The sequence below is a fragment of the Pleurodeles waltl genome, unplaced genomic scaffold (assembly GCF_031143425.1).
Source record: "Pleurodeles waltl isolate 20211129_DDA unplaced genomic scaffold, aPleWal1.hap1.20221129 scaffold_39, whole genome shotgun sequence".
NCBI lineage: Eukaryota > Metazoa > Chordata > Amphibia > Caudata > Salamandridae > Pleurodeles > Pleurodeles waltl.
Window position 1 is genome coordinate 10,575,754 of NW_027150097.1, and position 72,089 is coordinate 10,647,842.

General features: G+C 47.3%; 6 non-coding genes across 6 annotated transcripts; 4 read left to right on the forward strand and 2 right to left on the reverse strand.

The window, feature by feature from the left end:
- Positions 1-232: 232 nt before the first annotated feature.
- On the forward strand, positions 233-305 carry TRNAK-UUU (transfer RNA lysine (anticodon UUU)). The gene has a single exon. It is a non-coding gene; the product is annotated as a tRNA-Lys (tRNA).
- A 707-nt stretch (positions 306-1,012) lies between these two features.
- On the reverse strand, positions 1,013-1,085 carry TRNAM-CAU (transfer RNA methionine (anticodon CAU)). Its single transcript has one exon. It is a non-coding gene; the product is annotated as a tRNA-Met (tRNA).
- A 1,465-nt stretch (positions 1,086-2,550) lies between these two features.
- On the forward strand, positions 2,551-2,623 carry TRNAV-UAC (transfer RNA valine (anticodon UAC)). The gene has a single exon. It is a non-coding gene; the product is annotated as a tRNA-Val (tRNA).
- A 38,319-nt stretch (positions 2,624-40,942) lies between these two features.
- On the forward strand, positions 40,943-41,015 carry TRNAK-UUU (transfer RNA lysine (anticodon UUU)). Its single transcript has one exon. It is a non-coding gene; the product is annotated as a tRNA-Lys (tRNA).
- Positions 41,016-41,732: 717 nt separating this feature from the next.
- On the reverse strand, positions 41,733-41,805 carry TRNAM-CAU (transfer RNA methionine (anticodon CAU)). The gene has a single exon. It is a non-coding gene; the product is annotated as a tRNA-Met (tRNA).
- A 1,749-nt stretch (positions 41,806-43,554) lies between these two features.
- TRNAV-UAC (transfer RNA valine (anticodon UAC)) lies at positions 43,555-43,627 on the forward strand. The gene has a single exon. It is a non-coding gene; the product is annotated as a tRNA-Val (tRNA).
- Positions 43,628-72,089: the final 28,462 nt, after the last annotated feature.

Below are 72,089 nucleotides of genomic sequence, written 5' to 3' on the forward strand. Positions count from 1 at the left end.
AACCTGGCCTGGCTGCGTCCTTTCCTCCACCCTGTAGGGGCCATTGCAGCCCAGACTGTTGTGTTTGAGTCACATCTGCAAAGTGGTTGGGGCGCAGTGTTGTTGGTTATCAAAGCAGAAAAGGGACTAAAGAAGAAGAAAAATACTAGAAATATAGAGAAATAATGAACACAGACACTGGAGCTGCACGTCATCAGTACATATAAAAAGCTCCAAGATCCCCTTTTCAGAGGCCCGGATAGCTCAGTCGGTAGAGCATCAGACTTTTAATCTGAGGGTCCAGGGTTCAAGTCCCTGTTCGGGCGGCTCCATTTTTAAATTATTCTGATTCTACATTTAGCTGTTTTTTTAACCTTTTAAAAAACTGAAATGTTGATTTCCAGTTCCACTTCGCTTTCCAGGGATAATGTTGCGATCCTGTAGCCGCCTTGAACAAGGCTGGGAGCAGCAGCCTGCGGGACTGCACGCACTGATCTCACTGAGCTCCAGGCCAGTCCGGAGGAGTGAATCCAGTCCGTGTTTTCTTGCATCCAGGGTTATGCAGCCCTGACCGTGTAACCATAAAAAGAAACCATAGACCCCAGGATGTGAACTAAACCACAGGAGCGGGTGATGTGCTCCCCGCTGAGCTGGGGGTCCTTTAGAGGTCTGTGGCGGGGGGGGGGGGAACATATTACATAAGAAAAACACCCCGATTTAGAGACTTGTAAGAACATGACAAGTTATCCCAGAGTCCTTTGTCCTTCTAATGGAAGCCAGATGCGACGCTTCCTGGATCGGAATACAACGTCATTATAATGTACAGTTATAGGTACATTATCCGTTTATACTCAGGAAAAAAAGCTGGGATATCTAAAATTGCAAGATATATTTGAGACAGTGCCAAAATAAAGAGTACACGGTTATAGCGATGAAAGTAATGTTTTGGGATAAATGCATTGTACAGTTTGTATTGTGGAGTAGGTGAAATAAAATAGATGTATGAATGAAGTAGTGAAATAAATAAAAGCTGTACCCTCTGTGAGGCTCGAACTCACGACCTTCAGATTATGAGACTGACGCGCTGCCTACTGCGCTAAGAAGGCTCCGATGGCGCCTCCCGCGCCTGCGCTCTTGGAGTGTGAGGCGCTGAGTGTCAGAGCACAGATCAGTTCTCATTAGTGACCCTACCCGCCTCCAGGCGCCCAGTAATGGGCTCTGTCCTTGATAAGTTTTCTCTTTGGATTAGATGTGATGCCCGCACTTTCAGCCCAGACAGTTCATGCTGAGTGTTTGACACATATTCCGCACATAAACTGATAAATAATAAATACATGTTGGAAGGAATGAGTGCTCTAATCACTGATCAACAAAGGCAGAGCGGCAAACCTTATCCACGCGGTGCGAGATCTTTCTGCCTCCGGCAGGGGGAGCTGTGAGTCACTGTCCGAGGTGTGAGATCTTCAAGGCGCTGCAGCTGTCTCTGCCACCAGCAGAGGAGCAGTGAGTCACTGTCCGAGGTGTGAGATCTTCAAGGCGCTGCAGCTGTCTCTGCCACCAGCAGAGGAGCAGTGAGTAACTGTCCGAGGTGTGAGATCTTCAAGGCGCTGCAGCTATCTCTGCTTACAGCAGGGGGAGCAGTGAGTCACTGTCCGAGGTATGAGATCTTCAAGGCGCTGCAGTTGTCTCTGCCACCAGCAGAGGGAGCTGTGAGTCATTCCCCATGGTGTGAGTTCGTCAACGCAGTGCAGTTTATTCTGTCTCTAGAAAGGGGGAGGGGAGTGAGATCTACAAGGCAGAGTAGTTTACTCTGTGTCTAGAATGAGGGAGTGAGTCACCCCCCACGAGGAGGGAGAGAGTCACCCCCCACGATGAGGGAGATCTTCAAGGCAGAGTAGTTTACTCTGTTTGTAGAAGGGTGGAGGGAGGGACTGAGTGACACCCGACGAGGAGTGAGCTCCACTAGGCAGTGCAGTTTACTCTGTCTGTAGAAGGGTGAAGAGGAGTGAGTGACACCCGACGAGGAGTGAGCTCTACAAGGCAGTGCAGTTTACTCTGTCACTAGGAGGGTGGAGGGAGGTGAGGGAGTGACACCCCAAGAGGGGTGAGCTCTACAAGGCAGAGCTCTCTGCCACCAGTAGGGGGAGCAGTGAGTGTGACTGAAGGTGAGAGGGGGCTCAGTTTGTCCAGCCATCAGTTGATAAAGACACCTCGGGTCCTCGCAGAAGGAGTTCTCCGCCCATCCCAGACGTGCTGATGGAACAACTCTATGAGTGAGTTTGAGGTGACTCGAGTCATTGCTTCTTGTATAGATTTATCAGTTGAGCTCCAAGGCTTGAGCGCCCCGAAGCGCCCGTGCGCGTCCAGTGTGAGGTTTATTTGGTGTCGGTCGCTCCCTCCGCTACCGGTGTCGGCGGTGAGTGTCTCTGTTTCTCTGCATTGTGAGGTTTATATCCTGTCCCCTATAGCTGAATTCTTGTGTCTCCTATTTCACTTCAGTTATTGTGACTGTGAAACACGGACATGTGCTGTGCACCTCTATAAACTTAGACACAATATATGTTTTCAAGTGGTTTCATAGTGTAGTGGTTATCACGTCTGCTTTACACGCAGAAGGTCTTGGGTTCGATCCCCAGTGAAACCAGCAGTTTCTTTTTAAGTTATGAGACCTCATTTCTTCAAAAAACACCCCCTCGCGTCCACCACCCCTAAGGTCCAGTTTAACAGCGCAGCGCAAAATGTGCTTGTTGTTACCATCTCTTTTACATATACATATTAGGTCTGGCTGTACGGGCCTGCTAAACGGACCTTTTATTAACAATTCTTTCAAATAAACAAGAGTGGGTTCTTGTATTTATATCTCACTCCAAGCTATTGGCTTTTTGGTGTATCATTCGGTCTTCTGTGAACTTCTCCCACTTTAATTACATCTCAAAGTCCACGATATATTCACGCAATAAATTGTTTCGCTTATAGATGTGTTGCATACAAAAAATAATCGAGTGCATAACCACAGCAGACTTTTAAAACTTTTTTTTTAGAAATCAAATTCCAGCCAGTGGTATTGGCTTTGCTAGTGCTTGTTAAATGCGTGACACAACCTCCGATTTACATGTTTGAGATGTTTTTCTTTTTTTGAGGAAAGCAACAGCCGCAATCTGAAGGTCAGAAATGACCTTTGTTTTCTCACATTTATGGTAAAGTGGCCGCTGAGCTTGGCACTTCAGGGCTCCCCTGATTGCGACCTCACAATAGATTCAGCTTGTGGAAGTCCATGACCAAGGAACCAGATTGCACACATAGAATGATGTGAGGGGCTCTCAAAGATGGGGGCTCCCTGACAGAGAGGGTTCTTCAGCTGTAGCTGAAAGTGTGCATGATCAATTTATGGTTGTATGATGGAACCACGGATGCGGCAACCACGCATTCCTGAATAACGCAGATGGAACAACTACTGCGTTGTTTCCACGCATGCCTTTACCATGCACCCCTTTATAACGATTTTTCGTTGTAAAGGCATGCCTAGTAAAGGCATGTATGGAAAACGGCATGTGTGCTTGTCGCATGCCACACCCACCCTAAAAACAGAAGTACCCCGACCCCCCACCTTTAAAAACTACTCTGATTCCCCACCCATCCTGAGCCCTGAAACCACCCCACCCTAAATATAAAACAACCCAACCCCTAAAAACTAAATTACCCCGATCCCCCACCTTTAAAAACTACCCGAAAACCCCCACCCAGCCTGAGCCCTAAAACCGACCACCCACTACCGCCCCTAAAAGCCTGACCCCCACGCCTGCCCTGAATACAAAATTGCCCCAGCCCCCCACCCCGCCCCTAAAAACCCAACCCCCACCTGCCCTAAATACAAAATTACCTTGATCCCCACCCCTAAAAACCCTCCCCTGCTGTAAATGCAAAATTACCTCAATCTCCCCACCCCACCCCTAATAACCCGCCCCCACCCACCCTGAATAAAAATTTTTCCCGAACCCCCAGCCCCTAAAAACTCACCCCCCACCCGCCCTAAATATAAATTTACCCCACCCCTAAAAACCCACCCGCCCTAAAAACATAATGACCCCAAACCCCAAATACAAAAATAATCTGACCCCCACCCCGCCTCTAAAAACCCGACCCTCCCCGCCCGTCCTAAATACAAAATTACCCCAACCCCCCACCCCACCCCTAAAAACAAAATAACACTGACCACCCACCCCGCCCTAAAAACCATAGTACCAACCTCCCACCCCGCCCTTTAAAATAAAAAGAATAACCTAACCACCCCAACCCCTTCACCCACACCCCTAAAAACTATCCCCAATCCTGCCCCAGCCCCACTTACATGACCGTGTCCTCTCCCGATGGATCTTCCTTTTTCTCTGCCTTAACCACGCATGTGCGTTGTTCAGCTCATGCATGGTTAAGGGAGTGAAAAAGGCTGCGTTGTTCAGGCAAATGTTGCTCTGCTTGCTTGAACAATGCAGGCGTGGTTCCGGACGCGTTGTTCCGGATCGTGCCCTCAATTTATAGCCGTAGCACAAGAAACATTGATGCCAAGATTTGAGTTTTCCTATGAGTGATATTTCCATGTTTTTGGTGCACTAATATTTTACATATCTGTGCCTTAAGTGACACTTCATCACAAGTTGAACATACCACTTATGGCCATATATTTAATAAATATAAGAAAAGACCACCTTTTAGGCTCCACAAGATCAAGAAACTGCCATAAATTATCCCATGAGGCAACAAGCTTTCTGTTATAAAGTTAAAACAATCGGAAGGTGTCAATCAAGGCAAATGAGTACTAGACAGATATGTCATGGGCTAGTCACTCTCCCAGACCCCACCCCCACGTATGCACATTGATGAAATTGCAAATTGTTCGATTTAAAATGTTGTTCGACAGCCTAGGTCCCGCCAGTATCAATTTAATGTCACAAAAAATTGAAATACGGTACTGTAGTCCATCTGAAGCTCAGACTAAAATTAACAGAATTCACTGTCATTAAGTTGGTTTAAATGTTTTTATTCCATCTCAAAAAGCATATCAAACACCAATCAATGCTGCCGCCGAGATCTCCTAGTGACTCCCTGTAGGAGGCTGGCCTGGTTTGTAGTGGGTACCTAAGGTACTTACACCTTATACCAGGTCCAGTTATCCCTTATTAGTGAAATTGGTCAGTGTCTAGAAGCCAGGCTCTCTAGAGGTAGCTGTGGATGAGCAGCCAAGGATTATCTAGGAGACATGCAAAGCTCATGCAATACCACTGTAGTCACACAGCGCTTACAGACCTGAAAGAAAATACTCAGTGTTACAAAAATAAAGGTTCTGTATTTTAGTGACACAAATGCCAAAAATACCATAGAGATTATACTCTCTTAGGCGGTAAGTAATACACAAATTATATACACTAGTATGCAGAAATGTGCATAACAAAAGTTAGAAAACAGTGCAGTTAGTGAAAATCACAATAGTTAGAAATGGGACTGGGGCAACACAAACCTTATACTAAGAAAGTGGAATGTGAAAGTCAGTTTCCCACCTAGTCAAGTGTAGTGTATAGAAGGGCGTTGGGTGTATTAGAAAACACCAAAAGTAAGTAATAGATCCCACCCCAGTGCCCAGGAAAGCAGGAGTAAATCACAGTAACGTTACTAGGACACACAAGAACACGAGAAAGAAGATTATGCAAGAACCAGAAAAGACTGCAAGGCACCAATGATGGATTCCTGGTCCTGAAAACCTGTGGAAGAAGGGGCCAGGTCCAAGAAGCACAGAAGAGTCCAGGGAGAACAGGAGCCCTTGCTAACCCGGATGAAGGTGCAAAAGAAGAACCATGGTGAAGAACAACAGTCAGTAGTGCACCCAAGAAGACGGATGTGGGTTCCTGGTTGGTGCAAAAGGAGGCCCATGCAGCATGACAACAAAGGATCCCATGCCGATGGTGAATCACTCAGGAAGCTCTGCATTGCAGGATACAGTGCTGGGGTCTGAAGCTGCACTGTGCACGAAGAATGTCATGGAAGGATGCCAACAAGCCCTGGCAACTGCAAAACACGCTCTGCACAGGGGTACTGTCTTGCATGGGGAGGCAAGCACTTAACTCCACCAAAGTTGGACAGTAGGACATCAGGACCGTCGGGACAACTTTAGTCCACCACCCGTGATGCAGGATCCACGCAACTCATCAGGAGAGGGGATGCACACAGCCAGTCATCGTTGCAGAGAGGTGCCTGCTGAAGCAGGGGAGTGACACCTTTTCACTCCAAGGGAGATTCCTTTGCTCTTCTGGTGCAGGCTGAAGACAGGCTGTCCTCTGAGGGTGCATGACCGGGAAACAGTTACAGTTGCTGGCAGGAGCTGAAGATAAAATGTTGCAGAAGTCATCTTTGCTTCTTTGTTGCAGTTTGTAGAGTTCCTGGAGGGTCCTGATGCAGTTTCTTCAGTGGGAAGGTGAAGTAGAGGATGCAGAGGATTCCTGCTGGACTCTTTAATCTGAATCTGAAGAACCACCCAAGAGAGAGACCCTAAATAGCCCTGAAAGGGGGATTGGTCAGCTAAATAGCCCTGAAAGGGGAATTGGTCAGGTAATCAGGCAAGCACCTATTAGGGGGGGGGGGGCTCTGACATCACCTGCCGGCACTGGCCACTCAGATGCTCCCAGAGTTCGCTGTCAACTTGGAATCCAAGATGGCAAAACCCAAGGACCCTCTGGAGGAGCTCTGAACACCACCCCTGGGGTAGTGATTGTAGGAGGCTGGCCTGGCTTATAGTGGGTACCTGATGGTACTTACACCTTGTGCCAGGTCCAGTTATCCCTTATTAGTAGATTAGTAGAGTTCTAGCAGCTTTGGCTGATAGAGGTAGCTATAGCAGAGCAGCTTAGGCTGAATTAGGAGACATGCAAAGCTCCTACCATACCACTTATATCATATAGGTACTATATCATAAAAAACAAAATACTCAGAGTAACTAAAAATAAAGGTACTTTATTTTAGTGACAATGTGCCAAAAATATCTCAGAGGATATACTCCCTTAGGAGGTAAGTAAAATACACAAAATATACAAATAAACCAAAATCAGGTAAGTAAACAGAAAAGTAGTGCAAACACTGTAGAATACAATAGGATGCAATAGGCATAGGGGCAACACAAACCATATACTAAGAAAGTGGAATGCGAACCACTTAGGGACCCCAGGCCTAGTGTAGTGTGTAGAGGGTCGCTGGGAGTGTAAGAAAACACTAAGGGTGTCCAAGATACCCCACCCAAGACCCTGAAAAGTAGGAGTAAAGTGACCCTACTTCCCCAGAAACACACTAAAGTCATGATAGGAGATTCTGCAAATACCACAACTGACTGCAAAGCACTGAAGATGAATTCCTTGACCTGAGGACCTGTAAAGGAAGGAGACCAAGTAAAAGAGTCACGAAAGTGTCCAGGGGGGCAGGAGACCAATACACCCCGGATGAAGGTGCAAAATGGCTGCCTCTGGGTGGAAGAAGCTGAAGATTCTGCAACAACGGAAGGTGCCAGGAACATCTCTTTTGCACAGAATAGGTCCCACGGAATGCTGGAGAATGCAGAGTTGTTTCTTTGGAGAAAGACTGTAAACAAGCCTTGCTAGCTCCAAAAGTTGCAGTTGAAGAAAAAGGGTGCTGCCTGGGCCCAAGAAGGAGCAGGAGGTCACCACTTGGAAGAGGACACAGAGAGGGCCCTCAGCAACAAAGAGAGCCCATGCACAAGAAGGCAGCACCCACAGAAGTATTTGAACATGGGTTCAAGAAAACTGAGCACGGAGGTTGTCTCAACACTACAAAGGAGGGTCCCACGAAGCTGGTGGTCAACTCAGCGAGTTGAGCAATGCAGGACAGAGTGCTGAGGACCTGGGCTGTGCTGTGCATGAAGGATTCCTTGCAAAAGTGCACAGAAGCCCTAGCAGCTGCAGTTCACATAGTACACAGGATTACTGCCTGGCGAGGGGAGGCAAGGACTTTCCTCTGCCAAATTTGGACAGCTGGACCACTGGACTGTTGAGGTCACTTGGATCCAGCACCTGTGTTCCAGGGGCCATGCTTGTCACGAAGAGAGGAGACCCAGAGGACCAGTGAAGCAAAAGTTTGGTGCCTGCGTTAGCAGGGAGAAGATTCCGTCGACCCACAGGAGATTTCTTCTGGGCTTCCAGTGCAGGGTGAAGGCAGACAGCCCCCAGAGCATGCACCACCAGGAAACAGTCGAGAGACCCAACAGGATTAGGTGCTACAATGTCTCTGGTAGTCTTCTTGCTACTTTGTTGCAGTTTTGCAGGCGTCCTGGAGCAGTCAGCGGTCGATCCTTGGCAAAAGTCGAAGAGGGAGATGCAGAGGAACTCTGGTGAATTCTTGCACATCGTTACCTGATGAGAAGCCCACAGGAGAGACCCTAAATAGCCCTCAGAGGAGGATTGGCCACCTAGTCAGGTAAGCATCTATCAGGAGGGGTCTCTGAAGTCACACGCTGGCACTGGCCACTCAGAGGCCTCCATTGTGCCCTCATGCCTCTGGAATCAAGATGGCAGAGGTCTGGGACTCACTGGAGGAGCTCTGGGCACCACCCCTGGGGTGGTGATGGACAGGGGAGTGGTCACTCCCCTTTCCTTTATCCAGTTTCGCACCAGAGCAGGGACTGGGGGTTCCCTGAACCGGTGTAGACTGGCTTATGCAAGGAGGGCACTATCTGTCCCCTTCAAAGCACTTCCAGAGGATGGGGGAGGCTACTCTTCCCCAGCCCTTAACACCTATTTCCAAAGGGAGAGGGTGTAACACCCTCCCTCAGAGGAAATTCTTTGTTCTGCCTTCCTGGGACTGGACTGCCCAGACCCCAGGAGGGCAGAAGCCTGTCTGAGGATTGGCAGCAGCGGTAGCTGCAGAGAAAACCCCAGAGAGCTGGTTTGGCAGTACCCGAGGTCCATAGTGGAGCCCCGGGGATGGATAGGATTGGCACCCCAATACCAAATTTGGCACGGGGAGACAATTCCATGATCTTAGACATGTTACATGGCCATATTCTGAGTTACCATTGTGAAGCTACATATAGGTATTGACCTATATGTAGTGCATGCGTGTAATGGTGTCCCCGCACTCACAAAGTCCGGGGAAATTGCCCTGAACTATATGGGGGCACCTTGGCTAGTGCCAGGGTGCCCTCACACTTAGTAAGTTTGCACCTAACCTTAACTAAGTGAGGGTTAGACATATAGGTGACTTATATGTTACTTAAGTGCAGTATAAAATGGCTATGAAATGACGTGGATGTGAGATTTGTCTGAGCTCCCTAATGTGGCAAAAGAAATGCTGCAGCCCATAGGGATCTCCTGGAGCCCCAATACCCTGGGTACCTAGGTACCATATACTAGGGAATTATAAGGGTGTTCCAGTGTGCCAATTAGAATTGGTGAAAATGGTTACTAGACTATAGTGACAATTTTAAAGGCAGAGAGAGCATAAGCACTGAGGTTCTGATTAGCAGAGCCTCACTGACAGTTAGTCACTACACAGGGACACAAATTCAGGCCACAAACTATGAGCACTGGGGTCCTGGCTAGCAGGATCCCAGTTAGACAGGCAAAAGCAAACTGACATATAAGTAAAAATGGGGGTAACATGCCAGGCAAGATGGTACTTTCCTACAGTGATGGACAGAGGAGTGGTGACTCCCCTTTCCTTTGTCCAGTTTAGTGCCAGACCAGGGACTGGGGTTCCCTGAACTGGTGTAGACTGGATTATGCAAGGAGAGCACCAAATGTGCCCTTCAAAGCATTTCCAGTGGCTTGTGGAGGCTACCCCTCCCCAGCCTGCATCACCTATTTCCAAAGGAAGAGGGCGTAGCATCCCTCTCCCAAAGGAAATCCTTTGTTCTTCCTTCCTGGGCTTGAGCTGCTCAAGCAACAGGAGGGCAGAAACCTGTCATAAATGTGGCAGCAGCTGGGGCTGCTTGGAAAACCTCAGAAGGCTGTAATGGCAGTACTGAGGGTCCTCTAAGGAGCCCCCAGAGTGCATGGTATCATACAACCAATGCTTGTATTAGTTGTACTACAACTATTATGGTACCTCTATACTAGGGTCAACATGTTTCACGTCTTACGGTCCAACCGGATCCATTGACACTTCATCAGGACCAAAAAATAATCACCTCTTCTCCAAATAATACAAAAAATACAAAAAGATGAAAAAACCTAATTTAGGATTGAAAAATAGTCACTTATTTAAAGCAAACTGGCTACGTCAAAGGAAGGTCGCCCAACCCCAATTTGAGACCAGGCTCCTTGGGAAGCGCATTCCAAGGACTCGAATTGACGAATTACGTCGAAGGTCCTTAGCCATGGACCTACCCTCTGGACGGCGCTTCCCTGATCTAAAAGAGCTGCCTCATAGTAGGTCTGTGGTCTCAAGCTGAAGAACTGAATACTTCACCCTAGCTGTTTCACCATTCCACACGAACTGTCTAAACATAGTGTGAAGATCACTAAAAAATCTCACACTTATTTTAATGGGAATATTGGAATTCCCATTGGGAACATTAAAGAATAAAAACAGTAAAATTGGGAGAATAGACATTTTGATGAAGCCAACCCTGTCTATCAGAGTCAGTGGGAGAAGTGCCCATCTATCTAAAAGACCCTTTATTTTATGAAACATAAGTTAATGTAAATAACCCAGAAAAGTTGTTGATCACATGAATTTCAAGATATCGAATAAGGGCGTAGGATAGAGCTTGTTGCTGTAGGGAGGGAGGAACACTGCTAGCAGGGGTATTAAAGAGAAGCAGTTCAGTTTTCTTTTGATTGAGTTTATACCCCCCAATATATTGAAACTGTGATAATTTCCCCAACAGTCTCTGTAGATTCCCTCTCTCAGGTTTGAAGTAAAGAATAACATTGTCAGCAAACATTTTTAATTTGGGCATTCCGCTTATTGGGGCTTAAATAACTAAATTGGTCCTGATCCTAATGGCAAGGGGCTCTAGAAAAAAAAATATATATATGAGAAAAGGGACATGCCTGCCGAGTCCCCCTATTAATGTCGACTACTCCGGCTAACTGAGAATTAAGCATTACTTTAGCTTAGGCGCCTTGATATAACTTTGTGAGCATGCTAATAAATTGGAGAGGAAAACAAATTTCTCAAGAGAGAAAAGGAGAGCATGCTAATTGAGTAAATCAAAAGCTTTCATAGTGTCAACCATTATTACTGTCGCTCTAGTATTATTACTAATGCTTGTACTAAAAAAACTGTATTGGCAGTCATCAACCGGACAGCCACAACACCCGTCTGGTCTCTATGGATTAGAGTTTGAGCAAGGGGAATAGTACGAGGAGCCCATATCTTCATAAATAACTTGTCATCCATGTTTAGCAGACTAATGGAGCGATATGAATTTATGGCACAAGTATTTTCTCCTTTCTTTAAAAAGCTGACTATCATGGATTCCTTAAAAATATGGGCTATTTTGCCAACTTCTTTAATCAAATTAAACAAGTCAGTCAAGAAAGGTAAAAGATTCTTGGCAAAGGTTTTATAAAAATGTGGCTGGAAAGCCATCACTGCCAGCCGCCTTTCCATTTGGCATAGAAGTGAGAGCTTCCTGTACTTTCCCAAGGAATATTGTGACAATAAGTTTTTCAACCTGAGAAATAGTCATTTGTGGGAGGCTAATTGTAGGAGGCTGGACTGGCTTGTAGTGAGTACCAAGGGGTACTTGCACCTTGCACCAGGCCCAGTTATCCCTTATTAGTGTATAGGGTGTCTAGCAGCTTAGGCTGATAGATAATGGTAGCTTAGCAGAGCAGCTTAGGCTGAACTAGGAGACGTGTGAAGCTACTACAGTACCACTTAGTGTCACATGCACAATATCATAAGAAAACACAATACACAGTTATACTAAAAATAAAGGTACTTTATTTTTATGACAATATGCCAAAGTATCTCAGTGAGTACCCTCAGTATGAGGATAGCAATTATACACAAGTTATATGTACACAATACCAAAAATATGCAGTATAGTCTTAGAAAACAGTGCAAACAATGTATAGTTACAATAGGATGCAATGGGGACACATAGGGATAGGGGCAACACAAACCATATACTCCAAAAGTGGAATGCGAACCACGAATGGACCCCAAACCTATGTGACCTTGTAGAGGGTCGCTGGGACTATTAGAAAATAGTGAGAGTTAGAAAATTAGCCCTCCCTAAGACCCTGAAAAGTGAGTGCAAAGTGCACTAAAGTTCCCCAAAAGACAAAGAAGTCGTGATAGAGGAATAATGCAGGAAAGACACAAACCAACAATGCAACAACTGTGGATTTCCAATCTAGGGTAGCTGTGGAACAAGGGGACCAAGTCCAAAAGTCACAAGCAAGTCGGAGATGGGCAAATGCCCAGGAAATGCCAGCTGTGGGTGCAAAGAAGCTTCTACTGGACAGAAGAAGCTGCGGTTTCTGCAGGAACGAAAAGGGCTAGAGACTTCCCCTTTGGTGGACGGATTTCTCTCGCCGTGGAGAGTTGTGCAAAAGTGTTTTCCCGCCAAAAGAACGCAAACAAGCCTTGCTAGCTGCAAATCGTGCGGTTAGCGTTTTTGGACGCTGCTGTGGCCCAGGAGGGACCAGGAGGTCGCAAATTGGACCAGAAGAGAGAGGGGACGTCGAGCAAGACAAGGAGCCCTCTCAGCAGCAGATAGCACCCGGGAAAGTGCCAGAAACAGGCACTACAAGGATGCGTGAAACGGTGCTCGCCGAAGTTGCACAAAGGAGTCCCACGTTGCCGGAGACCAACTTAGAAAGTCGGGCAATGCAGGTTAGAGTGCTGTGGACCCAGGCTTGGCTGTGCACAAAGGATTTCTGCCGGAAGTGCACGGAAGCCAGAGTAGTTGCAAAAGTCGCGGTTTCCAACAATGCAGTCTGGCGTGGGGAGGCAAGGACTTACCTCCACCAAACTTGGACTGAAGAGTCACTGGACTGTGGGAGTCACTTGGACAGAGTTGCTGGATTCAAGGGACCTCGCTCGTCGTGCTGAGAGGAGACCCAAGGGACTGGTAATGCAGCTTTTTGGTGCCTGCGGTAGCAGGGGGAAGATTCCGTCGACCCACGGGAGATTTCTTCGGAGCTTCTAGTGCAGAGAGGAGGCAGACTACCCCCACAGCATGCACCACCAGGAAAACAGTCGAGAAGGCGGCAGGATCAGCGTTACAGAGTTGCAGTAGTCGTCTTTGCTACTATGTTGCAGTTTTGCAGGCTTCCAGCGTGGTCAGCAGTCGATTCCTTGGCAGAAGGTGAAGAGAGAGATGCAGAGGAACTCTGATGAGCTCTTGCATTCGTTATCTAAAGTTTCCCCAGAGACAGAGACCCTAAATAGCCAGAAAAGAGGGTTTGGCTACCTAGGAGAGTGGATAGGCTACTAACACCTGAAGGAGCCTATCAGAAGGAGTCTCTGACGTCACCTGGTGGCACTGGCCACTCAGAGCAGTCCAGTTTGCCAGCAGCACCTCTGTTTCCAAGATGGCAGAGGTCTGGAGCACACTGGAGGAGCTCTGGACACCTCCCAGGGGAGGTGCAGGTCAGGGGAGTGGTCACTCCCCTTTCCTTTGTCCAGTTTCGCGCCAGAGCAGGGGCTAAGGGGTCCCTGAACCAGTGTAGACTGGCTTATGCAGAATTGGGCACATCTGTGCCCATGAAAGCATTTCCAGAGGCTGGGGGAGGCTACCCCTCCCCTGCCTTCACACCATTTTCCAAAGGGAGAGGGTGTAACACCCTCTCTCAGAGGAAGTCCTTTGTTCTGCCATCCTGGGACAAGCCTGGCTTGACCCCAGGGGGGCAGAAACCTGTCTGCGGGGTTGGCAGCAGCAGCTGCAGTGAAACCCCAGAAAAGGCAGTTTGGCAGTACCAGGGTCTGTGCTACAGACCACTGGGATCATGGAATTGTACCAATAATGCCAAGATGGCATAGAAGGGGCAATTCCATGATCTTAGACATGTTACATGGCCATATTCGGAGTTACCATTGTGAAGCTACATATAGGTAGTGACCTATATGTAGTGCACGCGTGTAATGGTGTCCCCGCACTCACAAAGTTCAGGGAATTGGCTCTGAACAATGTGGGGGCACCTTGGCTAGTGCCAGGGTGCCCTCACACTAAGTAACTTTGCACCTAACCTTTACCAGGTAAAGGTTAGACATATAGGTGACTTATAAGTTACTTAAGTGCAGTGAAAATGGCTGTGAAATAATGTGTGCATTATTTCACTCAGGCTGCAGTGGCAGGCCTGTGTAAGCATTTTCAGAGCTCCCTATGGGTGGCAAAAGAAATGCTGCAGCCCATAGGGATCTCCTGGAACCCCAATACCCTGGGTACCTCAGTACCATATACTAGGGAATTATAAGGGTGTTCCAGTATGTCCTGCCATTTGATAAAGTTTTGTTTTGACCAATGACTTTGTGTTTCACCACTGCGCATATTAGTTGCTCAATGTTCACCAGTAGCACATGGTATGTTTTGTTCAGTTGAGCCGCCTATTGGCTTTGACATGGCATTAGCCATTACTTTCTGTATTCAGTTTAGCCGCCTATGGGCTTTGACATTGCATTAGTCAGTTGAGCCGCCTATGGGCTTTGACATTGCATTAGCCATTACATTCTGTATTCTGCCTATTGGCTTTGACATGCTGTATCCAGTCTAGCCGCCTATTGGCTTTGACATTGCATGCCTATTGACTTTGACATGATGTATTCAATTTAGCTGCCTATTGACTTTGACATGCTATTAGATATTCTGCCTATTGGCTTTGACATGATATCATATATTACATTTTGTATTCAGCTTAACTGCCTATTGGCTTTGACATGATATTATACATTACACTTTGTATTCAGCTCCGCTGCCTTTTGGCTTTGACATGATATTATACATTGCATTTTGTATTCAGCTCAGCTGCCTATGGGCTTTGACATGATATAAGACATTGTATTTTGTATTCAGCTTAGATGCCTATTGGCTTTGACATGACACTAGACATTGCATTTGATATTTAGGTTAGCTGCCTATTGCCTTTAACATGACATTGCATTTGATATTTAGGTTAGCTGCCCATTGCCTTTAACGTGGAGTTCTGTATTTTTCCAAGCTGTGTTTTTGCACCAGATAACCAAGATGTTTTGCTCTCACAGTAGACTAGACCTGATAAGAGAGAGTACATGGGCGTCGTTTCTCTTCCCTTGAGCTTGGGAACAGGAGTAGTCTTGGAGACCTGGCCAGTCTCCAAAAGGCTTGCTCAGTTTCCCAGGTCTGAGAGGAGGGGGCACACCTTTGTAACGAATGTAACAGGCTGCAGAGAGTCAGATTCGAATCTGCCGGACCTCGTGCTGGAGCTTGGCGCCAGCTGCCAGCATCCCGTGTGGGTAGATGACACTCTTTCTCGCGGCTGACAGGGATCATCAGCTTGCAGACCTTAGAAAGATGTAGCTGTAAATAGTTCCTACACGGTGAAGTATTTGTTTTGCTTTGCATTCAATATCTTATAAATATAACCTGCTGTGTATATTGCAAACTGATATATTTTGTTTGATTAACGCGGACTTGAAAGCTACTAATTCGTCATTCATTCATAAACATTGTGGTTGGGGAAGAATAAAATAACAATAAAAGTCTTCTTTGACCTCAGAAGTGCATTTCTGTTGTGTTATGTTAGTGCTTAGAAACTAAATAAGAGGAAAGCACTACAATTGGTACCTGGAGTCGTGGGGTCGGTCATTAAGAGGTGATTAAAGGGGTTTGACGAGTTAGTAGATTTCTAAGTGCACACTTTAAAAGTGTAATTGTTTTTTGTTGTTTGGAGAATTACAGAAATTGTTTTCTGTTTGGAGAATCACAGTAGCACGGCAGACCATGTCTGAGAATACATGTGTTGATGAACTGCCTGATGGTGCTAAGAAAAACTGTGAATTGTTTTCTGTTTGGGGAATTACAGAAGAAAATGCATGTGTAGCTAAAATGCCTGATGTTGTTTTGAGAAATAATTCCCGTTGTATATATGTAGAAAAAGTGTGTTTTGGAAGTAATGATGACAGAAAGGTCTGGATACCTTTATCTGCTTACAGAGAAATGCAGGAGAAATGTAGGAAGTTGGAACATGAAAATAGGAATTTACGTGAGCAAATTAGCCAGGATACAATAATTCAAAATAAGACTGAAAGTTATAAAAGGGCTGTTTTTGAAGAATCTTTCTTGTCCCATTCCAGTAATGAGGGGGTTAAGACAGCTCCGAGCTGCACTGAGTTTCCGTGTGAGCCAGGGTTTTTGGCAGCCAAAATGCATTCCTTAACTGATAACACGGAGGAGAGAGACCAGAATGTGATTTACGAGTTACCGTTGCAAAATGCACAAGTAAAACGAAAGATTTTAGAGCAAGAGCCGACTTTCATTAGCTTGTTTGATTTTTGGAAAAAGAATAGCCCTCATTTGAGTGAAATCCTAACACTTTTGTATATGGTCACTGTGAAAAATAATATGCAGCTGCGCGCTTGTGATTTGGCAAATGAAATAATGCAGACTTTAGGTTTCTGCGCAGTGCAAGAAGGAAATACTTATGTACATTTAAATCAAGAACAAGGAAAGAAAATAGTGCCCCTAGCTAGAATCATACAATGGATCTGGTACTTGCAAGACAGGGCTAGAGTACCACAGATAAAAGAATTATCAATGAAATTGTGTGCACCATTTGAATTCGTGTCTACTGAAGATAAAAAGCATGTTTGTTTTACTAATGATTCATTGACTGAAATGTTGTTTTCTGGCACAGTAGAAGGAACAGCGTTGTATAATGTGTGTCAGATTTTAAAGCAAGAGCTACGTGAGATGTGTCATTTTTATGCTGATTTTTGGTTCCTTGATAATGTTTTAGCCACATGGCTTGTACCTAACTGGTTCAATTACCTTGCAGATGTTAATGAGAAAAATTCAGAGAGAGAAGTGTTCACCCAGAATCCTGACTTAGTGGGGATAGCTATGTGGGTGCCCCAGAAATGTGAAAAGGCCACTTACAGGTGGGCAGAGATGAGAGAGATGCACATTCCCCTAGATTTGATAAAAACTGTGCAGCACGCACAAAAGCAATCTGTCATGCAAGCAGTCACAGAGCAGTTGGGGAGAGGAAAGTTACCAGAACAGAAATGGCAAATTGATCAGGTTTTAGGGAGAGTGATTGCTGCAAATTACCAAGGAAAAATCGAAATTATGCTGATACCTAGAAAAGAATCTGATTCATTCATACAAATTGGAGACATAATGGCCCAAATTGACAAAAGTGCAGTGAATGGAGGTTTGGTAAAGAATGAGTCTGCCCCAGCCCTTCTGACAGTGCAAGAAAAGGGAAGCTGTGGCGCAGCAGATAAAAACCTCAGTGCTGATGTGTGGGCTGAAGCCCCAAGTGATCCTCCAGAACCTGCAGAAAATATAACAAAGGGCCTCAAAAACGTCCTGCTGATTATAAAACAGGGAAAGAAAGAGGAAGGGTGCAGTTTAAATGAAAAATGTTATTTGCAAGAAAAGTCATACTTGTTTCTTTTGCAGATCCGACCACGTTTCGCCACTGTCCCTGAGTGCGCTGTGTGGTCCCCCTTCCGGTGTGTGCGTGTGGGGTCGGGGAAGGGACCGAATCCCCAACCTGAACCTGGCTGAGTAAAGTGCCAGCACCATGGATCCATTTTGCGCAAACTGCGCCTTCAGTTCAAGTTCAACTTGTTTGCTGTGTTTTTTTTTTTTTTCCCTCTCGTATGGAACTCTGACTTTTGCTTACCTTCCAGAAAACCTTTCAGGTGGACCGTGCACCTTTACATGAGCAGAACTCATGCCACATCAAATTGCTAACACTGTTGAATTAGAGACTCATTCAGAGAAAAAAATAAATAAAAAATAATTGCCCAGTCTTTTCTATGTAGATGTATCTGATGTGAAAGGTTATGAAATCAATGTGTTAATTCACTTCTATTGCTTTACGGGGATTGCTTTGATCATAATGTTTTTTTTGTGCTGATGTTTTTTTTTTTTTTTTTTTTTTTTTGAAATATGAGATATGTGAAACAAAAATTCATTGGTCAAAGGGCGGAATGTCCTGCCATTTGATAAAGTTTTGTTTTGACCAATGACTTTGTGTTTCACCACTGCGCATATTAGTTGCTCAATGTTCACCAGTAGCACATGGTATGTTTTGTTCAGTTGAGCCGCCTATTGGCTTTGACATGGCATTAGCCATTACTTTCTGTATTCAGTTTAGCCGCCTATGGGCTTTGACATTGCATTAGTCAGTTGAGCCGCCTATGGGCTTTGACATTGCATTAGCCATTACATTCTGTATTCTGCCTATTGGCTTTGACATGCTGTATCCAGTCTAGCCGCCTATTGGCTTTGACATTGCATGCCTATTGACTTTGACATGATGTATTCAATTTAGCTGCCTATTGACTTTGACATGCTATTAGATATTCTGCCTATTGGCTTTGACATGATATCATATATTACATTTTGTATTCAGCTTAACTGCCTATTGGCTTTGACATGATATTATACATTACACTTTGTATTCAGCTCCGCTGCCTTTTGGCTTTGACATGATATTATACATTGCATTTTGTATTCAGCTCAGCTGCCTATGGGCTTTGACATGATATAAGACATTGTATTTTGTATTCAGCTTAGATGCCTATTGGCTTTGACATGACACTAGACATTGCATTTGATATTTAGGTTAGCTGCCTATTGCCTTTAACATGACATTGCATTTGATATTTAGGTTAGCTGCCCATTGCCTTTAACGTGGAGTTCTGTATTTTTCCAAGCTGTGTTTTTGCACCAGATAACCAAGATGTTTTGCTCTCACAGTAGACTAGACCTGATAAGAGAGAGTACATGGGCGTCGTTTCTCTTCACTTGAGCTTGGGAACAGGAGTAGTCTTGGAGACCTGGCCAGTTTCCAAAAGGTTTGCTCAGTTTCCCAGGTCTGAGAGGAGGGGGCACACCTTTGTAACGAATGTAACGGGCTGCAGAGAGTCAGATTCGAATCTGCCGGACCTCGTGCTGGAGCTTGGCGCCAGCTGCCAGCATCCCGTGTGGGTAGATGACACTCTTTCTCGCGGCTGACAGGGGTCATCAGCTTGCAGACCTTAGAAAGATGTAGCTGTAAATAGTTCCTACACGGTGAAGTATTTGTTTTGCTTTGCATTCAATATCTTATAAATATAACCTGCTGTGTATATTGCAAACTGATATATTTTGTTTGATTAACGCGGACTTGAAAGCTACTAATTCGTCATTCATTCATAAACATTGTGGTTGGGGAAGAATAAAATAACAATAAAAGTCTTCTTTGACCTCAGAAGTGCATTTCTGTTGTGTTATGTTAGTGCTTAGAAACTAAATAAGAGGAAAGCACTACACAGTAAGCCAATGTAAATTGGTAAAATTGGTCACTAGCCTGTTAGTGACAATTTGAAAGAAATGAGAGAGCATAACCACTGAGGTTCTGGTTAGCAGAGCCTCAGTGAGACAGTTAGGCACCACACAGGGAACACATACATATAGGCCACAAACTTATGAGCACTGGGGTCCTGACTAGCAGGGTCCCAGTGACACATAACAAACATACTGAAAACATAGGGTTTTCACTATGAGCACTGGGCCCTGGCTAGCAGGATCCCAGTGAGACAGTGAAAACACCCTGACATACACTCACAAACAGGCCAAAAGTGGGGGTAACAAGGCTAGAAAGAGGTTACTTTCTCACACAACCCCTCCCCAAACGAAGGACAATAAGGCTAACCTTGGCCAGTTGAGACTTTATTGTCTAAGTGGTGATAAGTAGAGAGTAGCTCTGCAATAGACTGGTTACTCCCTTTATCATCCACTATATGGTTACTTCCCTGTGGGGATGTAAACCACCCTGTTTGAAGTTTTTTAGCTAAGCAACAATGGGAAGATGTATTTTCAGAGTTTCTATCAGTAAGTTTTAGTTTAGAGCAGTGGGAATTGTCCACTGAATCTATTTGTAGTGATGGAAATGCCAGACAGGGATGCTGTCTCAGAAAAGCCATAGCTGAGCAAAAACGTTGTCCATATGGCTGGAAGAGAGAACAGGGATGCTGTTTCTTTTGAGTTGGAGCAGGGCAGGGATGCTGTCCTATGAGCTCCACACTAGGGCAGGGATGCTGTCCTAAGTGTTGTGAGGCATTGCAGGGTTTCTGCACCAAAGTTTCTCTGGGAGGGTTGGAGGGATGCTCCATGTTAACTAAAATGGTGCTCTTTTTGTCACCAATGTTAGTTATCCCACAGAGAGGTACTTCTACCTCAGGGAGTACAGTTTTGCCAACTGACGATTCCCTTGGAACAGGTGCCACCCCAGGAGAGGTTTCTCCCACCACAGGAATGGTATCCTGAATGGTAGGGTGGTTAGGGGATACTGTGATACCCCTTTTACCTGTTGTTGGAGAGGGATCCTGAGTTTTCAGGCCTTCTCTCCTTTGCTTTTTCATTTCAGTAGAAATGAGAGGGAACAATTCCTCAGGGATGCCCAGCATGGCTGCATGGGCATAAAACTCTACATCAGCCCAACCTGAGGCCTCGAGGTCATTACCTAAGAGACAGTCTACAGGTAAGCTAGGTGATACCACCACCTGCTTAGGACCAGTAACTCCACCCCAACTAAACTGAATTATAGCTAAGGGAAGACACTTAGTGGAGTTATGGACATCAATAATCTTATACTGTTGTCCAATGATGTGTTGTTCAGGATGCACTAGGTTTTCAGTCACCAAAGTGATACTGGCACCTGTGTCCCTGTAGGCCAAGGCCTCAACACCATTTATTGAAACTGTCTGCCTGTACTTATCCATTGTAAGGGGACAAGCAGCCAGTGTGGCAAGGCCAATGCCACTAGGTGTGACAGAAACTGTCTTGGGAGTGACTACCCCAGTTTCTACTATGGACCCATAAGTGAACCCAACTACACCCTTAACTTGACTGTTGCCAGCAGTCCCACCACTAGTACCACTACTGCTAGGGGCACTAGAGCTTGATGTATTAGTGGTGGCAGGCTCAGGGGGTTTACCTGGACAGGACTTACCCCTGGCCTATGGCCTCTGTTTTTACACACAAAGCACCAAGGCTTTTTAAATTGTGTATGTTGAGAAGAAGAGGAAGAATTTGTTTTATCCCCACCCCCTGAAGAGTGTTTAAGATTTGAAGTGGGTTCTTTGGTTTTACCCTTATCCCCATGCTTATCTTGAGATTGTTCACCATCTTTCTTCTTATTGCCATCTTTGTCACCCCCTGTATGAACTTTTCTGTTCACCCTTGTTCTGACCCATTTGTCTGCCTTCTTTCCCAATTCTTGGGGAGAGGTCAGATCAGAGTCCACCAAGTACTGGTGCAACAAATCAGACACACAATTATTAAGAATATGCTCTCTCAGGATCAAGTTATACAGGCTGTCATAATCAGTAACTTTACTGCCATGTAACCACCCCTCCAAGGCCTTCACTGAATGGTCAATGAAATCAACCCAGTCTTGTGAAGACTCCTTTTTGGTCTCTCTGAACTTTATCCTGTATTGTTCAGTGGTTAAGCCATAACCACCCAGGAGTGCATTCTTAAGAACTGTAAAATTATTGGCATCACTTTCTTTCACAGTAAGGAGCCTATCCCTACCTTTTCCACTAAATGATAGCCATAGGATAGCAGCCCACTGCCTTTGAGGGACATCCTGTACAACACAGGCCCTCTCAAGTGCAGCAAACCACTTGTTAATGTCATCCCCCTCCTTATAAGGGGGAACTATCTTGTGCAGATTCCTTGAATCATGCTCTCTTGCAGGATGACTATGGGGAATACTGCTGCTGCCACCATGGGTTTCTAAACCCAATTTCTGTCTCTCCTTCTCTACTTCTAAGGTCTGTCTATCCAAATCCAGCTGTTGCTTCTTGAGCTTCAGTCTGGTTTGTTCCACTCTCAATCTATTGAGCTCCCTTTCTAACAATCTGTCTTCAGGGTGGGTGGGAGGGACATTCCTAGACACAGAAGTATGGTGAGAATGGACAGAAGGAGACCTGTCCCTTACAGAAGGCACCCTAACAGCTTGGCTAACAGTATAATGTGAGAGCACACCATCTGTATGGTGTGATTGAACATCTGTACCAACTATGCTAGACTGTCTAGTAATGGGCAGGCTAGGAAGTTTCTTTCCTGAATCTTTTCCTGGGGGAGTCCCTGGATCAGATTGGGAAATATTTGCTACTTTTTCAACAGATGTGGCCCCTAAGGCCTTATCTTGTTCTCTAAGCATATTAAGCAACAATTCCAAAGAAGGATTCTTCCCTACACTCAAACCTCTCTCTACACAGAGACTCCTTGCTCCTTTCCAGCTAAGGTGATCATATGCAATCTTGGACAGGTCAACATTTTGGCCTGTGCCAGACATTTTTAGAGAGAGTTAAAGTGATAGAAAAAGAGAAAAAAAGTTTTCAGAACTTTTTAGAAAGACAGAAAAAAACTTTTAAAACTTTTTTAGAACTTTTTAGAAAGTTTAGAAGTACTTTTCAGCACTTTAGAAAAGAGTGAAAAGAGGAAATGCAAAACTTTTTAGTTATGTGTACACACACTGAACTTGTTTTGTATATTTTTCTCTTATGAAAAGTACAATGACAAGAGTGGTAAGTAGTCTCAAAGCACTTATCCCACCGCTGCACAACCAATGTAGGAGGCTGGACTGGCTTGTAGTGAGTACCAAGGGGTACTTGCACCTTGCACCAGGCCCAGTTATCCCTTATTAGTGTATAGGGTGTCTAGCAGCTTAGGCTGATAGATAATGGTAGCTTAGCAGAGCAGCTTAGGCTGAACTAGGAGACGTGTGAAGCTACTACAGTACCACTAGTGTCACTTGCACAATATCATAAGAAAACACAATACACAGATATACTAAAAATAAAGGTACTTTATTTTTATGACAATATGCCAAAGTATCTCAGTGAGTACCCTCAGTATGAGGATAGCAATTATACACAAATTATATGTACACAATACCAAAAATATGCAGTATAGTCTTAGAAAACAGTGCAAACAATGTATAGTTACAATAGGATGCAATGGGGACACATAGGGTTAGGGGCAACACAAACCATATACTCCAAAAGTGGAATGCGAACCACAAATGGACCCCAAACCTATGTGACCTTGTAGAGGGTCGCTGGGACTATTAGAAAATAGTGAGAGGTAGAAAATTAGCCCTCCCCAAGACCCTGAAAAGTGAGTGCAAAGTGCACTAAAGTTCCCCAAAAGACAAAGAAGTCGTGATAGAGGAGTAATGCAGGAAAGACACAAACCAACAATGCAACAACTGTGGATTTCCAATCTAGGGTACCTGTGGAACAAGGGGACCAAGTCCAAAAGTCACAAGCAAGTCGGAGATGGGCAAATGCCCAGGAAATGCCAGCTGTGGGTGCAAAGAAGCTTCTACTGGACAGAAGAAGCTGCGGTTTCTGCAGGAACGAAAAGAGGTAGAGACTTCCCCTTTGGTGGACGGATCCCTCTTGCCGTGTAGAGTCGTGCAGAAGTGTTTTCTTGCCAAAAGAACGCCAACAAGCCTTGCTAGCTGCAAATCGTGCGGTTAAAGTTTTTGGACGCTGCTGCGGCCCAGGAGGGACCAGGAGGTTGCAAATTGGACCAGGAGAGAGAGGGGACATCAAACAAGACAAGGAGCCCTCTCAACAGCAGGTAGCACCCGGGAAAGTGCCCAAAACAGGCACTACAAGGATGCGTGAAATGGTGCTTGCCGAAGTTGCACAAAGGAGTCTCACGTCGCCGGAGACCAACTTAGAAAGTCGTGCAATGCAGGTTAGAGTGCCGTGGACCCAGGCTTGGCTGTGCACAAAGGATTTCTGCCGGAAGTGAACGGAAGCCGGAGTAGTTGCAAAAGTTGCGGTTTCCAACAATGCAGTCTGGCGTGGGGAGGCAAGGACTTACCTCCACCAAACTTGGACTGAAGAGTCACTGGACTGTGGGAGTCACTGCGACAGAGTTGCTCGATTCAAGGGACCTCGCTCATCGTGCTGAGAGGAGACCCAAGGGACTGGTAATGCAGCTTTTTGGTGCCTGCGGTAGCAGGGGGAAGATTCCGTCGACCCACGGGAGATTTCTTCGGAGCTTCTAGTGCAGAGAGGAGGCAGACTACCTGTAAAGAAATGGCTTCCTGTTGCAGTTACCCCCCACTTTTTGCCTGCTACTGATGCTGACTTGACTGAGAAGTGTGCTGGGACCCTGCTAACCAGGCCCCACCACCAGTGTTCTTTCACCTAAAATGTACCATTGTTTCCACAATTGGCACAACCCTGGCACCTATGTAAGTGCCTTGTATCTGGTACCTCTGGTACCAAGGGCCCTGATGCCAGGGAAGGTCTCTAAGGGCTGCAGCATGTCTTATGCCACCCTAGGGACCCCTCACTCAGCACAGACACACTGCTTGCCAGCTTGTGTGTGCTGATGGGAGAAAATGAGTAAGTCGACATGGCACTCCCCTCAGGGTGCCATGCCAACCTCCCACTGCCTGTGGCATAGGTAAGTCACCCCTCTAGTAGGCCTTACAGCCCTAAGGCAGGGTGCACTATACCACAGGTGAGGGCATATGTGCATGAGCACTATGCCCCTACAGTGTCTAAGCAAAACCTTAGACATTGTAAGTACAGGGTAGCCATAAGAGTATATGGGCTGGGAGTCTGTCAAGAACGAACTCCACAGCTCCATAATGGCTACACTGAATACTGGGAAGTTTAGTATCAAACTTCTCAGAATAATAAACCCACACTGATGCCAGTGTTGGATTTATTAAAAAATGCACACAGAGGGCATCTTAGAGATACCCCCTGTATTTTACCCAATTGTTCATTGCAGGACTGACTGGTCTGTGCCAGCCTGCTGCTGAGAGGCGAGTGTCTGACCTCATGCGGTGAGAGCCTTTGTGCTCTCTGAGGACAGAAACAAAGCCTGCTCTGGGTGGAGGTGCTTCACACCTCCCCCCTGCAGGAACTGTAACACCTAGCAGTGAGCTTCAAAGGCTCAAGCTTCGTGTTACAATGCCCCAGGGCACTCCAGCTAGTGGAGATGCCCGCCTCCTGGACCCAGCCCCCACTTTTGGCGGCAAGTCAAGGAGAGATAATGAGAAAAACAAGGAGGAGTCACTGGCCAGTCAGGACAGCCCCTACGGTGTCCTGAGCTGAGGTGACTCTGACTTTTAGAAATCCTCCATCTTGTAGAAGGAGGATTCCCCCAATAGGGATAGGAATGTGACCCCCTCCCCTTGGGAGGAGGCACAAAGAGGGTGTACCCACCCTCAGGGCTAGTAGCCATTGGCTACTAACCCCCCAGACCTAAACACGCCCTTAAATTTAGTATTTAAGGGCTTCCCTGAACCTAAAGATTTAGATTCCTGCAACTACAAGAAGAAGGACTGCCGAGCTGAAAGACCCCTGCAGAGGAAGACCAGAAGACACCAACTGCCTTGGCCCCAGACTTACCGGCCTGTCTCCTGCCTTCCAAAGAAACTGCTCCAGTGACGCTTTCCAAGGGACCAGCGACCTCTGAATCCTCTGAGGACTGCCCTGCTTCGAAAAAGACAAGAAACTCCCGAGGACAGCGGCACTGCTCCAAAAGAACTGCAACTTTGTTACAAGGAGCAGATTTAAAGACCCCTGCAATTCCCCGCAAGAAGCGTGAGACTTGCAACACTGCACCCGGCGACCCCGACTCGACTGGTGGAGAACAACCAACTCAGGGAGGACCCTCCGGCAACTCTACGACTGTGAGTAACCAAAGTTGTCCCCCCTGAGCCCCCACAGCGACGCCTGCAGAGGGAATCCCCAGGCTCCCCCTGACCGCGACTGTCTGAACTCCATTTCCCGACGGCTGGAAAAGGCCCTGCACCCGCAGCCCCCAGCCCCTAAAGAAACGGAACTTCTGTGCAGGAGTGACCCCCAGGAGGCCCTCTCCCTTGCCCAGGTGGTGGCTACCCCGAGGAGCCCCCCCCCCTTGCCTGCCTGCATCGCTGAAGAGACCCCTTGGTCTCCCATTGAAACCTGAAGGAAACCCGACGCGTGTTTGCACACTGCACCCGGCCGCCCCCGCACTGCTGAGGGTGTACTTTCTGTGCTACTTTGTGTCCCCCCCGGTGCCCTACAAAACCCCCCTGGTCTGCCCTCCGAAGACGCGGGTACTTACCTGCTGGCAGACTGGAACCGGGGCACCCCCTTCTCTCCATTATAGCCTATGTGTTTTGGGCACCTCTTTGACCTTTGCACCTGACCGGCCCTGAGCTGCTGGTGTGATAACTTTGGGGTTGCTCTGAACCCCCAACGGTGGGCTACCTTGGACCAAAAACTGAGAACTGTAAGTGACTTACTTACCTGTGAAAACTAACAATAACTTACCTCCCCCAGGAACTGTGAAAATTGCACTGTGTCCACTTTTAAAACAGCTTATTGTGTTTTATGACAAAAGTATTCATGCTAATGTAATGATTCAAAGTTCCTAGAGTACTTACCTGCAATACCTTCCAAACAAGCTATTACATGTGAAATTTGAACCTGTGGTTCTTAAAATAAACTAAGAAAAGATATTTTTCTATAACAAAACCTATTGGCTGGATTTGTCTCTGAGTGTGTGTACCTCATTTATTGTCTATGTGTATGTACAACAAATGCTTAACACTACTCCTTGGATAAGCCTACTGCTCGACCACACTACCACAAAATAGAGCATTAGTATTATCTCTTTTTACCACTATTTTACCTCTAAGGGGAACCCTTGGACTCTGTGCATGCTATTCCTTACTTTGAAATAGCACATACAGAGCCAACTTCCTACACTACCCCCACAGCATGCACCACCAGGAAAACAGTCGAGAAGGCGGCAGGATCAGCGTTACAGAGTTGCAGTAGTCGTCTTTGCTACTATGTTGCAGTTTTGCAGGCTTCCAGCGCGGTCAGCAGTCGATTCCTTGGCAGAAGGTGAAGAGAGAGATGCAGAGGAACTCTGATGAGCTCTTGCATTCGTTATCTAAAGTTTCCCCAGAGACAGAGACCCTAAATAGCCAGAAAAGAGGGTTTGGCTACCTAGGAGAGAGGATAGGCTACTAACACCTGAAGGAGCCTATCAGAAGGAGTCTCTGACGTCCCCTGGTGGCACTGGCCACTCAGAGCAGTCCAGTGTGCCAGCAGCACCTCTGTTTCCAAGATGGCAGAGGTCTGGAGCACACTGGAGGAGCTCTGGACACCTCCCAGGGGAGGTGCAGGTCAGGGGAGTGGTCACTCCCCTTTCCTTTGTCCAGTTTCGCGCCAGAGCAGGGGCTAAGGGGTCCCTGAACCGGTGTAGACTGGCTTATGCAGAATTGGGCACATCTGTGCCCATGAAAGCATTTCCAGAGGCTGGGGGAGGCTACCCCTCCCCTGCCTTCACACCATTTTCCAAAGGGAGAGGGTGTAACACCCTCTCTCAGAGGAAGTCCTTTGTTCTGCCATCCTGGGACAAGCCTGGCTTGACCCCAGGGGGGCAGAAACCTGTCTGAGGGCTTGGCAGCAGCAGCAGCTGCAGTGAAACCCCAGAAAAGGCAGTTTGGCAGTACCAGGGTCTGTGCTACAGACCACTGGGATCATGGAATTGTACCAATAATGCCAGGATGGCATAGAGGGGGCAATTCCATGATCTTAGACATGTTACATGGCCATATTCGGAGTTACCATTGTGAAGCTACATATAGGTAGTGACCTATATGTAGTGCACGCGTGTAATGGTGTCCCCGCACTCACAAAGTTCAGGGAATTGGCTCTGAACAATGTGGGGGCAACTTGGCTAGTGCCAGGGTGCCCTCACACTAAGTAACTTTGCACCTAACCTTTACCAGGTAAAGGTTAGACATATAGGTGACTTATAAGTTACTTAAGTGCAGTGAAAATGGCTGTGAAATAATGTGTGCATTATTTCACTCAGGCTGCAGTGGCAGGCCTGTGTAAGAATTGTCAGAGCTCCCTATGGGTGGCAAAAGAAATGCTGCAGCCCATAGGGATCTCCTGGAACCCCAATACCCTGGGTACCTCAGTACCATATACTAGGGAATTATAAGGGTGTTCCAGTAAGTCAATGTAAATTGGTAAAATTGGTCACTAGCCTGTTAGTGACAATTTGAAAGAAATGAGAGAGCATAACCACTGAGGTTCTGGTTAGCAGAGCCTCAGTGAGACAGTTAGGCACCACACAGGGAACACATACATATAGGCCACAAACTTATGAGCACTGGGGTCCTGACTAGCAGGGTCCCAGTGACACATAACAAACATACTGAAAACATAGGGTTTTCACTATGAGCACTGGGCCCTGGCTAGCAGGATCCCAGTGAGACAGTGAAAACACCCTGACATACACTCACAAACAGGCCAAAAGTGGGGGTAACAAGGCTAGAAAGAGGCTACTTTCTCACACTAATTGGTTGAAAATAATCTAATAGCTGAAGTTGCGTACTCTGATATCCGGACTCATACAGTGCTTTGTAGTGCTGAAGAAACAATTCACCACTGATGCTTCCTCCCTTGCCCGAGTAGACGAGGCCAATAATCTACAAATTTGCTGACTCTCTTCATACAATCTCTGTTGGTATGCCCTTGAGCTCTCTATTTCCTCTAAGGTGAAAAATTCCTGCAGCTTATACTTAGCTTTTGCAAGATTCCCATCTGTAGAGAGAGACCAGCTAATTCCGGAACTGTCCCGTAAAGCCAAGTCTGCAGCCGCTTGGAGCAGGGCAATTTGCTTTTTACACTTCTTATATTGTCAAGCCTTATGAACAATTAAGATCACTGAGTGATCAGAGAAAGAAATGGCCCAGGTGTCAGAATCGAGCCTCTCATTACATCGAGAGACCCAAAAAAAGTTGATGCGGGAAGCAACATGGTATCATCGTGAAAAACAAGTAAATTGGATGATACTGGGATGATCAGACCTACATGGATCCAATAGAGCAAAATCATGCTTAATTACATCTATGACTTTGTTGGTATCTAGTTTAAGTTGCATTTCAATTTGTTTGAGGTGTCCAAAGTTAAATCCTGACTAAAATTGAAGTCTCCTCCCAAAATCAGAAGCCTAACAGCTCCCATAGCAATCTTCTAAATCTGTGACAATGCATCTGTATCATCGGACACATTGGCCCTCATTATGACATTGGCGGTAAATCCCACTTACCGCCATGCTGACTGCGACCAACATACCATGGCGGTGACGGTTATCTGCTTACCATATTATGACACACATATCAATCCGTCACTATACAGCCACAGACACAACTCCGCCTCACCAAGGTCAGTGATAAGCTGGCGGTATCCAAACCCACACCGTTACGCCAACAGAACAACGCCCATCACATTATGATCCATGAATCACCACAGCAGACATTCAACGACGGTAAACCATTGGTGGTACATACCGCCACACTCAAAATACACACACTCAAACAAAACACCACCACATTGGACAATTCAAACTGCAAGCACCACACCCACACCACTATAAAACACACACCCACATCACCCACAACCCTTTACAAATACAAACCATTGCCAACAGAGAGAGACAGCAAGAGCACCCACACATCAAGAGCCACATACCACCATCATCTATACACCACCCATGCACTTCACAACACACACCCCAACATATCACCCTACACACTAACACTGCATTTACATCCCCACAGGTATCCCTGCCAATGTTACCGGAGAAGAGGTGCCAGCAACATCCAGTCCCCCGACAGAAGAGGCCCACAGTGATGACAGCAGCTCTGCTTGCCTGATGACCAACCTGGCCCATCAGGGACCTCTGGACAGACGGTTACCCAAGCCCAGTCACACGCCACACAGAGCCTCCCCCCTCAAGAAACACCACCACAGCACCCACCCAGAGGGTCTAAACCTCTGTTCCCAGGACACATCAATCAGCAGTATGTCTACCTCTACAGGGATCCCTGGGCACCCCACAAACCCAGGACAATCAGGGACCTGGGCAGTGGGCACACGGTTCAGGGGACAGAGGCACAGGGCAACAGGGAAGCTGAGAGGACTGCTGTGCGCCAGGGGGAGGACAGGCCCAGGTAACCAACTCTCCAGGAGTCACTCACCGCGATCCTGGGAGCATACCAACATTCCCAGGCAGGGCCAGATCATGGACAAGTTGCAGAAGAACATGCGGCTGCAGGAGGGAAGTACCTTGGGATCAGGGAGGACTTGAAGTCCATTAACACCACCCTGGTCTCCATTGCAGGGGTGCTGGCAGACATGGCCAACATTATGAAAGAGACAGTGTCACACCAGCGGGCCTCTGCTACTAGCCAGGCTATTGAACAGCTCTCCACCTCCGCTGCCGCTAGTGGACAGGAGGCCCTGCCACAGGACCAACAGGCCACCAGCACCCATCCCCCTGCAGAAGGAGAACCACCCCGCAAACGTTCCCAGCGATCCAGGCAGAAGCCAGAGACTATTGCCAAGACCCCCGCCAGGAAACAAGACTCTCCTGATTGTCACCCTTGTGTCCCACTCTGTCACCCTGTCCACCTTGAACTGCCATTGCTCTCCTTCTTATGCCCCCGTGGACAATGCACCTGTGCACAAATAGAATGGACTCTACCCTGGACTTTCCTCCATCATCAACCCAGCCCATTGCACTTCCCACTTTTCTTCAGAGCACTGCATTAAACACACTTTGAAAAAATACAAGTATGGAGTATGTCAAATGATTTAAGCATGTATTTGTTTAACAAGGTGTAAACATTGTAATTCAACTGTACAGTAATGTATACAAAGGAAAGACCTGTAGTTGGCTGCAGTGAACACACCAGGAGCGATAGTGAGGCACCAATATCTGCAAATAGACATGCCATAGGGTACAGTGAGTGGCCATAGAAGTAGGAAGTCACAGCCTGCCAGTGACAATGTCAAACATTAAACTGTCAATGTGTCACATTGGAAGTATTGACGTATCACTGCAGTTTTGTTCTTCATTCTCTGCCTCCTCATCTTCACTGTCCACAGGGTCCACTGCTGCCACACGGCCATCTCCAGCCTCCTCATCCTGCGAAAAGGCACATGGCGTCTCAAGGCAAGATTGTGCAACATACAGCATGCCACGATGATCTGGCAGACATTCTTGGGTCAATAGCACAGGGATCCACCTGATAGATGGAGGCACCAAAACCTCACCTTCAGGAGGCCAAATGTACATTAAATTATCCTTCTTGTTCGCCCATGTGCCTCATTGCAACGTTCCTCTGCCCTTGTCCTGGCATTCCTCACAGGGGTCAGTAGCCATGAGAGGTTGAGATAACCAGAGTCACCTGCAAATATCGAGGGACAACTGTTAACCACACACTAACCCTTATGGCCCACACAATACTCATACACCAACATCCACTGGGTGGGAACCAGGGCTCACCTATTATCCACACCCTGTGCCTCTGGAACTGGCCCATCACATTTGGCATGCTGCTATTCCTCAGGATAAAAGCATCATGCACTGACCCAGGATACTTAGCATTGACACAGGAGATGTACTGGTCTGTCAAACTTGCCATCGGCACATTCATCTAGTGAAAACCTTTTTGATTTCTGAAGACTGGTTCATTTTGCCGGAGGGGGGCAAATGCTATATGTGTTCCATCAATAGCCCCAATAATGTTGGGGATATGTCCCATTGCATAGAAGTCAGCCTTCACTGTGGCCAAATCCTCCACCTGGGGGAAAACAATGTAGTTGCACATGTATTTAATCAGGGCAGATAACACTCTGGTCAGCACGATTGAAAACATTGGCTGTGACATTCCTGCTGCCAAGCCCACTGTCACTTGGAAAGAACCAGTTGCCAAGAAATGGAGCACAGATAGGACTTGCACAAGGGGGGATCCCAGTGGGGTGACGGATAGCAGATATTGGGTCAGGCTCCAATTGGGCACACAGCTCTGTGATTGTGGCCCTGTCAAGTCTATAGGTGAGGATAATGTGCCTGTCCTCCATTGTTGCGAGTCCACCAGGGGTCTGTACACAGGGGGGTGTCTCCATCTCCTGTTCATCTGCAGCGGTTACTGTGGGGCTAATGAGAAAGGAGCCGGTCATTATCTGTACATTGTAACCACTACAGTTCAATGCATGATGTAATTTTTATAATTTATTACTGGCATATGTCCTGAATGTACAACTGTGAACTGTGATGCATTTCTGATCCTTAGGCTGCCCCCCCCCTGAAATGGCGTCTGCCTGTCCTGTGTGGAGGGACAGGTGGAAGTGAGGTAATTCCGCTGACTTTGTGCGCCTTTGTGGGAGGCGGTCAGGAACAGCCATGCAACTCCTCATTGGTTATCATTGGGCCCTATGGGGTACAGTGGCCAATGGTGATGTACACCCGTGGCGATGGCATGCATCACCGCGGATGTCTCCACCATTTACTATCTGTAAACTCACTTTCTACCTGACCTTCAACAGGAGAGGACCTACACTGCATGTGCTGCTGTGACCTGTGTCTGGAACCTACCAGAGCTCATGTAACTGGGGAAAGGGCCCCTGCTTTCACCTCAGCAGAGTTGGAGAGACTGGTGGATGGGGTCCTACCCCAGTACAGACTGCTGTATGGGCCTCCAGACCAACAGGTGAGAACACTGTGAGCACGATGCATGTAGCATGAATGCATGGAGTGCTGTGTGTGAAGGCCTTATGTTGGGGAGGTTGTTGGATGGGCCCTGGGCAGCGTGCAGCATTTATGCTGGGCCATGTCTGTAAGTAAGGGGAATGGGAAGGGGTATGGTGGGCTACGAGTGTAACAGGCAGGACGGTCTAACTAATACCTTTCCCTGTGTATATTTCCTCTGCAGGTCAGCACCCATCAAAAGAAGGGTTTGTGGTGTGCCATCGCCAAGGACGTGCGGACCCTGGGGGCCTACGGCAGGCGGAGCACCCACTGTCGGAAATGGTGGGAGGACCTGAGACGCTGGGCACAGAAGACAGCGGAGGCCCAGCTGGGGATGGCCTCCCAACGAGGAAGGGGTGCCTGTCGAATCCTGACCCCCCTGATGACCCGCATACTGGTGGTGGCCTATTCGGTGCTGGATGGACGCTTGGGGGCATCACAGCAGCCACAAGGGGGTGAGTACAGTGCCCATCATCACTACTACGCCTGGTGGGGGGGGTATCCGTGTGGGGGATGTGTGCCTGTGAGTGCCCGTAGGCCAGGCCTGACATTGCAGAGTAGGTTTCATGTTGGGCAGGGTTCTGATTTGAATTTCCTTCAACCTGGCTAGCAGGCATCCACTACTGGGCAGGGCTATGTGGGTCCCAGGTATGCTGCAGTTGGTGGTATGTGTCCCTCCCCATGACCTGGGGAATAGCATTGTTACTGGTAGTGCTTTGCCTAGTGCGTAGGGCTGTACCCTGTGTGTGAGTGTGTTGTGTACACCAACGGTGGTGTTAGTGCAGCAAACGACCAAATGTATCCTTTGTCTATCCCCCCTTTTTGTTTTGTCACCCTGTCCTTATGCGCATTAGCACCATCTGGTGGAGGAGCAGTGGCACCTGCGACGGAGGGAGCTGCATCCCACAGGACCCAGGAGGCAGAGTCCACCAACGGTGAGGGCACCAGTCGGACAGAGGGCGAGGGGAGCACCACGGCGGAGACAAGAGGTGACAGTTCGGACACAGATACCTCCTCTGCTGGAAGCTCCCTGGTGGTGGCGGACACCTCTGTGCCCACCCCAGCTACAGGTACAGCTGCCACCCCCGTACCAGCATCGCCCTCTCAGCAGCCCCTCAGTGAGTTGCCTGTGCCCGCTCACCCAGGAGGGTGGGCATCTCCTTTGTCCCAGGAACCTCAGGGCCTGCCCCAGTGAGCCCTGCTGCCCTGAGTGAGGAGGCTATTGACCTCCTGAGATCCATCTCTGTTAGGCAGTCAACCATTGTGAATGGCATCCAGGGGCTGGCAGGCCAAATGCAACAGACCAATGCATTTCTGGAGGGCATTCACACTGGCTTGGTGGCCCAACAGAGATCAATCCAGGCTCTGGCTTCCTCTCTGATGGCAGCCATTGTCCCTGTTTCCACCCTCCCCCCTCCAACTTCCTCTACCCAGTCCCATTCCCCACAATCCCAACAATCCCAACCTATCCCAAGCACACAGGCACGCGTGCATGCACACAGGACAACACACAAGAGTGGCACAGGCAAACACAAGCCCCACACATCATCCCACGGGCACTCACACAAACACCATCCATATACAGACGTACCAACATCCACTGCCTTCACTGTGTCCCATTATTCCTCCTCCTCCACCTCCCTCCCAGTTGCGTCTACACTACACCTGCATGCACTACACCATCATCCACTACCACTATCACCAGCACACCTATCAGAACACAAACCTCACCTGCAGACACCACCACAACATCCATGCACACGTCCCCTGTGTCATCTCCAACTGTGTCTGTGCCAATGCTCCCAAGGTACACAAACGCAAGCTCTCAGACACCCAACAGCCATCCACCTCACAACAGCATCCAGCCCATGCACCTGCACCCAAACACAGCAGACAGACACCTCCTACAACCACTCCCTATTCCTCCACTCCCAAACCTTTTCCCTCTTCCCGCCCCAATGTCCCTAAGCAGCTTTTCCTCTCCACCTTTGACCTCTTCCTTACCCCTCCTCCCGCCTTCCTTCAAGTCTGGCCAGGGTGTGTAGAACCCAGGCAAGCACCTCAGCCACCCAGTCCACGGGCACAGTTGTGTCCACAGCAACTCCTGGTGGGAAAGGATCCCAGGCATTAGGCAGCCACACAGAAAGGGTGCCTGCCCCAAGTGCTGCCAAGAAGGGCAAGGTGCCAACCCCAGCTGCTGAAAGGAAGGGAAAGATGCCACCCCCAGCTGCTGAAAGGAATGGAAAGGTCCCACCCCCAGCTGCTGTAAGGAAGGGATAGGTGCCACTCCCAGCTGCTGTAGGGAAGGGCAAGGAGGAATCCCCAGCTGCTACCAGGAAGGGGAAGGAGGAATCCCCAGCTGCTACCAGGAAGGGGAAGGAGGAATCCCCAGCTGCTGCCAGGAAGGGCAAGGGGCCTGCACCAATAGGCAGAAAGGACAAGGGGCCTGATGCTTCGACTCAGTTGGAGCCGACACCACCAACCATGGTGGAGCAGCTGTCCGAGGCTGCAGGGGATGGACTGGAGCCTCCCCCCACCACCAGCTCCAGCAGCACCACACCAGCAGTAGCAGCACCAGTGGGCAGCCGTCTGAGACTGCAGGGGATGGGCTGCAGCCTTCCCGCACCACCGGCTCCACCACCAGTACAACCACCAGCAGCAGCAGCACCAGTGGGCAGCCATCCGAGGCTGCTGAGGATGGGCAGGAGCCTCCCCCACCACGTCCAGCAGCAGCACCACCACTGCCACCACTGAGTAGCCGTCACCGCCAGAGGACAGTGTGTAGTACTGTATCCATGGGCTGTTGTGCGGCCTGCCCCTGCAAATCCTGTGTGATTGACACCCAGCTGAGAGACTGTGACCTTGCACTCCACAAGACCGACATCACAGGGCACAATGCTCTCTCCAGAACTAGTGGAGAAGCCATCCACTCACCCCATCCTCCCCAGGATGAATATCACAGGGCATGATGCCCTTCCAGAACCAGTGTAGAAGCCATCCACTCACTCCAACCCCCCCAGGATGAAGATCACCGGGCATGGTGCCTCCTCCAGAACCAGTGGAGATGCCATCCACTCGCCCCATCCTCCCCAGGACAAGATCACAGGGCACCATACCCCCTCCAGAACCAGTGGAGATGCCATCCACTCGCCCCATCCTCCCCAGGATGAAGATCACAGGGCACGGTGCCTCCTCCAGAACCAGTGGATAAGCCACCCACCAACCCCAGCATCCCCAGGATCAAGAGCACAGGGCCTGTTGCCCCCTCCAGAGCATGTGGGCAAGTCACCCACTCAAGAGACTGAGGCCTTGCACTCGCTAGGACCAAGCACAGGGCATGTTTCCCCCTCCGGAGCATGTGGGCAAGTCACCCATTTGAGAGACTGTGGCCTTGCACTCCCCAGGACCAAGCACAGGGCATGTTGCCTCCTCCAGAGCATGTGGGCAAGTCACCCACTTGAGAGAATGTGGCCTTGCACTCCCCAGGAGCAAACACAGCGCATGTTGCCCCCTCCGGGACCAGTGGATTTGTTCCATCTTCCGGCTGAGGTGCCCCCCGTTCCGCGTCCCCCTGAGGTGCCTTCCTATTTTTGAATTGACGCCCCTGCAGTGTTCTCTCCGTGTTGTTACAGGAAGCAAGTGGGGCCTTGGACATTATATTGTGGCCCTGTGGACCACGAACATTGTGTACTGGGCAGTGTCCCTTCATTTGTAAATATGTATATAGTTTTGGATTTGGATGCACATATTTTTTGTATATTTATCTTACTCACTTTGATCTATTGCTGTTGTCCGTGCATTATTCCTGAGGGGTACGGGGAAAATATGTTATGTTACTGCATCTGCTTGTGTGTATGGTGTTGGGGGTGGGGATGTTGCGTGTGTGTGTGTCACTCCCTTTTTCCTCTCTCCCTCCCCTGTGTGCTAGGTGGCAGTACTCACCGTGGTCGTCTTCACCGGCGTTGATGTTCGTGGTGGAGCAGGACGTAGAAGAGCATTGAGAAGATATGCAGCTCAGGCTCCATGGTGGCGTGGTTCTTCCCAGAGTCTCCACAGGTGAGTCGTTTCCCTTCTGTGCAGTGATTCCACCAGGCTTTTGATGTCGTTGGTACCGCCCTGGAAAAGGTGGCAGATTGATGTGTCATAATACAGTGGGAGGAACATTGACTTCCGCCCGGCTGTAGGCGGCTACCACCGTGGTGCCGGTTTATTCCGTCCGGCGGTCGGTGAGTTAAAGTGGCTGTCTGAGCTGTTTGCGCCATGGTCATAATTTGGCGGTGTTTACTGCCATCCTGTTGGCGGTATTACTGCTGCTTAATCACCGACCACCAGGGTTGTAATGAGAGCCAAAGTAATTAACCAGAGTGGAGCACCATTAACTTGAACCTTCAACCATACCACCTACCCTGGAGGTCTCTAATAACATCACAGACCTGCCAGTTGAGCCCCTTCACCAAAAAGCTTGCCAGCCCCCCCTTACCGCCAGACCTGCAGAGGAAACAAATAATTTCTCATATTTTTTTAGGAATTGAGATTTTTTTGCAGTTGCTCTTTAGATGATTTTCCTGCCGGAATATAACATCTGGGCGGAAAGCCCCTAACCAGCTTAGCACTCTCACATTTTTCCGTCTGCTTGACATATCCTTTATTTTACAAGATGTACATCTGATTTCACATCCCATTACAAATAGCATCCTGCCTTTCAAAACTGATCTTGCGCTGATCTTTGCTCAGTAACTCGAACCTGTACCCAAATCTGCTCTTTTTTATACCACGTGAACCTCACTTCTCCATGAATCCACCCATCCTCCAAGAAAGGGAGAACCCCCAAAAGTGAAACAACAAAAAGAAAAAAACATTAAAAAATCAAACCCCCGGGCAGGAGAAGATTTGCCCGCATGACCTCTCCTCCCGTGTAGCACCTTGAACTGGTGCCATGACTTTGCACCCAGTGAAGACCGTGATCCCCCTCCCCCACATGTCATAAATAGATTAGAAACTCATTTTTTGGGTAATCAGACCAGTGAACTTCAAACATATGAGCCAAGCTGAACAAATGACACATAAACCAGCTGCCTATACTACTGGAACATGTGGCGAGCTTCCAACCTACTTCTGTGGACTTTTGCACAGCATTTGAAAATTCCAATATGATGACGAGGTTCACAGACTGAATTTGACCTACAGTTCCACTCCCTTCAGTAATAGCAAAATCGCTTAAATTCATCAAAACCATTAGATTGAAAGAGAAATATTTTGTGCTACTTTAGCAGTTATCTGAATGATCCCATGTTCTATGTTGTCTAATACAATTTTTACAGGTGTTTCCTGTTGACCTCATGCCCTCTAGTTGTGTTAAATGATTATGGAAATAAATACATTCACTATATTATTACCAATCCACTGAATTCCTGACAGATACAGGTCGGTTCCTATGTTTTCATGTGCAAGAAAACTCATGTGGTGTCTTTGTAAGAAGCAGAAAACCTTGAAGTTTCCTGTCTAGAGCAAAAAGAACACAGAAAGATATTTAATTTAATATAATCTGATCTAATCCGATCCATCCCACAGTGCCTGTCACAGGTCTGTCTCCCCATACACAGCATGCAGGTAGACATGCCAGTCAATAGCTCATCCTTGAAGAAAACCTCCCTCTGACTTTGGATAAATATTGGAGGGCTCCATACCGAAGGCCTTTCTTCTTATTCTTTTCTCACATACACAGCTCCCTGGCTTCATAGCTCGGTACTCCCTCTAGAAATACCCCACAAATATACAACCTCACTGGGGTCCACTTCTAGCAAAAAAAAGCCCCTGTAGACTCAAGGTGGTCTTCCCAAATTCCATCTGCAATTCTGCTCCTGGTTTCACAACTTCTGACTAACCCAGCATTGTCCTGCTCTGTGGACTTGTGTCAGGGGGTCCTGGCAGGTTCTGTACTTGATAATGGTAAGGATGTTGGCCCAGTGTTATCTTAAGGATTTTGGGGGTCCTGGGCAAGGCATGCTTTAGGGGCCCCTGTCTGGAACAGTTGTGCATTTTATCATCCTTTTTCTTCTACCTGAAGGCACATGATGCCAGGCAATATTGAATACTACATTTAGGCCCGTATTTATACTTTTTGACGCTAAACTGCGCTAACGCAGTTTAGCGTCAAAAAAATTAGCGCCGGCTAACGCCATTCTGAAGCACCATGCGGGCGCCGTATTTATTGAATGGCGTTACCCGGCGCTAGCAGACCGGCGCTGCCTGGTGTGCGCGAAAAAAAAACACGTACACCAGGCAGCGCCGGCATAGGGGAAAATGGCGTTAGGGCGTCTTAAAATGGGGCAAGTCAGGTTGAGGCAAAAAAATCGCCTCAACCCGATTTGCGACATTTTTTACGACGCCCAGGCGCCATTTACATGACTCCTGTCTTAGCAAAGACAGGAGTCATGCCCCCTTGCCCAATGGCCATGCCCAGGGGACTTATGTCCCCTGGGCATGGTCATTGGGCATAGTGGCATGTAGGGGGGCACTAATCAGGCCCCCCCATGCCAAAAAAAACAAACAAAAAAAATACTTACCTGAACTTACCTGAATGTCCCTGGGGTGGGTCCCTCCATCCTTGGGTGTCCTCCTGGGGTGGGCAAGGGTGGCAGGGGGGGTCCCTGGGGGCAGGGGAGGGCACCTCTGGGCTCAATCTGAGCCCACAGGTCCCTTAACGCCTGCCCTGACCCAGGCGTTAAAAAGAGGCGCAAATGCGGGGTTTTTTGACCCGCCCACTCCCGGGCGTGATTTTTGCCCGGGAGTATAAATACGAGGCATATGCGTCGGAGTCATTTTTTAAGACGGGAACGCCTACCTTGCATCTCATTAACGCAAGGAAGGCGTTCACGCCAAAAAATGACGCTAACTCCGTGCACTTTGGCGCTAGACGCGTCTAACGCCAAAGTATAAATATGGCGTTAGTTTTGCGTCGAATTTGCGTCGAAAAAAACGACGCAAATTCGGCGCAAATGGAGTATAAATATGCCCCTTAAGTTTGAGACAGAAAAATAAACAGATGTGAGATAGAGAGAAAGTTCACTTCCCCGTGGAGTCCCTTGGAAGGAGGGCTGCAGGGCAATTGCCCAGTTTGCCCAACCCTTAGAACACTCCTGTGTTGGCCAGTAGATTACACGGCTGAAGACAGGTGTTCACGCAAAAATGGAACTCCTTTTTACTGTGTCCTTCTTAGGTTGAGCATAGCGCGCAAGCCCTGCTTTTCTGATGTGTTGGTATCTATCTGGGCTTTTAACCACACCCACCTCATGCCCATCACTATCACTCGTTCATGGGCTTGCCTTTCAAAAATCATTTGTTATCATTGATAAATGCTTAACGTTTGCCCCTACTTGGGACAGTTTTGTTACCGCCTTGGGGACCGACCCTGTTACATGGATAATTGCACGTTTTCCAATACATTTGACTGTGAGCAAACTTCTTTTTCCTTTTGTGCTTCTCCTTTGCTCTCATGCTCATGGCGGCCGTGGCACTTTGAATCGGCTCTATTTTTCCAACTTTTTTACTTTTCTTTTTCAATTTATATGGCAAGAAAAGTCCCGTTCTGAATTTACAAGGCTATTAGCTTTAAGTCGAAGAAATGTGAGACTCATTGCATTGCAAATGCTTGTTTGATTGTCCTCATGCCCAGACCATGTAATTTCTGGCATCTGATGGCAGCCGGTTGGTAGTGCAGGATAAACTGTACAGACCTTCCTGCTAGGTCTGTGCAGTTTATCAAGACTGGGTCTGTCATTTCCGCTTTGGGTGGGGGGGGGGGGGGGGGGGGGAGAGGGAGAGGGAGAGGGAGAGGTGTGTGTGTGTGTTATGTTTGTGTGTGTCTCTCTCTGCTGGCGGGTCGTATGCATGTGTGTACTCCTAGTGACTGGGCTGCTGCTCGTGAGTGTGATGTAAACCTGGCCTGGCTGCGTCCTTTCCTCCACCCTGTAGGGGCCATTGCAGCCCAGACTGTTGTGTTTGAGTCACATCTGCAAAGTGGTTGGGGCGCAGTGTTGTTGGTCATGAAAGCGGAAAAGGGACTAAAGAAGAAGAAGAATACTGAAAATATAGAAAACTACTGAGAACACACACTGCCGCTCCATGGCATCAGTACATATAAAAAGCTCCAAAACGTTGTTTTCAGAGGCCCGGATAGCTCAGTCGGTAGAGCATCAGACTTTTAATCTGAGGGTCCAGGGTTCAAGTCCCTGTTCGGGCGGCTCCATTTTTAAATTATTCTGATTCTACATTTAGCTGTTTTTTTAACCTTTTAAAAAACTGAAATGTTGATTTCCAGTTCCACTTCGCTTTCCAGGGATAATGTTGCGATCCTGTAGCCGCCTTGAACAAGGCTGGGAGCAGCAGCCTGCGGGACTGCACGCACTGATCTCACTGAGCTCCAGGCCAGTCCGGAGGAGTGAATCCAGTCCGTGTTTTCTTGCATCCAGGGTTATGCAGCCCTGACCGTGTAACCATAAAAAGAAACCATAGACCCCAGGATGTGAACTAAACCACAGGAGCGGGTGATGTGCTCCCCGCTGAGCTGGGGGTCCTTTAGAGGTCTGGGGGGGGGGGGGGGGGGGGGGGGGGGCACATATTACATAAGAAAAACACCCCGATTTAGAGACTTGTAAGAACATGACAAGTTATCCCAGAGTCCTTTGTCCTTCTAATGGAAGCCAGATGCGACGCTTCCTGGATCGGAATACAACGTCATTATAATGTACAGTTATAGGTACATTATCCGTTTATACTCAGGAAAAAAAGCTGGGATATCTAAAATTGCAAGATATATTTGAGACAGTGCCAAAATAAAGAGTACACGGTTATAGCGATGAAAGTAATGTTTTGGGATAAATGCATTGTTCAGTTTGTATTGTGGAGTAGGTGAAATAAAATAGATGTATGAATGAAGTAGTGAAATAAATAAAAGCTGTGCCCTCTGTGAGGCTCGAACTCACGACCTTCAGAGTATGAGACTGACGCGCTGCCTACTGCGCTAAGAAGGCTCCGATGGCGCCTCCCGCGCCTGCACTCTTGGAGTGTGAGGCGCTGAGTGTCAGAGCACAGATCAGTTCTCATTAGTGACCCTACCCGCCTCCAGGCGCCCAGTAATGGGCTCTGTCCTTGATAAGTTTTCTCTTTGGATTAGATGCGATGCCCGCACTTTCAGCCCAGACAGTTCATGCTGAGTGTTTGACACATATTCCGCACATATACTGATAAATAATAAATACGTTTGAAGGAATGAGTGCTCTAATCAATGATCAACAAAGGGGGAACAGCAAATCTTAGCCTCCAGCAGCGGGTGAAGTGAGTGGCTGTCCGAGGTGTGAGATCTTCAAGGCGCTAAAGCTATCTCTGCCATCAGCAGAGGGAGCTGTGAGTCACTCCCCACGAGGAGTGAGATCTATAAGGCGCTGCAGCTGTCTCTGCCTCCAGCAGGGGGAGCAGTGAGTCACTGTCCGAGGTGTGAGATCTGCAAGGCGCTGCAGTTTATTCTGTCTCTAGAAAGGGGGATGGGAGTGAGTAAGATACCCCACGAGGTGTGAGATCTTCAAGGCGCTGCAGCTATCTCTGCCACCAGCAGAGGGAGCTGTGAGTCACTCCCCACGAGGAGTGAGATCTATAAGGCAGTGCAGTTTATTCTGTCTCTAGAAAGGGAGAGGGGAGTGAGATCTTCAAGGAAGAGTAGTTTACTCTGTGTCTAGAAGGAGGGAGTGAGTCACCCTCCCCCCCCACGAGGAGTGAGATCTTCACGGCAGAGCAGTTTACTCTGACTCTAGAAGGGCGGGGGGAGGGACTGAGTGACACCCGACGAGGAGTGAACTCTACAAAGTAGAATAGTTTACTCTGTCTGTAGAAGGGTGGAGGGAGGTAAGGGAGTAACTCCCCATGAGGAGTGAGCTCTACAAGGCAGTGCAGTTTACTCTGTCTCTAGAAGGGTGGAGGGAGGGACTGAGTGACACCCGACAAGGAGTGAGCTCTACAAGGCAGTGCAGTTCACTCTGTCACTAGAAGGGTGGAGGGAGGGGAGGGAGTGACACCCCACGAGGAGTGAGCTCTACAAGGCAGTGCAGTTTACTCTGTCACTAGAAGGATGGCGGTAGGGTAGTGAGTGACACCCCACGAGGAGTGAGCTCTACAAGGCAATGCAGTTTACTCTGTCTCTAGAAGGGCGGAGGGAGGGACTGAGTGACACCCGACGAGGAGTGAGCTCTACAAGGTAGTGCAGTTTACTCTATCACTAGAAGGGTGGCGGTAGGGGAGTGAGTGACACCCCACGAGGAGTGAGCTCTACAAGGCAGAGCTCTCTGCCACCAGTAGGGGGAGCAGTGAGTGTGACTGAAGGTGATACGGGGCTCAGTTTCTCCAGCCATCAGTTGATAAAGACACCTCGGGTCCTCGCAGAAGGAGTTCTGCGCCCGTCCCAGACGTGCTGATGGGACAACTCTATGGGTGAGTTTGAGGTGACTCGAGTCATTGCTTCTTGTATAGATTTATCAGTTGAGCTCCAAGGCTTGAGCGCCCCGAAGCGCCCGTGCGCGTCCAGTGTGAGGTTTACTTGGTGTCGGTCGCTCCTTCCGCTACCGGTGTCGGCGGTGAGTGTCTCTGTTTCTCTGCACTGTGAGGTTTATATCCTGTCCCCTATAGCTGAATTCTTGTGTCTCCTATTTCACTTCAGTGATTATGAATGTGAAACACTGACATGTGCTGTGTACCTATATAAGCTTAGAAACACTGTGCTGTGTTCAAGTGGTTTCATAGTGTAGTGGTTATCACGTCTGCTTTACACGCAGAAGGTCCTGGGTTCGATCCCCAGTGAAACCAGGAGTCTCTTTTTAAGTTATGAGACCTCATTTTTTCAAAAAACACCCCTCGCGTCCACCACCCCTAAGGTCCAGTTTAACAGCGCAGCTTAAAAATTTGCTTGTTGCTACCATCTCTTTTACATATACATATTAGGTCTGGCTGTACGTGCCTGCTAAAATGACCTTATATTAACAATTCTTTTAAATACACAAAGTTTGTTCTTGAATTTATTTCTCACTTCATGCTATTGGCTTTTTGGTGTATCATTCGGTCTTCTGTGAACTTCTTCCACTTTAATTACATCTCAAACTCCACGATATATTCACGCAATAAATTGTTTCGCTTATAGATGTGTTGTATACAAACAGTAATCGAGTTCATAACCACAGCAGGCTTTTTAATTTATTCTTTTAGGAATCAAATTCCAGCCAGTTGCATTTGGCTTTGCTAGTGCTTGTTAAATGCGTAACACAACCCCCGATTTACATGCTTAAGTTGTTTTTCTTCTTTTGATGAAAACAGCCACAATCTGAAGGTCGCAAATGAACCTCGTTTTGTCACATTTATGGTAAAGTGACTGCTGAGCTTGGCACTTCAGAGCTCCTTTGGAGTCTATGACCAAGGAACCAGATTGCACAAACAGAATGATGTGAGGGTCTCTGAAAGATGGGGCCCCCTGACAGAGAGAGTTCTTCAGCTGTACCTGGCAGTGTGCATGGTCAATTTATATCCGTAGCACAAGAAACATGGATGCCAAGTTTTGAATTTGCCTATGTGTGACATTTCCATGTTTTTAGTGTACTAATGTGTGACATATATGTGCCTTAAGTGACACTTCATCTCGAGTAGAACACATCAGTTATGGTCATATATTTAATAAATGTTAGAAAAGACCACATTTTGGGCTCTACAAGATCAAGAAGCTGCCATAAATTATCCCATGAAGCAACAAGCTATCTGTCAAAAAGTTGAAACAAACCGAAGGTGTCAATCAAGGCAAGTGAATACTAGACAGATATGTCATGGGCTAGTCACTCTCCCAGACCCCACCCCCACGTATGCAGATTGATGAAATTGCAAATTCCTCTATTTAAAATGTTTTTAGACAGACTAGGACCCGCTAGTATCAATTTAATGTCATACAAACTTGAAATACGCTGCTGTAGTCCAACTGAAGCTCAGACTAAAATTAACAGAATTCACAATGTTATTAAATTGGTTTAAATCTTTTTATTCCATCTCAAAATGCATATCAAACATCAATGAACGCTGCCATCACGATCTCCCGGTGACTCCCCATACAAACAGGAGTCAACATCATGTCTGCAAGAACAGTTCAGCTGAGCACTGTGGTGGTAATGCAGTCAAATCAATCAATCGGGATTTGTAGAGCACGGCTAATCACCCGTGAGGGTATCCAGGCGCTAGGATCCTACTGTCATCAGTCGAAGAGCGAGGTCTTGAGTCCCTTTCTGAATTTGGTGAGAGAGGACGCTGTTGGGAATAGAAGGAGTGAAGAGCGGGCAACGCCGTGCAGCAATACAGAAAAAGTAAAAAGGCAGAGAAGAAGAAAAATAAATCCAGAGAGTCCCCTAAAGGTGGAAATTATGACCCCGCTATGTCTAGAGGTCCATCGAGTCTCAGTAGTAACTCAAGGAGAGTAGTTGGGCCAAGGGCATATGATACAGAGAATATAGTGAGAGCCAATGTTGGATATAATATGGGGATGTTGTCCCCTGTCAAGCTTGCCGGGTAAGGGCCTAGTGGGGTAATACCCACAACTACAACCTACTAGAGGAAAGACCCCTCCATATGTCAATGAAAAATTGTTCTTGATCGTCCAGCCTATACCTTAAGTGTTCACGGGCAGCCGTCATGGTCATAGTCGTAGGCCACTCCTGCAGAGCAGGTACAGTGGACATGACCCATAATCGCAGGATGCACAGTTTAGCTGCTTTCAAAACTGAGACCATCTATCGGTTTTCATAGTTGGTAAGATCCGGTATTGTTTAGGACGGGTAGTGATGCCTTCAGAGTAAAGGGACTGCCTGGGCTCTCTCTCATTGTCCCATCAATTCCAGACCAAAAGATTTGTAGAGAAGGGCAGGACCAGAGGACGTGAAGAATGGTGCAGTCAGTCTGATGACACTGCCGGCGCTGAGACGTGGGCGCTAGTTTAAACTTATGTAACTTAGCAGGGGACCAATGCCAATCTTGAAGCATCTTAAAGTAACAGAACTTCATTTGCCCCCCCCTGAGGCTTCCACAGTGAGTTTGCATAAATTGGGGCTGTGAAAGCTGAATTAATTACTAATACATTTGCAATGATTAACTGTTAAGAATTTACATGAATTAGGATAACGTAGAGAACATTTTTTGTCATAGAAAATGTGGCCACTGATATGGCCACCATGAGTTATGCTTAAACTAATAAGGAGCTTATGTTTATAGTCTAAATGATGTGCACATGTAGAATAAAATATATTAGTGGGTCACACTAACATATTGGTATTATGTATTTACTTAAATAATATTAGGCATTGATCAATTACAAGGTTTGGGGCCTAGTCGACAGAGCCTCATGTTAAGTTGCATGGCAGAATTAATTAAATGTTCATAAATGTCTTGTGAAAGCAGAGAATCAATATTGTCTATTGTTCACATGGAGCTGAACAAGCGATTTGTAAACTTCTTAAACATTCTCATGAGAACTGCCTGTGGAGTTGTCTTGCACTAGAAATAGATACATTGTAGGCTTGATGCGTGTGAAGAAGCTGTCCCCAGAACTGAACAATGGTGATACTGACTACAGCTAGGATTGCAACAAAACCGTTACCTGACAAAGCTGACGATGGGAACAAGAGAAGAGGAACCAATCATCGACATGTGAAAGACTGCTTAGTTATATCTTAGATTTATAGTTTATAGCCGATTGGTCCTACTGTAAACATACGATTTTCTGACCAATGACATTGTGAGAAGATACTTTATGCAGGTTAACTTAGCCTGCTTACACTTAGGAAAGTTAGTTCTATTTCTGATTCCTTTGAGTCCCATCCTTCCTGTTCCTGCTAGAGTCCTGTTCGCGGAGCACTTCAGTTCCATGCATTCTGTTGAACTGCGTAGATGCTGATTCCTTAGCTTAAATATCCTTTAAATTGGTTCAGTTATTGTAGAGCCCATTTGTGGCTGAGTCGATCCCTTTTACTACCCTTTACTGATGCTGACCAAACGGATGTCCACCTGACGAAGAGACCATCACTTGCTGACTCATTGAGGAGAGGTATAACAAAATGTTATTCTTTTCATGCTGTATATGTGTTTTCATCTAGGTACCAACCACTATTTTGATAGAGCCTTAGTGAGATGTTTTTCCAAATTAACTTTGACTAAAATGTTTTGCATGAAGCCCAACATGCTATTCGGAATTGGAGGGTTAGTTAGTATGTCCAAACTTGTTGATAAATGTTATTAGGAAAGAATTGATTCTGTTCACCTGTTTGAGCCTAGATGTATGCTATATCTGTTTTTCAATTATTACTGTTATTGATTTGTACTGTAACTCTTGAGTGTTTAATTATAAGTGCTTTAGCTAAACTAAGATTCTTTAGACGCTTTAGACGCTTTGGACAGCCCGTGCTGTTTGTATATGTATAACATTTGGTTTTGAGATGAATCAACGTGATATTAGCCTTGTTAATCTAGGGAAATAACCATTCTAACTTTACAAAAGGGTTTGGTTATTCATGGCCAAATGGGTGATGGTGCGTAAAGATTACTGACTCCTAGAGATTTGATGGTGTTTTATTGCATATGTCTTGTATTTGCTGATTGAAGTTATGAGCTATGGTGGAACCACTCTAAGCATAGTCAAAAGGTCCATCGAACCTCTAACATGTCCCCTTATCAACTAATTATAAAGGACCAAATAAGGCCTTACGCGCTCACAGAATTGGTAGCAAGGTCTTTTTCTCCTCAGATCTTGCTAACGGAGTCAGATGGTTACGCCTCCTTAAGAGGTCACCATAAGTTTTACAGATTCAGTAGTACAAAGCAAAATGTTATGTCTCCCTAAGTGCCTACCATGACTTTCCCAGACCCTTGGAGTTTGCCAATGATTGTTTGAAGACATTCTCAGCATTCCTAATGTGATTGTGAGAGAAATAGGTTTGCACTTGCACAGCTTAAGCAAATCGCAGGTGAATTGTGATGTTTGAGAGTAATAGGGAGTTTGCGTACTCCAATGAAGTTGTTAAAGGAGTTTGTGTACTCCAAGGAAGTTGTTTAGGGAGTGTGCATACTCCAAAGTGTGAGAGTAGGGAAGTCGTCGTACTTCACGCGTGTGTGGCGCTATGTGCTGAAAATTGCCCAAGTGGTTTTTGGTATAGGGACCCAGCGTGGTCTAAGACTCCGGGGTATTGTACAAGTGTACGAGCCACTTGGTTTGATGTTGTAATTTGTCTGTTTAATAGGTCAATTAGGTGTGGTTGACAAACTCAGAGTGCGTGTGAAGGTGAGTGTTAGTTTTCAACAGAAATTTGGTGAATCCTATGTGCACCAGGAGGACCCAATGATCAGTTGAGGGTAAAATTTGCTGGTCCAATTTTGCTTGTGAGTCAGGGAAACTGAGATAGAAGGTATCTGTTAGAGCTAAAGGCTGCAGTTGAAAAGTCAGTAAGGTTTCTGAAGCTATTTGTTTCCTACCTGTAGTAGACAGGCAAGTTTGTGTATTGATTTTATTTAGTGCTCGCAATATTCACATTAGTTTTGCATGAATCTGAATTGAGGAAGACAAGCCGGAGGGCTTTGTCAGCCACTGTAGGTGTGAGTGTGACATCACTAGGTCCGTGCTGGAATAGGTCGGTTGGTGAGAAAAGCCCCAAACAGATTGGCGGAAAAGTTTGTAGTGTAATTGGTTGAGAAGGCAGATGAAAAGGATTTTGGGATTGAAATTTACTTCCTGATTCGATTGAAAGCGTAGCCTAAACCTAGAAATAATTTTTTTGAAAACATTAAGAAGTTCCCTAAGGGGAGATGGGTTCATTCCAGTTAGAATAGGAGAATTTGCACCACCAGAAGGTACACCCGCATACATTGTATTTGAAGAACAAGGTGCAGCTCCATGTCTTTGGTTAAAACAATGGTGCAAAGTGACAGAAAAGGGAGCTTAGCGTTTCCTACCTATGGAACATTTAATATGAATATACTAGAGAATTTGAGGAGAGTACTGTATGATTCAAAACCTCCTCCAAGACTCGCACAATTTGAAGCATTAGCTATTTGGGAGTTAGTTGCCAGAAAGCAACAGCAACAAAAATTTGAGAGGAGAATGAGAAAAGCTGAGAAAACTTTAGCTGAGGTGAGATGGGATAGAGAGCAGAATATTTGGAGAGCGGAGACTTTACAGGGAATTGGGATGCTTCCTGCAATTACACAAGAAAACGAGAGCAAGGCCAGAAAGGGTACCAAAAAGAGGGATCAGGGGCCAGATGTAGCAAAAAAAACAAATAGTGAGTTGCAATTTGCGAGTCCTTCCGACTCGCAAATTGCAACTCGCTATTTGGTATGCAGAACGGTGTCTCAGACACCGTCTGCGAGTCGGTATGGGGTCGCAAAGACCCACCTCATTAACATTAATGAGGTGGGTCGCAAATTGCGGCCCCATAGCGACTATGGGCACTCGCAAACATGGAGGCCTGCTGTAGTCAGCAGACCTCCATGTTCGTGACTGCTTATAAATAAAGCAGTTTTTTTTTTTTTTTAAGTGTAGCCCGTTTTCCTTAAAGGAAAACGAGCTGCACTTAAAAAAAATCCAAAACGTTTAGTTTCGGTATTTTTTCAGGGCAGGTACTGGTCCCTTGGACCACTACCTGCCCTGAAAAAATAATTTGTGGTCCATTCACAAAGGGGACCCCTTCCCATTTGCGAGTGGGTTACCACCCACTTCAAGTGGATGGTAACTGCGACACACGCATATGCGGTCGCAAATGGTATTGCATACCACTGCGAATCGCAAATAGGAAGGGAACACCCCTTCCTATTTGCGATTTGGAAATGCATTTTGAGAGTTGGTCCCGACTCGCAAAATGCGTTTCTGCATAGGAAAAACGCATTTGCGAGTCGCAAATGGCACATTTTGCCGTTTGCGAGTCGCAAAGTGTTTCCTGCATCTGGCCCTTGTATTCTTCAGGTGACAGAGAGCAGAGATCAATAGCGTCGAGAAAATCTTTGATTTACGATGAAGAATCAGATGATGACGAGTTTATTTTGCAGTGACTGAGAAGTCGTACCCCACCATATGCAGCACATGAGACAGGTCCAAGTACTAGTGCAGACCCTACAGCTCCTGTACCAAGTGAGATTTGTAGGAGGCTGGACTGGCTTGTAGTGAGTACCAAGGGGTACTTACACCTTGCACCAGGCCCAGGTATCCCTTATTAGTGTATAGGGTGTCTAGCAGCTTAGGCTGATAGATAATGGTAGCTTAGCAGAGCAGCTTAGGCTGAACTAGGAGACGAGTGAAGCTCCTACAGTATCACTAGTGTCACTTGCACAATATCATAATGTAGGAGGCTGGACTGGCTTGTAGTGAGTACCAAGGGGTACTTGCACCTTGCACCAGGCCCAGTTATCCCTTATTAGTGTATAGGGTGTCTAGCAGCTTAGGCTGATAGATAATGGTAGCTTAGCAGAGCAGCTTAGGCTGAACTAGGAGACGGGTGAAGCTACTACAGTACCACTTAGTGTCATATGCACAATATCATAAGAAAACACAATACACAGTTATACTAAAAATAAAGGTACTTTATTTTTATGACAATATGCCAAAGTATCTTAGAGTGTACCCTCAGTGAGAGGATAGGAAATATACACAAGATATATATACACAATAGCAAAAATATGCAGTATAGTCTTAGAAAACAGTGCAAACAATGTATAGTTACAATAGGATGCAATGGGGAAACATAGGGATAGGGGCAACACAAACCATATACTCCAAAAGTGGAATGCGAACCACGAATGGACCCCAAACCTATGTGACCTTGTAGAGGGTCGCTGGGACTATTAGAAAATAGTGAGAGTTAGCAAAATAACCCTCCCCAAGACCCTGAAAAGTGAGTGCAAAGTGCACCAAAGTTCCCCTAAGGACAAAATAGTCGTGTTAGAGGGAAAATGCAAGGAAAACACAAATCAGCAATGCAACAACGATGGATTCCTGACTGAGGGTACCTGTGGAATAAGGGGACCAAGTCCAAAAGTCACAAGCAGCTCGGAGATGGGCAGATGCCCAAGAAATGCCAGCGGTTGGTGCAAAGAAGCTCTTACTAGGCTGAAGAACTGTGAATACTGCAGGAACGACAAGGGCTAGAGACTTCCCCTTTGGAGGATGGATCCCCCACGCCTTGGAGAGTCGTGCAGAAGTGTTTTCCCGCCGGATGGACGCCAACAAGCCTTGCTACACGCAAATCGTGCGTTTGGCGTTTTTGGATGCTGCTGGGGCCCAGGAGGGACCAGGAGGTCGCAAATTGGACCTGCAGAGAGAGGGGACGTCGAGCAAGACAAAGAGCCCTCACTGAAGCAGGTAGCACCCGGAGAAGTGCCAGAAACAGGCACTACGAGGATGCGTGAAACGGTGCTCGCCGAAGTTGCACAAAGGAGTCCCACGTCGCCGGAGACCAACTTAGAAAGTCGTGCAATGCAGATTAGAGTGCCGTGGACCCAGGCTTGGCTGTGCACGAAGGATTTCCGCCGGAAGTGCACAGGGGCCGGAGTAGCTTGCAAAGTCGCGGTTCCCAGCAATGCAGCCCAGCGAGGTGAGGCAAGGACTTACCTCCACCAAACTTGGGCTGAAGAGTCACTGGACTGTGGGGGTCACTTGGACGGTGTCGCTGGATTCGAGGGACCTCGCTCGTCGTGCTGAGAGGAGACCCAAGGGACCGGAGATGCAGCTTTTTGGTGCCTGCGGTTGCAGGGGGAAGATTCCGTCGACCCACGGGAGATTTCTTCGGAGCTTCTGGTGCAGAGAGGAGGCAGACTACCCCCACAGCATGCACAAGCAGGAAAACAGTCGAGAAGGCGGCAGGATCAGCGTTACAGAGTTGCAGTAGTCGTCTTTGCTACTATGTTGCAGGTTTGCAGGCTTCCAGCGCGGTCAGCGGTCGATTCCTTATCAGAAGGTGAAGAGGGAGATGCAGAGGAACTCGGCTGAGCTCATGCATTCGTTATCTAAAGTTTCCCCAGAGACAGAGACCCTAAATAGCCAGAAAAGAGGGTTTGGCTACCTAGGAGAGAGGAAAGGCTACTAACACCTGAAGGAGCCTATCACAAGGAGTCTCTGACGTCACCTGGTGGCACTGGCCACTCAGAGCAGTCCAGTGTGCCAGCAGCACCTCTGTTTCCAAGATGGCAGAGGTCTGGAGCACACTGGAGGAGCTCTGGACACCTCCCAGGGGAGGTGCAGGTCAGGGGAGTGGTCACTCCCCTTTCCTTTGTCCAGTTTCGCGCCAGAGCAGGGGCTAAGGGGTCCCTGAACCGGTGTAGACTGGCTTATGCAGAATTGGGCACCTCTGTGCCCAACAAAGCATTTCCAGAGGCTGGGGGAGGCTACTCCTCCCCTGCCTTCACACCATTTTCCAAAGGGAGAGGGTGTCACACCCTCTCTCAGAGGAAGTTCTTTGTTCTGCCATCCTGGGCCAGGCCTGGCTGGACCCCAGGAGGGCAGATGCCTGTCTGAGGGGTTGGCAGCAGCAGCAGCTGCAGAGAAACCCCAGGAAGGGCAGTCTGGCAGTACCAGGGTCTGTGCTACAGACCACTGGGATCATGGAATTGTACCAACAATGCCAGGATGGCATAGAGGGGGCAATTCCATGATCATAGACATGTTACATGGCCATATTCGGAGTTACCATGGTGAAGCTACATATAGGTAGTGACCTATATGTAGTGCACGCGTGTAATGGTGTCCCCGCACTCACAAAGTTCAGTGAATTGGCTCTGAACAATGTGGGGGCACCTTGGCTAGTGCCAGGGTGCCCTCACACTAAGTAACTTTGCACCTAACCTTTACCAGGTAAAGGTTAGACATATAGGTGACTTATAAGTTACTTAAGTGCAGTGTAAAATGGCTGTGAAATAACGTGGACGTTATTTCACTCAGGCTGCAGTGGCAGGCCTGTGTAAGAATTGTCAGAGCTCCCTATGGGTGGCAAAAGAAATGCTGCAGCCCATAGGGATCTCCTGGAACCCCAATACCCTGGGTACCTCAGTACCATATACTAGGGGATTATAAGGGTGTTCCAGTAAGCCAATGTAAATTGGTAAAAATGGTCACTAGCCTGTCAGTGACAATTTGGAAAGAAATGAGAGAGCATAACCACTGAGGTTCTGATTAGCAGAGCCTCAGTGAGACAGTTAGTCACTACACAGGTAACACATACAGGCACACTTATGAGCACTGGGGCCCTGGGTTACCAGGGTCCCAGTGACACATACAACTAAAACAACATATATACAGTGAAAAATGGGGGTAACATGCCAGGCAAGATGGTACTTTCCTACACAACCCCCCCCCAAACGAAGGACAATAAGACTAGCCATTACCTGATGAGTCTTCATTGTCTAAGTGGAAATATCTGGAGAGTCCATCTGCATTGGAGTGGCTACTCCCAGGTCTATGTTCCACTGTATAGTCCATTCCCTGTAGGGATATGGACCACCTCAACAATTTAGGATTTTCACCTTTCATTTGTTTTAGCCAAAGTAGAGGTTTGTGGTCTGTCTGAACAATGAAGTGAGTGCCAAACAGGTATGGCCTCAACTTCTTCAGAGCCCAGACCACAGCAAAGGCCTCCCTCTCAATGGCAGACCAACGCTTTTCTCTAGGGGTCAACCTTCTACTAATAAAAGCAACAGGTTGATCCTGGCCCTCAGAATTAAGTTGTGATAGGACTGCCCCTACTCCTAATTCAGATGCATCAGTTTGGACATAGAATTTTTTAGAGTAACAAGGGCTTTTCAGGACAGGTGCAGAGCACATGGCCTGCTTCAGCTCCTCAAAAGCTTTCTGACAGTTTGCTGTCCATAATACCTTTTTAGGCATTTTCTTGGATGTGAGGTCATTAAGAGGGGCTGCAATGGAGCCATAGTTCTTAATGAACCTCCTGTAATACCCAGTGAGGCCTAGGAAGGCTCTCACCTGAGTCTGAGTGGTAGGGGGAATCCAATCAATAATAGTTTGGATTTTCCCCTGAAGTGGTGCAATCTGTTCCCCACCAACAAGGTGTCCCAGATAAACCACCTTACCCTGCCCTATCTGGCACCTTGAAGCCTTGATAGTGAGGCCTGCCTTTTGCAGGGCCTCCAAAACTTTCCAAAGGTGGACCAGGTGATCATCCCAGCTGGAGCTAAAGACAGCTATATCATCCAAATATGCTGCACTGAAAGCTTCCAGCCCTTGCAGGACTGTGTTCACCAACCTCTGAAAAGTGGCAGGTGCATTTTTCAAACCAAAAGGCATTACAGTAAACTGGTAATGTCCTCCAATGGTAGAAAATGCAGTCTTAGGTTTAGCATCTTCTGACATTTTGATCTGCCAATACCCTGCAGTCAAATCAAAAGTGCTTAGATACTTGGCAGATGCCAGTGTATCTATTAGCTCATCTGCCCTGGGTATAGGGTGAGCATCTGTTTTGGTTACCAAGTTGAGACCTCTATAGTCTACACAAAACCTCATTTCCTTCTTTCCATCTTTAGAATTGGGTTTTGGTACCAGTACCACAGGAGAAGCCCATGGACTGTCAGAGTGCTCAACCACTCCTAGTTCCAACATCTTCTGAACTTCTTGCTTTATGCAGTCCCTGACATGGTCAGGCTGCCTATAGATCTTACTTTTGACAGGTAAACTGTCTCCAGTATCTATAGTGTGCTCACACCAAGAAGTGGTGCCTGGCACAATGGAGAAGAGTTCTGAAAATTGTCCTAGGAGATTTATGCAATTATCTTTCTGCTCAGCAGTAAGACAATCAGCCAAAACTACACCTTCCACAAGAGCATCTTGTTCTGTGGAAGAGAAGAGATCAGGTAGAGGATCACTGTCTTCTTCCTGTCCCTCATCTGTTGCCATGAGCAGGGTGAGATCAGCCCTGTCATAGTAGGGTTTCAGGCGGTTGACATGGAGCACCCTAAGGGGACTCCTGGCAGTGCCTAAGTCAACCAAGTAGGTGACTTCACCCTTCTTTTCAACAATTGTGTGTGGACCACTCCATTTATCTTGGAGTGCTCTTGGGGCCACAGGCTCCAAGACCCACACTTTCTGCCCTGGTTGGTACTGAACCAAAACAGCCTTCTGATCATGCCATTGCTTCTGGAGCTCTTGGCTGGCCTGAAGGTTTTTACTGGCCTTTTTCATGTACTCAGCCATCCTTGATCTGAGGCCAAGTACATAGTCCACAATATCCTGCTTAGGAGCTTTTAAAGGTTGTTCCCAACCCTCCTTTACAAGTGTGAGTGGACCCCTAACAGGGTGTCCAAAAAGAAGTTCAAAGGGGCTGAAGCCCACTCCTTTCTGGGGTACCTCCCTGTAGGCAAAAAGGAGGCATGGTAGAAGGATATCCCATCTCCTGCGGAGTTTTTCAGGGAGTCCCATAATCATGCCTTTGAGAGTTTTATTAAATCTCTCCACCAGTCCATTTGTTTGTGGATGATAGGGTGTTGTGAACTTGTAAGTTACACCACACTCCTTCCACATGGCCTTTAAGTATGCAGACATGAAATTGCTTCCTCTGTCTGATACTACTTCCTTTGGGAAGCCCACCCTGGAAAATATTCCCAGGAGGGCCTTTGCCACTGCAGGAGCTGTAGTGGTCCTTAAAGGAATAGCTTCAGGATATCTTGTGGCATGGTCCACTACCACCAAGATAAACCTATTGCCTGAAGCAGTAGGAGGGTCAAGGGGGCCAACTATGTCAACCCCTACCCTTTCAAAGGGAACCCCAACCACAGGCAGTGGGATAAGGGGTGCCTTTGGAGTGCCACCTGTCTTGCCACTGGCTTGACAGGTTTCACAGGACTTACAAAATTCTTTTGTGTCCTCAGACATCCTAGGCCAATGAAACAGTGGTACCAATCTGTCCCAAGTTTTCATTTGACCCAGGTGCCCAGCTAAGGGAATGTCATGTGCCAGTGTTAGGAGGAACTTTCTGTACTCCTGAGGAATCACTAATCTCCTGGCAGCTTCAGGTTTAGGATCCCTATGCTCAGTGTACAAGAGGTTGTCCTCCCAGTAAACTCTGTGTGAGTCACTGACATCCCCATTAGCCTGTTTGACAGCTTGCTGTCTGAGACCCTCTAATGTGGGACAGGTTTGCTGTGCCACACTCAGCTCCTCTCTGGCAGGCCCCCCTTCACCCAAAAGCTCAGCAGTGTCTGCTTCCAGCTCCTCTGGTGTAGGTTCTGCACAGGGAGGGAATTCTTCTTCCTCAGAAGTAGAATCCACTGTAGAGGGAGGGATAGTAGGAAGTGGTTTGCTTCTACTAGCCCTAGCTTTAGGGAGCACTTGGTCCATTGTTCCAGGATCCAAGCTTCCCTGTCCTTTTTGCTTTTTGGCCTGAGCCCTTGTCAAAGCAAAAATATGCCCTGGGATGCCCAGCATTGCTGCATGGGCCTCCAACTCCACATCTGACCAAGCTGATGTCTCCAAATCGTTCCCTAATAGACAGTCTACAGGTAAATCTGAAGCTACCACAACTTTCTTTGGGCCAGATACCCCCCCCAGTTGAGATTTACAACAGCCATGGGGTGGCTTTGTGTTATGTTGTGAGCATCGGTTACTTGGTACTGGTGTCCAAGTATGTGTTGTTCAGGGTGCACCAGTTTCTCAATCACCATTGTGACACTGGCACCTGTGTCCCTGTAGGCCTGGACCTCAACACCATTTATTAGGGTTAGTTGCTTGTACTTCTCCAAGTTATGGGGGCAAGCAACCAAAGTGGCTAAGTCAATAGCCCCTTCAGAGACTAAAGTAGCCTCTGTGGTCTCCCTAATCAGACCAACCCCAACTAAATTACCAAAAGTGAGCCCAGCTACTCCCTTGGATTGGCTATTAGTAGGTTTGCTCCCACCACCACTGCTATTAGTAGGGACACTAGGTGTAGCAGTAGGGGTTGTAGTGGTAGGAGCTGTGGTGCCTTTCTTTGGACAACTGGGATCTGTTGTCCAATGGCCTTTTATCTTACATAAATAGCACCATGGTTTCTTTTCCTTGTTCTGATTAAAGGAGGATTTGGGCCCACCACCCCCACCAGAGTGTTTTTGTGGGCCTGATGAAGACTCATTTTTAGATTTGTCCCCACCCTTGTCAGAAGACTTACCATCCTTCTTTTTGTTGCCATCTTTGTCACCCCCTGTATGAACTTTTCTGTTCACTCTTGTTCTGACCCATTTGTCTGCCTTCTTTCCCAATTCTTGGGGAGAGGTCAGATCAGAGTCCACCAAGTACTGGTGCAACAAATCAGACACACAATTATTAAGAATATGCTCTCTCAGGATCAAGTTATACAGGCTGTCATAATCAGTAACTTTACTGCCATGTAACCACCCCTCCAAGGCCTTCACTGCCTGGTCAATGAAATCAACCCAGTCTTGTGAAGACTCCTTTTTGGTATCTCTGAACTTTATCCTGTACTGTTCAGTGGTTAAGCCATAACCATCCAGGAGTGCATTCTTAAGAACTTGGAAATTGTTAGCATCATTTTCTTTTACAGTAAGGAGCCTATCCCTACCTTTTCCAGTAAATGATAGCCATAGGATAGCAGCCCACTGCTTTTGAGGGACATCCTGTACAACACAGGCCCTCTCAAGTGCAGCAAACCACTTGTTAATGTGATCCCCCTCCTTATAAGGGGGAACTATCTTGTGCAGATTCCTGGAATCATGCTCTTTTGCAGGATGACTATGGGGAATACTGCTGCTGCCACCATGGGTTTCTAAACCCAATTTCTGTCTCTCCTTCTCTACTTCTAAGGTCTGTCTATCCAAATCCAGCTGTTGCTTCTTAAGCTTCAGTCTGGTTTGTTCCACTCTCAATCTATTGAGCTCCCTTTCTAACAATCTGTCTTCAGGGTGGGTGGGAGGGACATTCCTAGACACAGAAGTATGGTGAGAATGGACAGAAGGAGACCTGTCCCTTACAGAAGGCACCCTAACAGCTTGGCTAACAGAAACATCAGTTCTACTGTGGTGAGAAACAATGCTCTTGCTATGATGTGAGAGAACACTATCTGTATGGTGTGACTCTACATCAGTACCAACTATGCTAGACTGTCTAGTAATGGGCAGGCTGAGGAGTTTTTTTCCTGAATCTTTTCCCGGGGGAGTCCCTGGATCAGATTGAGAACCATTAGCTACTTTTTCTACAGATTGGGCACTTATGGCCTTATCCTGTACTCTAAGCATATTAATTAACAGTTCTAAGGAAGGATTCTTCCCTACACTCAAACCTCTCTCTATGCAGAGACTCCTTGCTCCTTTCCAGCTAAGGTGATCATATGCAAGTTTGGACAGTTCAACTTTTTGGCCTGTGCCAGACATTTTTAGAGAGAGTTAAAGTGATAGACAAAAGAGAAAAAAAGTTTTCAGAACTTTTTGGAAAGACAGAAAAAACTTTTTAAACTTTTAAGAACTTTTTGAAAGTTTAGAAGTACTTTTCAGCACTTTGAAAAGAGTGAAAAGAGGAAATGCAAAACTTTTTGGCTATGTGTATATACACTGACCTTGTTTTGTATATTTTTCTCTTATGAAAAGTACAATGACAAGAGTGGTAAGTAGTCTCAAGCACTTATCCCACCGCTGCACAACCAATGTAGGAGGCTGGACTGGCTTGTAGTGAGTACCAAGGGGTACTTGCACCTTGCACCAGGCCCAGTTATCCCTTATTAGTGTATAGGGTGTCTAGCAGCTTAGGCTGATAGATAATGGTAGCTTAGCAGAGCAGCTTAGGCTGAACTAGGAGACGGGTGAAGCTACTACAGTACCACTTAGTGTCATATGCACAATATCATAAGAAAACACAATACACAGTTATACTAAAAATAAAGGTACTTTATTTTTATGACAACATGCCAAAGTATCTCAGTGAGTACCCTCAGTATGAGGATAGCAATTATACACAAATTATATGTACACAATACCAAAAATATGCAGTATAGTCTTAGAAAACAGTGCAAACAATGTATAGTTACAATAGGATGCAATGGGGACACATAGGGATAGGGGCAACACAAACCATATACTCCAAAAGTGGAATGCGAACCACAAATGGACCCCAAACCTATGTGACCTTGTAGAGGGTCGCTGGGACTATTAGAAAATAGTGAGAGGTAGAAAATTAGCCCTCCCCAAGACCCTGAAAAGTGAGTGCAAAGTGCACTAAAGTTCCCCAAAAGACAAAGAAGTCGTGATAGAGGAGTAATGCAGGAAAGACACAAACCAACAATGCAACAACTGTGGATTTCCAATCTAGGGTACCTGTGGAACAAGGGGACCAAGTCCAAAAGTCTCAAGCAAGTCGGAGATGGGCAGATGCCCAGGAAATGCCAGCTGTGGGTGCAAAGAAGCTTCTACTGGACAGAAGAAGCTAAGGTTTCTGCAGGAACGAAAAGGGCTAGAGACCTTCCCTTTGGTGGAAGGATCTCTCTCGCCGTGGAGAGTCGTGCAGAAGTGTTTTCCCGCCGAAAGACGGCCAACAAGCCTTGCTAGCTGCAAATTGTGCGGTAAGCATCTTTGGATGCTGCTATGGCCCAGGAGGGACCAGGATGTCGCAAATTGCGTCAGAAGAGAGAAGAGACGTCGATCAAGACAAAAAGCCCTCTCAGCAGCAGGTAGCACCCGGAGAAGTGCCAGAAACAGACACTACAAGGATGCATGAAACGGTGCTCGCCAAAGTTGCACAAAGGAGTCCCACGTCGCCGGAGACCAACTTAGAAAGTCGTGCAATGCAGGTTAGAGTGCCGGGGACCCAGGCTTGGGTGTGCACAAAGGATTTCCGCCGGAAATGCACAGGGGCCGGAGTAGCTGCAAAGTCGCGGTTCCCAGCAATGCAGTCTGGCGTGGGGAGGCAAGGACTTACCTCCACCAAACTTGGACTGAAGAGTCACTGGACTATGGGAGTCACTTGGACAGAGTTGCTGGATTCAAGGGACCTCGCTCGTCATGCTGAGAGGAGACCCAAGGGACCGGTAATGCAGCTTTTTGGTGCCTGCGGTAGCAGGGGAGAAGATTCCGTCGACCCACGGGAGATTTCTTCGGAGCTTCTAGTGCAGAGAGGAGGCAGACTACCCCCACAGCATGCACCACCAGGAAAACAGTCGAGAAGGTGGCAGGATCAGCGTTACAGAGTTGCAGTAGTCGTCTTTGCTACTATGTTGCAGTTTTGCCGGCTTCCAGCGCGGCCAGCAGTCGATTACTTGGCAGAAGGTGAAGAGAGAGATGCAGAGGAACTCTGATGAGCTCTTGCATTCGTTATCTAAAGTTTCCCCAGAGACAGAGACCCTAAATAGCCAGAAAAGAGGGTTTGGCTATCTAGGAGAGAGGATAGGCTAGCAACACCTGAAGGAGCCTATCGGAAGGAGTCTCTGACGTCACCTGGTGGCACTGGTCACTCAGAGCAGTCCAGTGTGCAAGCAGCACCTCTGTTTCCAAGATGGCAGAGGTCTGGAGCACACTGGAGGAGCTCTGGACACCTCCCAGGGGAGGTGCAGGTCAGGGGAGTGGGCACTCCCCTTTCCTTTGTCCAGTTTCGCGCCAGAGCAGGGCTAAGGGGTCCCTGAACCGGTGTAGACTGGCTTATGCAGAATTGGGCACAAATGTGCCCAAGAAAGCATTTCCAGAGGCTGGGGGAGGCTACTCCTCCCCTGCCTTCACACCATTTTCCAAGTGTAACACCCTCTCTCAGAGGAAGTCCTTTGTTCTGCCATCCTGGGACAAGTCTGGCTTGACCCCAGGAGGGCAGAAACCTGTCTGAGGGGTTGGCAGCAGCAGCAGCTGCAGTGAAACCCCAGGAAAGGCAGTTTGGCAGTACCAGGGTCTGTGCTACAGACCACTGGGATCATGGGATTTTGCCAACTATGCCAGGATGGCATAGAGAGGGCAATTCCATGATCATAGACATGTTACATGGCCATATTCAGAGTTACCATTGTGAAGCTACATATAGGTAGTGACCTATATGTAGTGCACGCGTGTAATGGTGTCCCCACACTCACAAAGTCCGGGGAATTGGCCCTGAACAATGTGGGGGCACCTTGGCTAGTGCCAGGGTGCCCTCACACTAAGTAACTTTGCACCTAACCTTTACCAGGTAAAGGTTAGACATATAGGTGACTTATAAGTTACTTAAGTGCAGTGTAAAATGGCTGTGAAATAACGTGGACGTTATTTCACTCAGGCTGCAGTGGCAGGCCTGTGTAAGAATTGTCAGAGCTCCCTATGGGTGGCAAAAGAAATGCTGCAGCCCATAGGGATCTCCTGGAACCCCAATACCCTGGGTACTTTAGTACCATATACTAGGGAATTATAAGGGTGTTCCAGTATGCCAATGTAAATTGGTAAAACTGGTCACTAGCCTGTTAGTGACAATTTGGAAAGAAATGAGAGAGCATAACCACTGAGGTTCTGGTTAGCAGAGCCTCATTGAGACAGTTAGGCATCACACAGGGAACACATACATATAGGTCACAAACTTATGAGCACTGGGGTCCTGACTAGCAGGGTCCCAGTGACACATAAGAAACATACTGAAAACATAGGGTTTTCACTATGAGCACTGGGCCCTGGCTGGCAGGATCCCAGTGGGACAGTGAAAACACCCTGACATACACTCACAAACAGGCCAAAAGTGGGGGTAATAAGGCTAGAAAGAGGCTACTTTCTCACAAGATTACACTCAGGCAAGTACAACTTAGCCATATTGTCCCTAGCACTTCCACATTTCAGACTCCTATGCCACAGGGTGACATAGCTAGAATTTATTCAGACATCCCTATTGTGAACTCAACACTGAGCTTAATAGTACCGACAGGACAATCGTCCCAAATGAGACAGGTTTACCAGAACCTGACATTGATTCAATTAGAATCTACACCTAATTTGATGTCCCCAGTGCAAGCCCAGACAGTTCCAAGATACACATCCATAACAACGTCACAGACAAAAGCATCTGCCTTGATTAGTCAGAATACAGGAGTAACGTACCCTGAAGATCAGAACATTCGACCAAGTCCAGATGCTGTGTCAGTACCTGTTACTAATGGTCCCGTCATACCCTTATTTGTACAGGGAAACAACAAGAGCAGTGAGCAGAAAATCCTGAGTCCGAATGTGAAAATGGAAAGGTTCAATGAACATGCAGGAATGATGACTCTGAAGAAAACGACATTTGATAGGACAGGCCCGTTAATTGATTTGAGTTACCCCAGGACTCCACCTAATAATCCGGGGAGGTCAGAAATAGGTCCTAACCATTTTTGAGGACCCCAAATACTCCATGTTTAACGTTGCAGCAAATACCCAGTGTATATAATAATAACGTCTCTTTAAAATGTTTAATGGCCCTGTAACTAACTGAATGCTGGAGAAGCTATGTAACACCGCAGGAGATTCCAGCGGAGGAAGTCTGTTAAATTTGACCAGACTTAAATTAGAAATAGATTAATTGATTAAGGGAACCATTGGATGGGATAGACTTGACTCATACAGAGAAGATGAGTTGCGCTTTTCGTGCAAACTGATTACCAACAGAGCAGGATTAGTGCATCAGAAATTAGCAGACTTAGTAGATAAATACGACATAGAAATTGAGAAAATGAAACATCTGAGAAGAAGTTACAGGTTAGAATTTGACTCAAAGGATATTGAGGACATGAGAATCCCGGGAATGAAAATCTACATTAGGAAATTAATACAGAACATTCAAACATGGGGAGCACTAGATACATGGGAAGTCAGATGGGTAAAGAAACGAGACAAAAGGAAAAGGGAATCTGCGAATTTAACCATTAATGTACAGCAGACTAAAAATGTGTCCATGTCTCTTGGAGCAGGAGTGACATTTTGTCCTTCATAAATGACTACCTGTTAGAAATGGTGTCTGTAGTTGGCAGTCAGTTTGCACCCTCTCCAATTAGGGACCCTCACTCTAGTCAGGATAAGGGGGATACCTACTCAGATAACCCCTGCTCACCCCCTTGGTAGCTTGGCACAAGCTTTCAGGCTTATCTCAGAAGCAACGTGTAAAGCATTTGCACATAACACATCGAAATAAATGAAGACACTACAAAAGGATACCACACCAGTTTTAGAAAAATAGCCAATATTTATCTATATAAAACAAGACCAAATACGATAAAAATCCACCATACAGTAATAAATATATGACTTCTGCAAGATTTACTCAAAAATACAGTTCCTTGTAGTCAATAGCTCCACTTGGGGCTATCATGGCGTTGTGATCAACAAAACCAACAGTTCAGGCCAGCCGCGGCGTCGCGGGCCACCTACGGTGTCGGGATAACCCGTAAACAGTACCTTTGGAATTGCAGGGTGTCGTGATCCTCGTGGTGAGCTCCGGAGAGCGGCGTCGCTGGCATCGTAGTGTCTGTTCCGGAGTCGGTGGGGGAGTTGTTGGGCCCTTGAAGTCACACGCTTTGCGGATTGAACTCCAGGCTGATGAAGTCAGGAACGATGGCGTGGATGGCGTCTGGGCTGCTGTGCGAAGTGGGATGATGCAAAATCCGGTGCCCACAGTGCAGGCAGTGGCTCGGTGACAGCGTCCAGCGGTGTTGGTGACACCAGGGCTATGGCGTGAAGCAGGGCGGTGCGACGTGCGGTATCACCAGGTCACGGTGCAGGCAGCGTCATCGTTGTTGCTGAAGCTTTTGACCCTCGCGAGCAGTGTCCACAGGCCACGGTGCAGGCAGGATACCTGGTGACGACACTGGAGTCAATGATGTTGGTGTCGGTGGACCAGGGCTGTGGTGCGGGATGGGATGGTGCTTCGTATACCTCACAAGTGGTGTCCAAAGGCCATGGTGCAGGCAGCGGCGCCGGTGTCACCAAGAGCGGCATCGTTGGGGATGCCCAGGCCGCGGTGTGAGCAAGGCTTGGTGAAGTTGTCCGCAGAGACAATAAACCAGCAAAAAAGGAGTCCAGTAAACCATAAAAACAGGAGTTCAGAAGGCAAAAAGACAGGGGGCACACACCAGAAAGCTGCCAGGACTAAAACATGTCCCCTCCAGCTGAGAGTAGGGAGAACTACCCAACTCCTGGGGATTCCTCCTCACTAAGGCGGAAGAACCTGGACAGACCATCAGCGTTGGCGTGTTCTGTGCGAGGACAGTGTTCCACCGCAAAGTCCATCCCCTGTAAGGAAATGGACCACCTCAACAGTTTTGGGTTCTCACCCCTTGTGAGAAAGTAGCCTCTTTCTAGCCTTGTTACCCCCACTTTTGGCCTGTTTGTGAGTATATGTCAGGGTGTTTTCACTGTCTCACTGGGATCCTGCTAGCCAGGGCCCAGTGCTCATAGTGAAAACCCTATGTTTTCAGTATGTTTGTTATGTGTCACTGGGACCCTGCTAGTCAGGACCCCAGTGCTCATACGTTTGTGGCCTATATGTATGTGTTCCCTGTGTGGTGCCTAACTGTCTCACTGAGGCTCTGCTAACCAGAACCTCAGTGGTTATGCTCTCTCATTTCTTTCAAATTGTCACTAACAGGCTAGTGACCAATTTTACCAATTTACATTGGCTTACTGGAACACCCTTATAATTCCCTAGTATATGGTACTGAGGTACCCAGGGTATTGGGGTTCCAGGAGATCTCTATGGGCTGCAGCATTTCTTTTGCCACCCATAGGGAGCTCTGACAATTCTTACACAGGCCTGCCACTGCAGCCTGAGTGAAATAATGCACACATTATTTCACAGCCATTTTCACTGCACTTAAGTAACTTATATGTCTAACCTTTACCTGGTAAAGGTTAGGTGCAAAGTTACTTAGTGTGAGGGCACCCTGGCACTAGCCAAGGTGCCCCCACATTGTTCAGGGCAAATTCCCCGGACTTTGTGAGTGTGGGGACACCATTACACGCGTGCACTACACATAGGTCAATACCTATGTGTAGCTTCACAATGGTAACTCAGAATATGGCCATGCAACATGTCTAGGATCATGGAATTGCCCCCTCTATGCCATCCTGGCATTGTTGGAACAATCCCATGATCCCAGTGGTCTGTAGCACAGACCCTGGTACTGCCAAACTGCCTTTTCAGGGGTTTCACTGCAGCTGCTGCTGCTGCCAACCCCTCAGACAGGTTTCTGCCCCCCTGGGGTCAAGCCAGGCTTGTCCCAGGATGACAGAACAAAGGACTTCCTCTGAGAGAGGGTGTTACACCCTCTCCCTTTGGAAAATGGTGTGAAGGCAGGGGAGGAGTAGCCTCCCCCAGCCTCTGGAAATGCTTTCATGGGCACAGATGTGCCCATTTCTGCATAAGCCAGTCTACACCGGTTCAGGGACCCCTTAGCCCTGCTCTGGCGCGAAACTGGACAAAGGAAAGGGGAGTGACCACTCCCCTGACCTGCACCTCCCCTGGGTGGTGTCCAGAGCTCCTCCAGTGTGCTCCAGACCTCTGCCATCTTGGAAACAGAGGTGCTGCTGGCACACTGGACTGCTCTGAGTGGCCAGTGCCACCAGGTGACGTCAGAGACTCCTTCTGATAGGCTCCTTCAGGTGTTGCTAGCCTATCCTCTCTCCTAGGTAGCCAAACCATCTTTTCTGGCTATTTAGGGTCTCTGTCTCTGGGGAAACTTTAGATAACGAATGCAAAGCTCATCAGAGTTCCTCTGCATCTCTCTCTTCACCTTCTGCCAAGGAATCGACTGCTGACCGCGCTGGAAGCCTGCAAAACTGCAACATAGTAGCAAAGACGACTACTGCAACTCTGTAACGTTGATCCTGCCGCCTTCTCGACTGTTTTCCTGGTGGTGCATGCTGTGGGGGTAGTCTGCCTCCTCTCTGCACTAGAAGCTCCGAAGAAATCTCCTGTGGGTCGACGGAATCTTGCCCCTGCTACCGCAGGCACCAAAAAGCTGCATTACCGGTCCCTTGGGTCTCCTCTCAGCACGACGAGCGAGGTCCCTTGAATCCAGAAACTCTGTCCAAGTGACTCCCACAGTCCAGTGACTCTTCAGTCCAAGTTTGGTGGAGGTAAGTCCTTGCCTCCCCAAGCCAGACTGCATTGTTGGAAACCGCGTCTTTTGCAACTACTCCGGCTTCCGTGCACTTCCGGCGGAAATCCTTTGTGCACAGCCAAGCCTGGGTCCACGGTTCTCTAACCTGCATTGCACGACTTTCTAAGTTGGTCTCCGGCGACGTGGAATTCCTTTGTGCAACTTCGGCAAGCACTGTTTCACGCATCCTCGTAGTGCCTGTTTCTGGCACTTCTCCGGGTGCTACCTGCTGCTGAGAGGGCTCCTTGTCTTGCTCGATGTCCCCTCTCTTTCCTGGTCCAATTTGCGACCTCCTGGTCCCTCCTGGGCTACAGCAGCGTCCAAAAACGCTAACCGCACGATTTGCAGCTAGCAAGGCTTGTTGGCGCTCTTTCGGCGGGAAAACACTTTTGCACGACTCTCCAAAGCAAGAGGGATCCGTCCACCAAAGGGGAAGTCTCTACCCCTTTTCGTTCCTGCAGAAACCTCAGCTTCTTCTGTCCAGTAAAAGCTCCTTTGCACCCACAGCTGGCATTTCCTGGGCATCTGCCCATCTCCGACTTGCTTGTGACTTTTGGACTTGGTCCCCTTGTTCCACAGGTACCCTAGATTGGAAATCCACAGTTGTTGCATTGTTGGTTTGTGTCTTTCCTGCATTATTCCTCTATCACGACTTCTTTGTCTTTTGGGGAACTTCAGTGCACTTTGCACTCACTTTTCAGGGTCTTGGGGAGGGCTAATTTTCTAACTCTCACTATTTTCTAATAGTCCCAGCGACCCTCTACCAGGTCACATAGGGTTGGGGTCCATTCGTGATTCACATTCCACTTTTGGAGTATATGGTTTGTGTTGCTCCTATCCCTATGTGTCCCCATTGCATCCTATTGTAACTATACATTGTTTGCACTGTTTTCTAAGACTATACTGCATATTTTTGGTATTGTGTACATATAACTTGTGTATATTTGCTATCCTCTTACTGAGGGTACACTCTAAGATACTTTGGCATATTGTCATAAAAATAAAGTACCTTTATTTTTAGTATAACTGTGTATTGTGTTTTCTTATGATATTGTGCAAGTGACACTTGTGGTACTGTAGTAGCTTCACACGTCTCCTTGTTCAGCCTAAGCTGCTCTGCTAAGCTACCATTATCTATCAGCCTATGCTGCTAGACACCCTATACACTAATAAGGGATAACTGGGCCTGGTGCAAGGTGAAAGTACCCCTTGGTACTCACTACAAGCCAGTCCAGCCTCCTACATTGGTGGCAGCGGTGGGATAAGTGCTTTGAGACTACTTACCACTCTTGTCATTGTACTTTTCATAAGAGAAAAATATATAAAACAAGTTCAGTGTGTGTACACAGTGCTAAAAAAGTTTTGCATTTCCTCTTTTCACTCTTTTCTAAGTGCTGAAAAGTACATCTAAACTTTCTAAAAAGTTCTAAAAAGTAAAAAAAGTTTTTTTTCTGTCTTTCTAAAAGTTCTGAAAACTTTTTTCTCTTTTTCTATCACTTTAACTCTCTCTAAAAAATGTCTGGCACAGGCCAAAATGTTGACCTGTCCAAGATTGCATATGATCACCTTAGCTGGAAAGGAGCAAGGAGTCTCTGTGTAGAGAGAGGTTTGAGTGTAGGGAAGAATCCTTCTTTGGAATTGTTGCTTAATATGCTTAGAGAACAAGATAAGGCCTTAGGGGCCACATCTGTTGAAAAAGTAGCAAATGGTTCCCAATCTGATCCAGGGACTCCCCCAGGAAAAGATTCAGGAAAGAAACTTCGTAGCCTGCCCATTACTAGACAGTCTAGCATAGTTGGTACAGAGGTTGAATCACACCATACAGATGGTGTGCTCTCACATTATACTGTTAGCCAAGCTGTTAGGGTGTCTTCTGTAAGGGACAGGTCTCCTTCTGTCCATTCTCACCATACTTCTGTGTCTAGGAATGTCCCTCCCACTCACGCTGAAGACAGATTGTTAGAAAGGGAGCTCAATAGATTGAGAGTGGAACAAACCAGACTGAAGCTCAAGAAGCAACAGCTGGATTTGGAAAGACAGACCTTAGAAGTAGAGAAGGAAAGACAGAAATTGGGTTTAGAAACCCATGGTGGCAGCAGCAGTATTCCCCATATTCATCCTGCAAACGAGCATGATTCCAGGAATCTGCATAAGATAGTCCCCCCTTACAAGGAGGGGGATGACATTAACAAGTGGTTTGCTGCACTTGAGAGGGCCTGCGTTGTACAGGATGTCCCTCAAAGGCAGTGGGCTGCTATCCTATGGCTATCATTTAGTGGAAAAGGTAGGGATAGGCTCCTTACTGTGAAAGAAAGTGAAGCCAATGATTACAAAGTTCTTAAGAATGCACTCCTGGATGGTTATGGCTTAACCACTGAACAATACAGGATAAAGTTCAGAGAGACCAAAAAGGAGTCTTCACAAGATTGGGTTGATTTCATTGACCATTCAGTGAAGGCCTTGGAGGGGTGGTTACATGGCAGTAAAGTAACTGATTATGACAGCCTGTATAACTTGATCCTGAGAGAGCATATTCTTAATAATTGTGTGTCTGATTTGTTGCACCAGTACTTGGTGGACTCTGATCTGACCTCTCCCCAAGAATTGGGAAAGAAGGCAGACAAATGGGTCAGAACAAGGGTGAACAGAAAAGTTCATACAGGGGGTGACAAATAGAACAATAAGAAGAAAGATGGTGAAAAATCTCAAGATAAGCATGGGGATAAGGGTAAAACCAAAGATCCCACTTCTAATCTTAAACACTCTTCAGGGGGTGGGGATAAAACAAATTCTTCCTCTTCTTCTCAACCTACACAATTTAAAAAGCCTTGGTGCTTTGTGTGTAAAAACAGAGACCATAGGCCAGGGGATAAGTCCTGTCCAGGTAAACCCCCTGAGCCTACCACCACTAATACATCAAGCTCTAGTGCCCCTAGCAGTAGTGGTACTAGTGGTGGGACTGCTGGCAACAGTCAAGTTAAGGGTGTAGTTGGGTTCACTTATGGGTCCATGGTAGAAACTGGGGTAGTCAGTCCCAAGACAGTTTCTGTCACACCTAGTGGCATTGGCCTTGCCACACTGGCTGCTTGTCCCCTTACAATGGATAAGTACAGGCAGACAGTTTCAATAAATGGTGTTGAGGCCTTGGCCTACAGGGACACAGGTGCCAGTATCACTTTGGTGACTGAAAACCTAGTGGCTCCTGAACAACACATCATTGGACAACAATATAAGATTATTGATGTCCATAACTCCACTAAGTTTCTTCCCTTAGCTCTAATTCAGTTTAGTTGGGGTGGAGTTACTGGCCCTAAGCAGGTGGTGGTATCACCTAGCTTACCTGTAGACTGTCTCTTAGGTAATGACCTAGAGGCCTCAGGTTGGGCTGATGTAGAGTTTTATGCCCATGCAGCCATGCTGGGCATCCCAGAGGAATTGTTCCCTCTCATTTCTACTGAAATGAAAAAGCAAAGGAGAGAAGGCCGGAAAACTCAGAATCCCTCTCCAACAACAGGTAAAAACGGTATCACAGTATCCCCTAACCACCCTACCATTCAGGATACCATTCCTGTGGAGGGAGAAACCTCTCCTGGGGTGGCACCTGTTCCAAGGGAATCATCAGCTGGCAAAGCTGTACTCCCTGAGGTGGAAGTACCTCTCTGTGGGATAACTAACATTGGTGAGAAAAAGAGCACCATTTTAGTTAACATGGAGCATCCCTCCAACCCTCCCAGAGAAACGTTAGTGCAGAAACCCTGCACTGCCTCACAACACTTAGGACAGCATCCCTGCCCTAGTGTGGAGCTCATAGGACAGCATCCCTGCCCTGCTCCAACCCAAGAGAAACAACATCCCTGTTCTCTCTTCCAGCCATATGGACAACGTTTTTGCCCAGCTATGGCTTTACTGAGACAGCATCCCTGTCTGGCATTACCATCATTACAAATAGGTTCAGTGGACAATTCCCACTGCACTAAACTAAAACTTACTGATAGAAACTCTGAAAATACATCTTCACATTGTTGCTTAGCTAAAAAACATCAAACAGGGTGGTTTACATCCCCACAGGGAAGTAACCATATAGTGGATGATAAAGGGAGTAACCAGTCTATTGCAGACCTACTCTCTACTTATCACCACTTAGACAATAAAGTCTCAACTGGCCAAGGTTAGCCTTATTGTCCTTCGTTTGGGGGGGGGTTGTGTGAGAAAGTAGCCTCTTTCTAGCCTTGTTACCCCCACTTTTGGCCTGTTTGTGAGTATATGTCAGGGTGTTTTCACTGTCTCACTGGGATCCTGCTAGCCAGGGCCCAGTGCTCATAGTGAAAACCCTATGTTTTCAGTATGTTTGTTATGTGTCACTGGGACCCTGCTAGTCAGGACCCCAGTGCTCATAAGTTTGTGGCCTATATGTATGTGTTCCCTGTGTGGTGCCTAACTGTCTCACAGAGGCTCTGCTAACCAGAACCTCAGTGGTTATGCTCTCTCATTTCTTTCAAATTGTCACTAACAGGCTAGTGACCAATTTTACCAATTTACATTGGCTTACTGGAACACCCTTATAATTCCCTAGTATATGGTACTGAGGTACCCACGGTATTGGGGTTCCAGGAGATCTCTATGGGCTGCAGCATTTCTTTTGCCACCCATAGGGAGCTCTGACAATTCTTACACAGGCCTGCCACTGCAGCCTGAGTGAAATAATGCACACATTATTTCACAGCCATTTTCACTGCACTTAAGTAACTTATAAGTCACCTATATGTCTAAGCTTTACCTGGTAAAGGTTAGGTGCAAAGTTACTTAGTGTGAGGGCACCCTGGCACTAGCCAAGGTGCCCCTACATTGTTCAGGGCAAATTCCCCGGACTTTGTGAGTGCGGGGACACCATTACACGCGTGCACTACACATAGGTCAATACCTATGTGTAGCTTCACAATGGTAACTCCGAATATGGCCATGTAACATGTCTAAGATCATGGAATTGCCCCCTCTATGCCATCCTGGCATTGTTGGAACAATCCCATGATCCCAGTGGTCTGTAGCACAGACCCTGGTACTGCCAAACTGCCTTTTCAGGGGTTTCACTGCAGCTGCTGCTGCTGCCAACCCCTCAGACAGGTTTCTGCCCCCCTGGGGTCAAGCCAGGCTTGTCCCAGGATGACAGAACAAAGGACTTCCTCTGAGAGATGGTGTTACACCCTCTCCCTTTGGAAAATGGTGTGAAGGCAGGGGAGGAGTAGCCTCCCCCAGCCTCTGGAAATGCTTTCATGGGCACAGATAGGGACCCCTTAGCCCTGCTCTGGCGCGAAACTGGACAAAGGAAAGGGGAGTGACCACTCTCCTGACCTGCACCTCCCCTGGGTGGTGTCCAGAGCTCCTCCAGTGTGCTCAAGACCTCTGCCATCTTGGAAACAGAGGTGCTGCTGGCACACTGGACTGCTCTGAGTGGCCAGTGCCACCAGGTGACGTCAGAGACTCCTTCTGATAGACTCCTTCAGGTGTTGCTAGCCTATCCTCTCTCCTAGGTAGCCAAACCCTCTTTTCTGGCTATTTAGGGTCTCTGTCTCTGGGGAAACTTTAGATAATGAATGCAAGAGCTCATCAGAGTTCCTCTGCATCTCTCTCTTCACCTTCTGCCAAGGAATCGACTGCTGACCGCGCTGGAAGCCTGCAAAACTGCAACATAGTAGCAAAGACAACTACTGCAACTCTGTAATGCTGATCCTGCCGCCTTCTCGACTGTTTTCCTGGTGGTGCATGCTGTGGGGGTAGTCTGCCTCCTCTCTGCACTAGAAGCTCCGAAGAAATCTCCCGTGGGTCGACGGAATCTTCCCCCTGCTACCGCAGGCACCAAAAAGCTGCATTACCGGTCCCTTGGGTCTCCTCTCAGCACAACGAGCGAGGTCCCTTGAATCCAGCAACTCTGTCCAAGTGACTCCCATAGTCCAGTGACTCTTCAGTCCAAGTTTGGTGGAGGTAAGTCCTTGCCTCCCCACGCCAGACTGCATTGTTGGAAACCACGTCTTTTGCAACTACTCCGGCTTCCGTGCACTTCCGGCGGAAATCCTTTGTGCACAGCCAAGCCTGGGTCCACGGCACTCTAACCTGCATTGCACGACTTTCTAAGTTGGTCTCCGGCGACGTGGGACTCCTTTGTGCAACTTCGGCAAGCACCATTTCACGCATCCTCGTAGTGC